Raw genomic sequence first — 72,089 nt, forward strand, 5'->3', positions numbered from 1 at the left:
TCTGGACCGCTCGTTGATTGAGGACTTCCGGCGGCATCGAGGTAGGCCCCTTCCTAGAGCGCCAGGTGACGCTCCTGGGAGGGGGGGTACTGTCGGGTCTCGGGGCTAATCACCTGTCTTTTTGGTGTGTGTGTGTGTTGGGATGGTTTGACAGCTCACCGCGTCTGCCTGTTTGTGTTTTCCCCGCCTCCCTTGTTTCCCCGTTGTTAACCTTAATTGCTCGCCACCTGTTCTCTATGTCCTTCTAATTTTTTCCCCTTTATTATTCCCTGTGTTTCTCTGTCTATTGTCAGACTGTTGTTATTCATACCAATAGCTCCGATCATCTAGCAGCTCTTTGAACTCACCTTGTCGTGTCTTGTCCTCAGGCTCCAGTGTGTTTAGTTGATTCCTCTGCCCTTGTTCTTACAAGCCTTGAGCTCCTAGTAGCTTCCAGCTGTTCATCCCTCCGGTCCGGCGGTCATACGTACTTCTGTGAAACGTGACTCATCTGCTACTCATCCTGTCACTGCGAGTGAAACGTGACTCATCTGCTACTCATCCTGTCACTGCGAGTGTAACCTGTGAACCGTGACTCTTCTCCTCTGTTTCGAATAAAGCCTTGAGTTTACCCGCATCTGAATCCAGCCTGCTTTCTCCTGACAAGAAGTATATTGTGTTTTGTGCTTACAAGTTAATGCCTTAAACTGCCGATCTTGTTACTGTGCTAATTGATAGTGTTTTCACTATACTTTGGATATTAATATCCAGCGCATATTTGATGTTAAACGGCTCGTTCAGTGAATCGCAGGGCGTCTCAGTGATCAGCCGTGAAACAGTGATTCTGTTCAAATTCCCTTTAAAATCTTAAATGATTCCCTTTGAGCTAAATTGACCTGTTTCCCTTCCCTTCCCTTTGCTCTGAAATACCATGACCGTTTAGTGATTTTGTCCATCATGGAAGATAAATTTCGCAACATTGTACACTACATATGCTCTCAAATAAATCCATGAGCAGTCAGTCATTCATCTCTCTCTTGTAGCTGGTGTTTATGAGATGTTTTCCTTTAAAATAATTTATTTTAGCAGACGAATGGCGAAGGAACAGTTTAATTTCACTGTCCTCTGAGTTTCACTTTGAACAGGAGGTTTGCACTGTTTCCCGCTTGAAAGACACTCTTTTCAAAGATAATTGAGTGGCTAGAGTCTCCCACCACATGCTTCCAAATCTGTGATGTGTGTGTGTGTGTTTTCAGAGTGATTTCTCTGAGGTTTGATGGGGTCCATGCTATTCTCTAGTATAAGCAGGTTTTTTTCTCAGAATTTGTTTCTCTTCACATCAATTCATTTTAGGACCCTGGACGGCTGTCGTATTGCAAACATATTCAGATTTCAATTCAGCCTTGGCAATTTTACTCTTGGAAAAACATCAGAATTGAAATGGACATGTTTTTCAGAGCTAAACATAAGTGGAGGAAGATGTTTTTGCACATCCAGGAGCATTGAATGCAGAATTATATTGTAAGTTGTCCACCTCATGAACGTATATTACATGGCAATGTATTATAAAGCAATAACCACTTGATATTTACCATATTGACAACAAGTGCAACGGTTTAGAATGAATGAATGCAGCCTGTTTTCCGCTGGCAGCAGTTAAAACAATAACAGTGTTTGTAGTGTTTGAGGAGGAAGTATGAAAGCACCTCTCTAAAACCAAATACACTGTAAATCAATTCTGTTGCTCTTTCCCTCAAGCCTTGGCAAACAAAATAACCTTTTATTCGTCCATCCATCAGCTGCATCCTAAACTTGATTACTGAGGTAAAGCACAGACTGTTAAGAAGTCACTTTGGGTATAATGTTTTTGCATGACTGGACTTTCATAGTAATGGCTCATTGTGTCAAATTGACACAGTATGAGTCTGTGTTATAATGTTGTTTTATCTCAATTATAGAAGCACTGTAAGGCCTGTAACCTACTATAGGCAAGCACTCAAGCACAGACACAAATGCATGGCCGATGCATTACAAGCATGCCCCCATTGTACATGAATAAATAATAATAATTCCTTACATTTATATGGCACTTTTCTGGGCACTCAAAGCGCTTTACATAGAAGGGGGTGATCTCGTCAACCACCACCAGTGTGCAGCATCCACCTGGATGATGCGACAACAGCCATATTGCGCCAGAACTCTCACCAAACACAGGCTTATTGGTGGAGAGGAAACAGAGTGATGAAACCAATCAGCAGATATGGGGATGGTTAGGAGGTCATGATGGTCATAGGCCAGTGGGTGAATTTGGCCAAGATGCCCTGGGGTTACACCCCTACTATTTTTCAAAATACATACTGGGATTTTTAATGACCACAGAGAGTTAGGACCTCGGTTTAATGTCTCATTTGAAAGATGGTGCTTTTTGTCCCCATCACTACACTGGGGCATTAGGACCCACACAGACCACAGGGTGAGTACCACCTGCTGGCCTCAGTGCATGCTTAACATAAAGCTTTCATGTTGCATCAGTAGCCTCATGAAAAATAAATAAATAAAATAGCATGGGGGGAGTGAATAACCCAACCTTCATGTCATTTTTTTTTAAACTCTAGACACATAATTCACAACCGATGATTAAAATGCATTTTTTCTCCACACGGAGGTGGAACGTTTTCAATAGGCACCCCTCACAAACAAGTCACTCTTCCCCAGGCCATAGATGATGCATAATGACATCACAGGAGGAGACTAATGTCAGGCCTTATTTTTTCCAAGATGTTTAGCTCATGAAAACATCCATTATGATGTGGAGGAGAAGCAATGGCCAAATTCGCAAGAAGGGTTGATAAAAACATGGAAATGCAGTGAGGAACAATCCAGCTTGAAAAGGTTGAGAATGATCCATCCACAGCTTATTGCCTTGTATTTACCCCCATAGTCACCTTCCCTTACTGTACCCTGACTGAATTCCATATGGAGGTATAGAAGGTAGTTTTGTTTTGTCTTTTTTTCTTATCTATTTTTTTTCTAATTTAAATGTTTTATTATTATTATTATTATTATTATTATTAAGTTGATTATTTCATTAATAATTGTAAAATTTTGTTTAACGATTCAAGTGTCTGTACTTTTCTCTCTAGTCTATTACAATGATGTATAAATGTGTAGAACCATAATGAAAGCTGCATCGTGTTTTGAAGAACTACATTTACTGATTGCACTAAAAAACTACACAGTGAAACTATGGGTATCTTCTGTGTGGGTGATATAAAGTAATGCTCCTATGATATTTCATAATCAATGTATTTTTTTAACCAATGCTTCTGCAATTCATTCTGCAAATGAAAGGCTTCATTCCCCTTAACTGTCACTCACTTTTTTTAAGATAGACTTGAATGTGCATGATACAAACCCAAATTTTTATAATTCATAAATGAAAACATTTTGTAACATGATATTGATGTACCATTTACATGGTAATGCAATGTCTGATGTTAAAATGGGTTTCAAAGGATGAATTTTGAGATTTTAAATTTTCAGTTGATATACAATTTCTGATGATTTCTAAAATGCGATAGAGAAAAAGGCAACGAAGAAGTCTTTTTTTTTTTTAAACAAAGTTCAAAACTCCTGCTATAATGTAGATTTCTGAGGGTGCACTCTTGTCATAAATTAATCTATTACTTTTCCTCCATAATTTTTAACAAAAAAAATTGGTAAAATATATATTTGGGAGTCTTAGACCTTTCCAATGATATATAGTTTGTCAAGATTAGATTAGATTTGATTGTAATATAGTTAAATAAACGTAGGCGTCCCGTATTCGGGACGGGGAGACAGTTAAAGGGTTAAAGATATGAATGCAATATGCAAAGTTTTAAACAGCTCTTTTGAGCTTTGTGTCTAGAGTTTTGAAAAATGACATGAAGTTACTTTATTTAGAGCAAAAATTATTGTAAAAAAAAAATAAAAATTGTTAAAAATATTTTGTTTGAGCATTTATTAATTTATTTGTTCATTTGTACGGAGCCCCGCTCATGACATGCAAGAAAACACAAATAAATAATGCGCACGATTTACTAATTCATTCCCTCAGTGTACTAAAACGTGCACAAGATTGCTATTGTGTTCCCTCGATTTAGCAAATCGGGGGAATGAAATAGAAAATCGTGCACACTATTTATAAGTCGAGTGAACGAAATAGTAAATCGAGGAAACTCAATAGTAATCGTGTGCACGTTTTAGTACATTGAGGGAATGAATTAGTAAATCGTGCACACGATTTAGCCCACAATTTTTTTCCTGCATGTCATGTGCGGGGCTCTGTTCATTTGCATTATTTATTAATTATTTTATATTTTTATTTTATTATGAATTATTTATACATGCATCTGTTCATTTATTTATTAATTTATCAATTATATGTATTATTGTATTTATTCATGCATTTGTATGCATTCATATTGATTATGTATTTGCTCATTCATTCAAGTAATGCTTTTTTTAGATGTGTGTGTGTGTGTGTTTGTGTGTTTATTTATTTAGTCATTAGAGGAATGAAATTAGATTTGTGTGTACATTGCATAGTAATACAATGCAGTGATAAGGCTTAGGGAGTGATGTCTTTTAATATGTATAAGTATATGAGGTTCATGAACTGTTACCATTGTTATATGATAAATTCCTGTTTCTGTATTTTGATCTTGGGGTAAAATGGACCCATTCTTGTTTGAATTACACATCTGTTTTCCTTTCATGTTTTTTTGCATGTTAAAAATAGATCATGTTAGATGATGTTGCTGAAGTTTTCATTTTGGTGTATCACAGTATTTAGTCTTATTTAAGGCATTATTAATGCTTAAAAGTATTTTTACAAAACGCCCTCAAATGAACTACTCGAGCCCTTTGATTCGCCGTCTCTAAGCTTCATATGTATGCTCACCATGTCTGATCCAATATGCAATATCCCATATTCTCGAGGACATTAAAAGATGCTGTTTGAATTTCATTATCGTGACCTGCCAGATCCTATGCGCTGAAATATGTAAAAAAGCAGAGTGATCCTCCTGTTTCTTTGCTTCAAAATATTTTGACAAACTGATATTGTGTGCATGATACACTAGCAGCTAACTAAGTCATAGCTTTCATGCAGTGCATTCTGAATTGTTGCATAAATAAAAATTCAGCAGCATGTACTGCAAAACATGGTAAGATTGTATTTTTCCCCAATTATTCATTTGTAAATTCTTCATTATAGTATGACATTTATTTAGTAGTAATATATATATATATATATATATATATATATATATATATATATATATATATATATATATAATTTAAAAAAAATCTTTAAAAAAATAGTGCTCTCTCTCTCTCTCTCTTGCTTTATTTTTTTTATTTTTTATTTTTTTTTGAGAATAGCACCAGGATACCATATCCTGTGTGATTGATTGCTTAGCTGTGGACACATGACTGGCCAAAGATTAATGTTTTAGGACCACCTGTTTCCCCATGCCACAATGCCACAAATGGTGTCTGCCATCTGCAGGTTCAAGAGCGGTCGTTGAGCTCTTTAAAAGGCCATAGTCCAGGCCAATGTCATCTAAGCTTGATTTAATGCCACACAGGCAAGTGAAGACTGCCCTTGCTGTCCTCTGTGTCATTAGGGGTCAGACGAGGCCTATTGCGAATGATTAGAGGTGAAGGGTTGAAAATGTACTGTCATGTGTTAATATGCCTCATGGTTATGTTTGAAATCAACCCATAAGCATCTCTTGGAATTTTGTGTTGTGACCTTGCTTAAAACTAAACGTATATGATTATATGCAACATCGGATTAGATTTGTCAGCATTACTGTAAATCACTGCCCAAGCCATCTTCACAACTCCAGAGTTGTGTAGGCTATCACTAGTGAAAACAAGTTAAAAATAAACATACATTGTGCCGCCACCCTTTGTAGGGCCCACAGAATCAGGGAATGCAGTTATAAAAACAGAATGTACAGCATTAAAATGTCACAGATTTTGGCAAAATTTGAATAAATCAAATGTAGACCTTTACATTTCAAATTTTCATGTGGACTAGTGTATGTGAACATTAAAACACAAAAGCCATTTGAGTCTACATGTAAGTAAATGAAATGAGCAGTTTGAGTTTGAGTACTACACAAATTTAAGCCTGAATAATAGTGCCTTATTATTGTATTTTTTTTTTTATTATTATTATTATGAATTTCATTTATTAGGCATTCTTTTTGATGAACAAGATTTATTTAAACAATTAAAATGAATAATATACTTTGCTAAGTGAAAGTAACACAGCGTTCTAAATATGAATGTTATATGAATCTGGAAACCATATATTCAAAATGTTTATTTCACACTCAGATCACCCCTCAGGTTTGGAGTGGGGTTGGGACTGATGGCTTTGGAGGTGTACTCTGGATTATTTTTATTGCTGGAAGGTCCAAGCATGACACAGTCACACTTTTTAAAATAAAATCTCCTGCTATGTCATGGAGATGGCATGTGTGCAAGGGCCTTTAGATGAAAAACACCCTCACAGCATCTCACATCCACCCCCATACTTCACAGGTTCTGTGTGACCTTGTCTGTTTTCATGCTCCCACCATTAGTGCTTGGTGCCAGAAAGCTCAATTTTGTGTCTTGTCTGACCATAGTGCCCAGCTCCAACCACAATTTGATTCACAAATTCTGACACTTACACTTGTATTTTGACAATGGCATATGTACAGTATGACATGTGGAATCATGATTTGTGTATCTTATAAGTTCATATTTAGATCTCCAATCTCTGACAAATCTGAGCACAATTTTTGCATGGTTCATTTTATCTTATGTCATATTATTTAATATTGTTTTTTAATATTTGTTGTTATTTTATTAATAATTCTGAAATGCTTCTGAATCATCATGCATTTTATTTGTATTTTATATTTTGTACAATATCACCAATAGAAATGCTCTGCACCAGCCTCATCACCGCCGCTGTTGAAAAGCCCAACGTGCCTCTCCTCGTGAGACCGGTCTCTTCCCCGTGCATGCACACTGGTGTCCTCGTGGGTCCAGGAAGGGTGCGTTGAGGGACTCCCGCACCACCAGAGACGTGAGCTGCCGGACCCACGGTCCGGACGAGAACCGCACCCGTTTACACGGCAGACGGGCAAGGATGCCAGGCTGTCCATCACCAGCATGCGCCGCGGCCAACGAGCAGGATGTGGCCGCTAGAAGAAGCCGCCGCCCATCGCGCCCCAGAACGGAGAGGGGGGCGCGTGCGGCCGCCAGACTCCGCCCCTTACCTGGACCCTTCCTCTATGAATACTGCCCGACCCATACGAACCCCGTAGCACGATGAAGACACCAGATCCCCTGTTTATTTTGGACACTCTCCCTCCTTTGGCCACTTTTATTCCCTCTTTTACTTTATTTTCTGTTAATAAAAGCCTCTCCGAGGCCTGACATCACGCCCACTGTGTCTGTCGTTGGCTCCTCCTCCTCCTGATTAATTTATATATTTTTATTTTCTGAATCATTTCTGACAAATAATTCTGAAGGACAATTACATTTAGATTTAGTCATTTATATATACATATACACTAAAATAGAGCTGAAATACGGGACTATCCCAGGAAAAACGGGATCTGGTCAGCCTAGTTATTGGGCAAGAACTGATCAATTGTGACCGCAATCTTCCATTTAAGACATTGTCTGGTTTTATAACATTGTCTACAATCTAGTCGCAGACTGAACCGGAGAGGTGTCTCAAAGTTGAATGTAGTTAGCCTATGACAGCTTAAAGGTTTAGTGCACTTTTTGTTAAACAATACAGAACAACCTAATGAAAGAGCCAAGACTAACTCCTGGATTTACAGTATATCTGAAATGCAAAGAACTTGGGTGTTTTAAGTGTCAGATTTGATTAGTGCTATTTGCTTAGTCTCATATATATATATATATATATATATATATATATATATATATATATATATATATATATATAGGATTAGGGATGTATTCAAACCCCTAACTCTACATACTTTGCTATAGTGACACACCATGTGTTATGAATTTCAGTCTGATCCATTCTGGATGCTCAATATTCAGTAAGCATAGTTAGAAGTGTTCACATAGCTGTGTAGAGTAGCCTATGTTCAAAGTCTACTGTAAGTGTCAATTTACTAAGGGATTCAGTTTTTAGGTGATTCTCACTCTGCTGTATATCACCATGAAAGATAATATAGTGCTTTGAGGAAATTAAGCCTTTTATTCCAATTTTTATTAACTTAATGCATCTGAATTGTATTATTTTATTTCATTTATTTTACTGATTTTATTTAATTTAGTTTACCTATTTTAATTAGTTTATTTGTTTAAAATGGGTATTTTACTTCTTTTGCATTACAGTACTAAACATTTGCACTGTTGCATGTTGGCGGTTTAGCATGTAGCACTCACATTTTCTTTAGAAAATGTAGTTAATTTACACTGGACCAACAGTACCATGTATCTACATCTGCTAAACAGTTTTTACCTCTTTGCAGAGGCGAAATACAGAAAGTGTGGGATCATTAAATGTAAAAGCATGCTGTTCAATGCCTTCCTAATGTGTACTCTAAATGATTTCTAATTCTATACCGCAGTCGTTAGTAGAAATGACTCTGCTGTTCTGAGTGGAGTCGTGCCAGCAAGAATGGCTATGGCCCTGTTCTTTAGCCTAAGACTTGCCTCAATCATCCACTTGATGAGGGCCAGACAAACGATAATGAATACTGAATGTCTGTTTGATGACAATGCATTTGGCTTTTAATTAAACTTTTAACTGTCCATTGGGCTCTCTTCACAGCCTTGAAGGGAGAAAAGGAAACAATAGGTTTATTATTGCTCTTTTATCAAGCAGTATGTGTCAAGTAATTGACCCAGAATCATATCCAAACGCTAACTCCCCTGCGCCCCAGACCACCTGTTTAATATCATCTTTCATTTTAATTTTCTAAAATTTGTATTGTATACATTGTTATTCATTAAAAAAGAGAAGCACATAAGGTGGGTGGTAATGTCTGCTCTGAGGGGGCAATTTCCCAAATTGTTCGTGAAAAGGAACTGGTACCAGATACCCCATAGAGCAAAACAGTGAGGTGTGCTCTACAATGTGGATTGGGTTAAAATTCATAATCCAAGATAAACATCTTAAGTGGAAATGTTTCCTGGAACATCTAGTTCTATGGAATTACATTTAGGAAAATGAAAAAAATTAACTCAGTCGCACAAATGTAACAGGCTCTTCAAATATGTTCAAATATGTATCATTTTTGTTAATGTTTTTCAAAGATTTGTTTTCGCTGATCGTGGATTCTGAATGCATTGCCACAGAATTCGCTTTTGCTTCGCCATTTTTTGTTTGGAGTTTTGCCACAAACTTCTCGTGGGGGCGGGGTTAACAGTGATCTACTCTGATTGGATAGTGAGCTTTTGATCAGTGGCGCACGCCGCGCATATTGAGAGCTCTCGTGGTGATTAAATCTGGTCTCTACCGCAAAAATTATTTTTCACAGACAAAGTGAAAGAAATTTATTTTAAGCTCATACACAGGTTCTACCCTGAAAAGAAGTTTATACAAAGATATAAATCTGACATTGATCTTACACGCTCTTTTTGTTCGAGTTCTGAAGAAACTGTACACTATTTTGGTCATGTCACTACACTCAGAAACTTTGGGATGACATTGGTGCGTTTGTCAAGTGTACGATTTTGCCAGACTTCTCAGTACATATGAAAAAAATTCTATTTGGGTATTATGACCCCACAAACGAAAATATCAGTTTTTTTATTAATTTAAATTTTTTCCTAAACAAATTTCACATTCACAAATGCAAATTCTCCAACTGTAAACCTGTCTTCTCTGTTTTTCTAAAATAAATGGAAAACTATTTGAATGTAATCTCAGTATCTAATAAGAAAGGACTGTTAGAATTTGCTCCTCCTTTGAGCATGTGTGATTTTGTTTAGATTTTGGCCCTCTTTTCTTAGTTCTATTTTATTCTTTATTGTTTTTTTTTATGTGGTTGATATTATGTGATGTATGTTTATACATTTGTATGTTTTTGTTCTCTGCATTAATAAAAAAAGAAAAATCTTTACAGACTGAAATGATCGAAGGTCAAATACTATTTACATATTTAGTAATACAAATCACCGTGAGAGCTTTCAAATATGCTCGCCACTCTCTGGCGCCACTGACTGAGTGGCGTCTGTACTTCCCAGTCAGAGAGCACCTGTCCATCAAAAGCTCACTATTCAATCAGAGTAAATCACTGTTAACCCCGCCCCCACGAGAAGTTTGTGTCAAAACTCCAAACGAAAAACTGCGAAGCAAAAGCGAATTCTGTGGCAATGCATTCAGAATCCATGATCAGCGAAAACGAATCTTTGAAAAACATTAACAAAAATTAAGCATATTTGAAGAGCCTGTTACATTTGTGCAACTGTGTTATTTTTTTTTTTTTTCATTGTGTTTTTTTTCTTTTGTAATGGCATATTTTTGATAGTTTCTGAAAAAGTTACTTTCAGTTTTATAAATTTTCGTTCATTTTTATTGAAGCAAATGTAATTCCATATAGTTCGCTTTAAGAAAAGTTGTCAACGTATGCCCTCTGCATTTTCTGTAGCCTCCGGGTTTCCCTTGACAGCATCAAATCTGTTTGTTCTTTAAATAAACCTTGGATAGCTTAACATATATTGACCCACATTTGAAATAAAACCGAGAAGGCACAATAATCAAATTTGCACTGATGTGTGCAAATGGATTCTCTAGGAATATCTGCCATGTAAACAGCTAAATTCATAATGACCTGAGGCTTTTAGATGATGTTTAGACCTTCACAAGAGCTGTGGGCCTGTGAGAACATTGTGTTAAAAGTTTTATCCTGCATGAATACATGTATAATAAAGTGACATGGTTTGCTGAGAAGGCAAACAATGTGAGAAAAATGTATCATCGTTGTACCTAATTTATCACTGAATGTCAGCTGAATCATCATAGGCAAATTTAGGACTGTATTTATTACTTGAGTGTGCTTCCACAGTACATAATTTACAATAGAAAGGTAGTTACTTTTAAATACCCATCTGCCAGTGACTCTGTGTTGAGGTTTGCATTATGAATTGACGTGAAAGTACTGCTCCTAAAACTCTGTAGATTTCCACAGAATTTGATTCACACAGTTTTAAATATCCCTGGCCACTTGAATATTTGTTTATGAGGCAGACAGAGGAAGGGTGGAATGGTCCTCCAAGGTCTTCTATGGCAGTGGTTCTCAACCACGTTCCTGGAGGACCCCCATCTCTGAATATTTTGCATGTCTTCAAGAATCGGCTTAAAACACATCTCCCATCTTTATTTGACCCTCTTACTTTAACACTCACTATTCTAATTCTATTCTTTAAAAAAATCTAACTACCTTTCTAATCTTTTTGTATTCTATTTTCTTTTCATTTATTATGCAATTGTATGTGTGTGTATGTGAAAAGATCTCTAACACTAGCTTCCTCTATTCTTTTTTATTACATTATTTAAAATCCCATGCTACGTGTACTGTATTAACCTAACTGAGACTTGTTATAGCACTTATATACCATTGCTCTTTTTGTTGTTTTTGATTGCTTCCACTGTCCTCATCTGTAAGTCGCTTTGGATAAAAGCGTCTGCTAAATGAATAAATGTAAATGTAAATGTCTCCTTAATCAAACACACCTGATTCAGGTCACCTGCTCATTTGTAGAGATCCACAGACTTGAAATAGGTGTGTCAGACAAAGGAGACATGCAAAATGTGCATGTTGGGGGTCCTCCGGGAATGTGGTTGAGAAAAACTGCTCTATGGTATAGCCTATTGTTGGGCCCAGGAGAGGCGGGGCAAGCCATAAATTTCGCCCCCAGCCATATGAATTTGAGTGCTGGTGCAGTGGGTGTGGTGTCAGGCCTTGAGAGGCATTTCATTTTAAATAAAACATCAATATTGAAAGAAATTATGTCATTTTTTACACACCCCAATGTAATTTAAAATTATCTGCTGTTATTGTGAATAATACATTTTGAAAAATTGCAGTTCAGTGAACTTGTCTAACAAGCTCCCAAAAGGACAATACTATAAAAGTAGTTTATGTGCACAACATTCCAGGGCCCATATTCTTAAAGCTTCTAAGAATCATCTGAGAGAGCTCCTAATTTACCTTAAAAAATTACAGGAACGAGACCGATCTCTCGAGTATAGGCACGCTCGGCATTTAAACAGCAGCAGTGATGCAGCTATATTCGGTTCAGCTGTGCCTCAGCACACATCACATATATGTATATATGTATATATGCACTAATAATTTCCACGAGTATGGGACCAGGACTACTAAAAGCATATGAAAGCTTTGTGTAAGAAAAAAAAAAAAAAAAAACTTATATTGAATTTATTGAACTATGGAAAACTGAATTGAGAATGTAGAACTGAACTACCTTTTAAATTTTTTATCCAGTTCCTTAATTTGTATTGAGGTAGCAAACAGGATGCATAATTGCAATTCAAATTTGAATGTAGGAAGTAGAATTAAAATTAATTGAAATTCCAGGAAGTTCACAAATCTGTACAACCTTTGTGTTGCGGCTTGACAAAGTTCTCAAAGCCTTGAGGTTTGAAAATTTGATGGATGGATGGATACAGTGGATGGATTAATGGATAGGTGGATACATGGATACATTAGATTGATGGATGGATGGGTACAGTAGATATAGTCATGGCTAAACAGATACAATTTGTAGTTGAACTAACAAACTGAACACTTATTTATAGACCTGATCTTATTTTATAATATCGTCCCCTTCGAATTATAAGGTTCTATCTGCATTCAGAGTAGTTTTGAGATATTGAGCTTCAAAGTTTTTGCATTCCATTCGACTTTGTAGATAGAACCTCATTGTTTTTTAGATAAAAATCCCATAATGTATACAACATAAAAAAAAAAATATATGTCACATAATGCAAATAAGTTGTCACAGAATAACAATATGAGAATAACTTAATTTTGACAAAAATGTCAGATAGAAACTTATAATTCCAAGGGGACAATATGTTGTTGTCTTACCCATGTGTCATGAAAGATGTTGAAATGTTTGACAATTTTTTGCCAATTGACAAATTATATATATATATATTTATATATATGAAAGTACAAATAATAATTCAGTTTGTTAGTTCAACTCTCATGTGTTGAGTAAACAATGATATTGCCAGTGTTACGCATGTGCGGGATACTTTACTTCCTGACCAAGTGCGCACCCGAGTCTGTGTTGCTTGCACATTCACGCGAACCGCGCCACAGCTCAGAAGCAACCAAACTCAGACCACCTTCTCCAGGTAGTTTGGGGTTGGGTACCCCAGTGCGCACCAGGGTCCGATGACAGCGTTCACATTAGTGATTTTTCATGCGAACCGTGCCCCGTTCCGCACTAAACTGCCAGTGTGACAGCCCCCATACACAGTGTGTATCCATCCATCCATTCAGGTACTAGGTTGGATTTATACGTGATGTCCAACATAAAATATTGAACCTGAAAAGCATTTGAAAACCACTGATTTTGAATTTATTTAGAAATATGTGGAACTGTTTTATCAAAGGCTTCTACGACTCATTTGTATCACTCCATCGGTTGCAGGGTGACAGAGGCAGTTTATAGGCCCATTTGCACAGCTTCCCAATGGGGTCACCAGTTAACTGTCAGCCAGTAGCGCTCTTTACCCAAAAAAGGAGGACTGGAAAGTGGAAAAAATTGGCATTATTAAAAGTACTTGTGACTGATACCATCTAGGGCTGTCACTTTTAGTTCGAAAATCGATTGCACAATTGATCGGACCAACCAAAAAAAGTTGTGAAAATGAAAATAGGAAATCTATTTTAACCAAAAATGTACACTATTAATTTTAAAAGAATTAAACAATTAAAAAATATAGGTGTAACAAACGTCACAAACAAGCAGAAAAAGAAAATAAAGAATTACGAAAGTGCAGTATGCGTTGCGAAAGCTAGACAGAAAATACCAGCAATTTTACGCGCCTATAAGACCCAGTGACGTCGAAAGCGACCTCTTATGCTGCGTTCACACCAAATGCGAATAGAGTGTCTGGCGCGAATGATTTCAATGTTAAGTCAATGTAAAAATGCGTTTACGTGCATCTGGAGGTCTCACAGTGCGGTAGATGCGAATTCACCTCATTCGCGCTTCTAGTTACAGGAGATTCTGAGTTATAAAAAAAAGACCATTGCAAGCTGACAGCGACCGGCTTTTGTAGTGGAAAATTGGCAGTATTACCCCCACCTTGCGCAGCTGTAGCTGAGTGTCCCTGGGACATCAGTGCAGTCGGAGCATGTCTTCTCAACAGCTGGACATATAGTGAATAAAAACGCTCTGCTCTGGACCCCGAAAATGCTGATCGACTTGTTTTCCTGTCCAATAAATTTGTAATGGCCCTAGCCTTTTTTGCGCATTTCATTATGCCTGCCTAGTGCCGCCTAGCCTAAGTGTCGGTTACGTTCAATAAAAAACACACATGGCCTGTTCTCAAGTCCATTTAAAGTTTCATTTTTTGAACAGTTGTTTGAAATGGATTGAATCATTATTTAAAATAATCTTGAAGGTTTTTGAATTGCCTAAATCATAAATGCAGCCGGGTTGAAGCCTGCAGTGATGTTTTTCTTTTGTCATGGCAGCCGTCCCCTCTGCATATATTTTTTCGAGAATGTTGCACTCCTGTTGCTGTTTGTTATTCTGCACGAAACTTCATGCCAATAAATAAGAAATATTGCTGACTTGTGCGTTTCCAGCGCTCTCTTTATGTTCGTCCGTTATTTGACGTTGAAAAAGGAAACGTCTTTTTTTTAGACATGGAAAATTTTACAATCGATTCAATGAACATTTATGTCTTAAAAATCGAAAATGATTTTTTTCACAAAAGTGACAGCCCTAACACCATCTTTGTCATGGAAAACATTTGTTGGTTCGCAGTTTTCATGTACATGTTTGTTTTAATTTATTTTCCAGATCTGAGGTAAACTATCGTACTGCTTTCAGTATGTCTATAAATGTCACAGTATGATATTCAAAATCAAATTGCACACATTTAACAGTTTGTATGTTGTTGTCCTAGGTGTGACTCAGCAGAAATAGAAACCATTTCTAATACAGAAACTTCACATGTCGCCATGGTGTCTGGTTACTATGATTAACATGGAAAAGATACCTCTTATCACGTGTTGCAGCATTGTGTTGCGTGGCGTCGCGCCACGTGTAGTTGGGACACAGTGTTAGAATACAACAACTAAGATGAGGACATTTACTTCCTCGTAATGCTTTCTAGATAGGAAGCTCACCAGATTTTGTAACAGAGCATTTATGTTATCTTGTAGGAATTGAACCAGCACAGAGGCAGAACAACATGTTGTTTAACCTGAGTCTCGCTAGGCCAGTGATTAAGGAGATCTGATACATGAGAGTGACAGACGGCCACACTAAATCTGCCGTTTCAGAGAAAAGACACATACTAAATCTTACAGCATTTTTGAAACAAAGCTATATTGGTTATTTGGTCAAAAGAAGGAGATCTCTACCTCAGAGACCCACAGCTTTGAATCCTGCAGGGACGCAAACAAGAAATACTGTGGAGACAGATACCCAGATGGATTTGTTTTGGCAGGAAAAGGCTTGGCTTGGCTGATTCATGTGAGGGCCAGGCCAGGGTTTCTGTACTCAGCGGGTTCTCAAGGGCCTCGTGGTGACCTAGATCACTAAACTATGCCTGCAAGACCCTGGAGGGGTTTGCCTCAACACTGCAGGGGGACTCTAGCTAACAAAGGAAGACGTATATGGGGTTGTCTCAGAGGCCATGGAAGCCCCAAGAACCCATCAGTCACAAGAGGGAGATAACAGCAAGGAGCTTAATATAGAAACCATTTCAATTATCATATTTGAAGTCTGGTATTAAAGTTATTTACAACACAACCAGTGTAAGTGAAAATAAGCATATGTTAGCCTTGTTTAAAAAGTCAGCTTATGCAGCAATAAATGCTGTATACTGCTTATATCTTTGAACATTGGAGTTTGTCACCCTTCTGTAGTTTAAACTGAAATTGACAACTCTACCCCATACTTTGAATTAGCTTTTATTTATGTATTTATTTGTTTGTTTGTAGATTAAATATTTTAAGTAAGTATTCTTGTTCAGGTTTTGTCATGTCCTTTTGTCATTTTCTTAGTTTGGTTTTAGCTATTTTTGTACTTCAGCTTCATATTATTTTATTTTGTTGCCAAGGCAACATTTATAGTTTAAAACATTATATTTATTTTTATTTTTTTCACGTAAGTTTCATATGTTTCAGCGTCATTTAAATTAACAGACTTTTTTGACACTTCACTACAGCACTACTTTTACAATCAATATGTATGGATGTGTCTATGTAAGTACTTACATATGAGTCCTACAAGTGAAATCAACTGATTTAAGAAGTTGCATTGAATAAGTTGTAAGAGTGGTTCCAAAATCTTACCAAGAAAGTGGCAAGATGAAAACCACTATTTTCTGTTTCAAACTTTCACATAGCATCTTTAGGTTATATTAACATTAAAAGTTAAAATCCAGGTTTTATGATAGTTAAGATTGATTTATATATATATATATATATATATATATATATATATATATATATATATATATATATATATATATATATATATATATATATATATATATTAGGGCTGGGATACGATTCATAGGTTTTCGATTCGATTCAAGAACGATTTTTGCAAATTTAGAATGATTAAATTCGATTTGATTCATGGTTAAATTCGATTTGATTCACGATTAAATTCGATTTGATTCACAATTAAATTCGATAAATTCGATTTGATTCACTATTAAATTCGATTTGATTCACAATTAAATTCGATTCGATTATAACGATTCAATTTTGAATTTTTTAAATGCATTCACAGGATTATTTAAATGTTTCCCCTAAAATCATTAAATGCTTATTCAGGGGGCTAATTACAGTAGCCTTTATGGTTAGAGAACCATAGGAAAAAAAAATGTTTGTCCAGTTAAATGCTAGTTTAATGATGAGACATGGCATACGTAAAAATGTATCTGAGCCAAGATTTAAAATTTTGTCACACCAGGGGCACAGCCATCATTTCAGAATTGACATAAATGTCAATTACAATAATTTTATGTATGTAGCCTATGTATTATCATAATTATTATCATTTTTATTTTATTTTTTTACAAGGAATTCTGAAGCTGCCAAACCCAAAACAGCCTTCAGCACCCCCAGCAGACACTGGCAATACTGGACTCTTCCTTTCAGGCTGCACGGTGCTTCTGCAATGTTCCAGCGCATGATGGACATCTTGCTGCGGCCCCATCAGTCCTATGCAGCAGCTTATCTGAATGACGTGGTAATCCTCTCTGAGTGTTGGGAAGATCACCTTTAATTGTGTTAAATAGATAAAAAAAATATTTTAACAAATATTTATATAATAACTTGGGGGAGCCTATCATCAAAGTAAATACTACTGTCACTTTTCATTAACATTTTATAACAACGACAGCTGGTGTAGATACATGTAGACCAAGTTGCTGATAGACTTTGTCAACAGCCCAACAACAATGATTATACATTGCTTTAAGATATGGTGCTTTACTATGGCCAGCTGCCCGTCCTTGGATAACACAGATTACAAACATTGTCTTCAGATATCATGGTGCTACTTAATTCACTAGGCAGATGTTGAGAAGAAAAGAATTCTTGGCAGGCGTGTGAACAGCTGGCTGGTGGGTGCTTGAGTCTCAGGGAAGCGGAAATCACAGCACCCTGCCAGGGAGCGGCTTTTGCATTAGCCGACTTGAGAAAGGTTATAAGAGTCTCTATTTAATCAAGTTTTTTGCAGGCTGTCCAATAAACTACATCCTGTTAGAGTTGTGATAAATGAGGAAGATGATGTTGACGCTCATGAGCTTCACTCTTTAATGTGGCTGGCAGGTCCATTCATTCACACATATGAGAATATGTTTGCCCATTTCAGCTTGTCTTTTATTCATGAAGGGACAGAAATTTTTGAATTTTGTGTGACTGAAAGAAAATGCATTACTCATCGAATGAAGATAGGCCAGGATAATTATTTGTCTTATAATTCTAAAGTGTTCTTCTGGTTTCTAGGGTATTGCTAGGGTCTTCTAAATGGTTATTAGATGGTTATATTGTGGTTGATACTTTTGACTTCAACTCTAAAACCCATTGAGTCGCCTTGCTGTTTGCACCCTACATAGGCAGCTGGTTTCAAAGGCAGCATCACAATTAAAATGGAATCTCTTAAGGCTGATTTATACTTCTGCATCAAAGCTATGCATAGATGCACATCCTAAGCCGTAGCCTACACCGTAGCCTGTCGTGCACCTGTCCAAAAATCTAACAACGCGAAAATTCTATGCGGACTGCAAGCACTGTGATTGGTCTGGTAGAATCCTTCCCTCCGTATGTACTTGAGTTTTGTGTGTGTTTATGTTCACTTTAATATATTTTAATGTAACACCTTCTTATATAAAATAAAACACAGCAAAGAACAAGTGTCTTATCATTTGTTATACTAAATAGCATTATACAACAGTATTTTTCAAAACAATACTGATCTGGCGTGGTAGAAGTCCTTGTGGAGAATGCCAACTTCTCCTGTTCCATTGTTGTCTCCTTTTGTAGTTTTAAATAATGATTTAATGATTTGATATTTATTTGCTGCTGTCACGGCTATAATGCTTCTCCAACAAGCCGCTTCTTCTTCGGCTTTTGTTGTGGTTCTGCAGGTTACACCAGCAACATGCCAGTGGACACTAGCGGTTTGCATGTGTACTGCACGTCGGCATGGACAAGTGGACAGTTTAAGTGAAAACTGACGCACAGCCTCTGGTGTAAAGGCTACGGCATACTATAAATCAGCCTTTAAGCCACTGATTTGGAGTCCTCTTTATAAGATGACACTTCACACACTACTTAAATAGGGCTCCTTACTAAAGTTATTTTAACAATAAAATACACAATAAAGAATTCAATTAGAATTTTGTGTTATTTATTTATGTGTTCGTTTGTTTTTTATTGTTGTTTATATGTTTATTTGTTTGTGTAATTATGTTCAAGTCAACTTGTATCTGCCATATTTATGTTTTAGTATTTATGTATAGTCATGTTTTTAATAAGACACAATGCATTTTGGGATTAGCTTCAAAGGATCAAAAAGTATACAAGCAGTGTTAAATATTATTTACATACTGTATTTAACTTTTTTTGGGGGCACTTTTATATTTAAATATATACATTTTATTTGTAAATAGCTTTTTATTTATTTATTTATTTATTTTTAATGTGTTTTTTTTGTTTTTGTTTTTTTTGTAGCTGCCAAGACAGCATTTGCCATTTTCATTTGGGTTTTTCATATTTCTGTTTAGTTAAATAGTTTAAATTGTAAATTGTCTAAATAGTTTTTAGTTTTGTAATTTTTTTATTAACAATAATAACACAAAATTTAAGTAATGCTACTTTATCATTTGGCCAAAAGAAATCTAAGAAGCGCCTAGTGTCAGGAGTGTACCTGTAAAGTGCCGCCATAAAATACTATCTGGCTTTTGTAACAGAGTTTATGTCTCTTCAGCTTGAGCTCTATGAAAAACTCCGTTCCTTTATTATTCTCGTGCAAGACCATGGAAGGCACACATTTACTCTTAATTAGGTTGACCTTTTCAGTCCAGGTCACTGCAGGAGAGGAGATGAAAAGCATCTTCAGTGAAGGCCATCTATCTTCCTGAACCCCTGACCGCTTTGATTCATATGTTTCATTTCAGAATCCAGCCACCAACAGAACTGCCAGTTTGACAAAATTATATCACACTTCCCATCATGCCCCAAAGAGAATCTTAAAAGATTTATGCATACCAAACGGAATTGCAGTATAATTAGAAATGCTTTTTCACTGTTGCAGTTTGGCTTTAGTTCCAAGATAAGACTGGGGTACAGTATGTTGTTCTATGACTGCTAGGCAGTTGCTAGGCAGTTGCTAAGGGGGTTGTGAGTCATTGCTAAGCCATTAATTGTTGAGCTCAAAAGATTCCAACTTTAAAGTTGCTCTAAGCGATGCCGGGAGTCGTAACTTCTTGTTGACATTCAAATTGTTGTCAAACAAAACGGAGGCTAGCTAGACCCTCCCTCCTCTTCCTCATCCGTGCACTAACCCCCCCCCCCCCCCAACCCCACGCTGTATTTTTTATTTATTCATTTTTTTTATTTCAAACCAATTTTGAGAGTTCCTGTCACAAAGCTTATATACTTCAAATTTAAAACTTTTCAGAAACATTTGGAGATCTTAAGGCTTGTCAAAGACTGGTTTACTATGCTTATCAATCATCACAGCTTTCCCTTCCATTTTTATTTTAATTTTTTGCAGCTGTTTTTGTTGGTGTTATTCGTATTATGACTGACATATTTTGATGGATGACTTTTATGTTTATATCTGTTTACTGCTTTAAATCATTTTGACATCTTTTGCTAATTGCTATAATTAAAGACTACGATGAAGCCAATCACCCAGTATCACACTTAAAAAAAAAAAAAAAAACAACATCATTGACTAAGTGCACTTGGTTTCACACCAAATGGACATTTATGCATATTTGATGATAATGAAAAGCTAGACTGCTGTCTGCTGTCAAATACAATTATGCAAAATAATATATATATATATATATATATATATATATATATTATACATTATTTTTCTTCTTCTTCTTCTTCTTCTTCTTCTTCTAGTTTTACATAATAGTATGTTTATCAGGGAGGTCTATAATGCATGGTGTGAAAGTTGTCTTTTTTTTTTTTTTTTTTGCTGCCAGATGGTGTAGTTACGACATCTACCAGCAGTGGATAATGGGGCCATGCTAACCAGCCAAACCTTGTCCCTTTGATGTTAATGATATCAAAGTAAAGGACGTACACATTTGTCATGTGCACAAAAAAAGTTACAATTTTAAATTGAGCACATGCCACTGAAGTTGCCACCTCTGAAATGGAAATTGCATTTGTATTCCCAGTGCATTATTGTCTCCTTGAAACATTTTTGTTTTGTTTAAAACTGAGCTTTTAATTGTCCAGGGGAAAGACATCTCTGATAGAAGTTGGTTACACAAGGTTGTCAACCAAGGACACAAATAAACACTAGGGGCTCAGCCAAGGAAATTAAGGCGGGCGTGACATGTGTGCAGTTGAGAGCCGATTTGTTGATTATCTGAAGTTGACCAATCATGAACTAGGAAAACCACAGAAGAAGAAACACGAACAGGGCAGCGCCATGGCGAATGTGGACTATTGACCAGGAGGATAAACTCGCTGAAATCTGACAGGAACAGCGAGCGCTGTATGAGGTTTCTAGCAACGTGTACCATGCTTTTTAGTTCTCTCTCTCGCGTGCTCTCTCTCACACACGCATTATGGAGTTTACAGGGACTCTCCATACTGTATATCCCCATACACTACCTCTATCCATTACGGAAAATGCATGTTTAAAATTTCTATTAAACACCGTATAGTATTTTTTTTTAAAGCCATTTGGTTTACGAGGGCACAGGAATTGTCCTCACAAACCATGTTTACATTTTAATACCTATTTCAGATATTTATAAACTTACAAGAACACACACACACACACACAGGGTGACCAAACGTCCCGGTTTCCTATTGCTGAAAAATAACATGTACGTGTAGGAAACAGTCACGGCTTGTATCAATATTGTATATGCAGTTATGGGAGAGGGAGAGCACCCTGCTAACACACGATGTAACAGTTACGTAACGTATTGGTAATTTTTGGTAATTCCATGACTTACCAATTGACTACGACGTCGCATGCACGTAATTGTATTACCATCACATTACCAACTCACAACGTCGTCAGTACGTCCTTCCAACGTAACAAGATAACCAAGAACGTCCCAGATAGGTCCTCTATTCGTAATATATTGGTAACTTCATGACTTACTGGCAACGTAACTACAACGTCGTATGCACGTAATTTTAATTACCACAATTTTTGTACATTTTTTATATGCTCCCTGAGTATAGTGCTATTTATAAAGTGTAATTAAACTTCAGACACACGATTAAACGTTCCTTAAAGATAAAATGTGTTTCTTTTCACCAAGTCAGAATATGGACATGCTTTTAATATATAGTGACGTGGCATACAGTGCGCGCGCGCTTCCACAACTGACGCACCCACGCGCACAATATTGACAAGAAAGGAAATACATTTTTCGGAGTTGTGAAACTTTCTATTTCGTAAGGAGTTGTGAACGTGAAATAATGACAGACTGGCTACACTGGCTACACCATCTCATCTGCCGCAGATACAGTAACGTTATCAGGAGGACAGCGCGTTTGGTTGAAGTACTTTTCACTTCAACTGTGTCTGACAGGAGAATTGGCTTTTCTGAGGTGAGTCTTACAATTTATAATAAATAAAGAGGTTGATAAAATGTATAAAACAAAAGTCTTGATCTCCGTAAAGACGCTAAAACCCTTTTTTAATATTATTGTTTTTATTAACCTACTAGCCGTTGAGAGTTACCATGGCAACCGCGGACACATCAGCTGCTGGAGAGGAGAGGACTCATCTGACAGTTTCTCTGTTTCTCGTCAGTTATACCAAAGAAAAGTTCAACAACTGCGACAGATTGGTTAAGTAACATATGTTAATATTATCCACAGTCTACTTTAAGTACTTTTGTTAACATTTATACCTCTGTGATTATGGCATCTTAATTATCTGATATGTCTGCTAGCAAATATTATGCTAGCTTAGAAGCATAAGTATAACATAATAGATTTGAGCTCTTATTAATGAACGTTTGGGCTTTTAATCACATCTTATGTGTAAAGGAGCGGTTTTGATAGCTTTGTAAACGTTTTCGATGATAATATGTCAAAAGATAAATGGAAGTAAGCTAATTAATTAAAACTAAAAGTCTGCACTGTAGAGTCTATCAGTGACGTCACTCGCGGTCTAAATTTGACTGACACTATTTCAAACCAGTGTTTCAAACACGTTTTGATTTTTCATTGTAAACAAATATTGATTAAAATTGTACTGTGATTTCAGGAGTGTCTTAAAAACCCTCTAAAACAGAGGGGAAGTTCCAAGAAAATTTCTAATGGGAGCTGCTGACAGAGATCGAAAACACAGGTGATCCGAGGAAGCTTATTAAATAATTTAATATTTATTTTACACAACATATCATTATGCATCTGTAACATCAAAAAATGTGAATACTGGTATTTTAAGATTTATATGTATGTTTTCCATTTTGCTATTTTTCTTTTCTGCATTTCCCCTATTCTCTAGTTTGTTTATTTCTAATAAGGAGCTGGAGGCTGTAGACAAGCAGATCCGTGACCTCGTGGAGAAGCAGGCCCAGCTGAGAGAGTGGAGAGCTGTGCTGGAAACATTCATGGGTTGACGCTCATAAGTCCAGGGTAAGTAAACAGCTAACCCTACTACCACCTCTACACTGTGTGGTTCTCAGCACAAGCTTGGTGCACCCAGGACGCGATCTTCCCAGATGTCCACAGTGTAAGACATGAGCCAGGACCTGGGCGATGACCTCTCTCCTTCCAACGCCTCCGGTCTTCAGGATCTCCACCTGCAGGAGCTCCACTGCAAGGAGACAGAACACGACACTGTTATCATCTGAGAGGGTTAACGACACCGCGCTGCGGCAGATGGAGACGCTGAAGAGGGACTTCAGGAGCCTGATCGAGACGGTTCGCAGCACGACACCCGCGGCGACGATGATCGTGTCAGGACCACTGCCCACGTATCGACGAGGACACGAAAGGTTCAGTAGACTTGTTGCTTTAAATGAATGGTTGTTGTCATGGTGTAAAGAACAGAAACTGCTATTTGTTAATAAATGGAATCTTTTCTGGGAGCGTCCTAGGCTGTTTCGCGCTGATGGCTTGCACCCCAGCAAAGTCGGAGCGGAGCTGCTCTCTGACAACATCTTCAGGACACTTCGCTCCATGTGACTAGTAAGACAATTCTCAAATAACTATTATGATGAGTTTTGTTCTACACGCTCAAATGGAAGTACTTGTGCTGTCCAATCAATAAAGATTGTGTTTGTTCCAGTGTTAATTTTGACAGGCATTTTTGATTTAGCATTACTCTAAACTCCACCAAACTACTGTTATAACCCCGTCAGACTGGTAGTGGCTGAGGTGTTGCAACAATATATAGTGATATTCTCAATGTTACCCAGAAAACAGGATACAGGTTTAACTCATTCGAAATACTTCAGCTTAATGTTACACTGTCAGACATGCAAAAGAAATCTAATGTATCTCTTGCTCTGGCTACTAGGGGTGTGACGAGACACTTATCCCACAAGACGAGATGAGACACGAGACTGGGTTCATGAGAGCGAGACGAGATTTTTTTTTTTTTTTAAGAAATCCTCAATGATTTTTTTTTTTTGCATTATTGACACTGTTTTCCTAATGAATGTTGTTCAGTTGCTTTGATGCAATGTATTTTGTTTAAAGCTATATATAAATAAAGGTGACTTTGAATGATAAAATAAATATTTCATTTCATTTCATTCATCTCCTTTTTCGTAGTACATACATTTTCACATCAATTTATTAAAAGTAAAAAAAAAAAAAAACATGTTTAGGGCCCTATGAAATGTTTTTCTTAAATGTTTTTTTCCCCAGCATATTATTTTTTTATTATTATTGTTAACAAATTCTGTATTTTAGCATGTCTAACTATTTGAATGCATAACACAACTTAATTTATTCATTTTATTTTTTCTTAAAGGTAGCCTTACTGATATAGATATCATACCTCAAAGTGTTGTTACTGACCACTTCCTTGTATTGTGCATGCTGCATATTACTGATATTAACTATATTTCCAAAATGAGCATTATGAATGTAAGAGCCTTACATTACATTTATAACAATCATTGTTAATGTTTGAATTGTATTTCAGGGCAGTTTGTGAAGACAGATAATCAAGAGAAGTCAGTTCCAGATCCACCTTCCACACCAGACCTCTCTCTCACGAGGATTGCTGTCTACTAGCATATTGTGTTCTCTTCAGACTTCGGGGGATGCAGATATTACTCAGGGACATGAACACTTGAATATTGCAAGAATAGAGAAAGTAAGAATTACTTAAGATTTTAGAATTTAATGTTAATTGCTTAAACATATATACATATATATTTTTTTTGGATATATTTTTTGTGGCAGTGTGAACTGGCCATAATGCTGTATGATAGGTGTGAGATTCATTAAACTTGATTTGCTATAATACATCTGTTCATAAGCTATTGCATATTATTTTCAATGAATTATTTGTAGTGGTTTGGTTAAGGGTGTGATTAGCTAACGTATTATTTGTGGGAGCTTGTGATTAGTTGATGAATGTGTGCATTGTTAATGCTAATATTTAAATGCAATGTACTGAGTGCCTACTAAGACTTGCATGTTGGTGCATAATGATTTGACCATGGATGCTTACAGAAGGGTATAGATATTTAAATATATGGAAATGTATTTATTATTAATATATCTCAATCTATGTGCTTCTGTATGGGCTGAATGCTTTCAATCATATTTCGCTGTATATCCTATGTTTTTATTAATAATCTGGGTGTATTACTGTTCATATTTGCTTGTTAATAAATTAACTGAATTAATTTCGAGTATGTATTCATCATTCACAGCTGCTGAAACAGCCTTTAAATTAGTTTGGGCATATGAGGACATAAATTAGGTTCAAGTACTGCATGTCCGCCCATAGAACAATTATAAAAAATGACCAACTGATTACCAGCACACGACCACCGATCCGCGACGTTGCCACGACGTCACAGTTACTTACTGGCAACGTCACAAAGTTACGTTGTGGCGACGTATCTGGGAATTTCACTTTTCCGGTTGCCACGACGTAACTAATTACGTCGCCACGACGAAAGTTTGGTCACCAGATTACGTTGCAGTTACGTAAAAGTTACGTATTTGTGTTAGCTGGGCAGTTATATTAGGCGCGTTCGACTTGAAGCAGCGCTGCACAGAATGACATCACCTGTATGGCATCAAAGATTCGAATGCATTGGATATGTGTGCTCTTTAATGTCATACCTTCTGTGCGTGCAGCGGTGCTTCAAGTCAAACGCGTCTATCAACTTTGTGCGATTGCTTCTGGAATTCGCAGGTTTTAAAATCGTGTCGTATATCATCTCGTCCGTATGATTTTCAGATAAACTCACTTGTGCCGTGTGCGTGGACATACGGTCTTCCGACCATCCGAATTCGCACCGTGTACGCCCGCCTTTAGTGAAGGGAGTATTTCAATTAGAAGTAATGCCTATTTGCATTGGCTAATGTTCTACACCAGGATTTACCATATCAAACATAGTTCACTGTTGCTTTGGGCTGTAGGCTGTATGCAGTTGAATTTGATGCACTGATTTATGATTTTCATTACATGATTACATTTTGAAGATGTAGGTTATTGCTTGGATTCTGCAACTCAAGTATTTGCCTTTTTATTTTCAAATAATACATGCATATTCATTTCTGAGTGATTATGTAGGAAGTAAACAGTAAAGCAATATGGGTATTAAAAGTTGCATCATTAACAACAACAACAACAACAACGATAATAATAAATTTAATCTTAGCTTAAACTTTATTCATATAAAAACTTATATTGATTTATTTAGTTTGATTTGTTGGAAATGTTGGTTTACAAATATAATGTTAAATGACTACAATTATGTTCAATATTTTAAAATTATTTTATTCTGAGAAATCCATTTAATAGAGTTATCGGTATCAGCAAAAATGGCTGTTAGTCTGTCTATTATTGAATAGAAAGGAAAACAAGTGGTATGGACTGTCCATAGGGAAGTCTGTTTTGAAGTTATAGTAATCATTTGTTCTACATCTATTTTTTCAACTAGCTGAACATGTAATGTCACAGATATAACAGTCACTTTTTTAGGGTTCATTCAAGTTATTTCTGGTTCAATCTTGGACTGTCGGCTTTGTATCACTGTGGAGCCAGACTTAGAATCTGCTATTCTAAAAAATAAATACAGAGAAAGTGAGAGAGACAGGGTGAAAGACAGACAGGAAAGTTACAGCAGCTAAGTCAGACAGCTGAACGTTCCCAGTATAGAGTGCTTTCAAGTGCAACAATTAGCGGTACACATTTCAATGTTTGGTTTGCTTGCTGAAAAATGGTACATGGACTGAGAGGTGGCAGCATAATTTATTTCCACCTAGCAAATGTGATTTCATTTAAGCAAATGATTTGGAGAGGCAGCACGACTGATAGAGCTGACAGTCACTCGCCGTACTGTGGGTTCATTGGTCAGATTACTAACTTTGGCTCTGTGTGGCAGATGGGTACATCACATAATATCAAATGTGATTTATAATCCATTTGGGTTAATGGTTATGCGACTGCAGAGTTAAACGGTTTAGAGCATCAAAATATAAATTATACAGCACATCTGCACTGATTGCTTGCTGAGATCCCTCTTCCAAAAACCTTGTAATTTCTGCAACATAGTGGCTCCAAACAGAACTACAAAATGTATGCAATTTTCACTGCATTGTTTGCATTGTTTGCAGAAACAGATTGTCCCATGACTCCAGGTTAAAACGATAGTGGAACAGTGTCATCATTTACTCACCCTCTTGTCATTCCAAACCTATATATATTTCAGTTTATTTTGTGGAACACAAAAAGAGATGTTTTGCAGAATGTTTATACTTTTCCATATGGTGGCCAGGGGTTGTCAAACATCGTCAGAAATTATAAAAGAAATAAATAATTAAATAAATAAAGTCTTTGTGTGAGTAACAGACATTGTTTTTCTACTCTGCAGTAGCTCACAAATCTGTGCACAATTTGAGTGTGTGCATATTGAATTTTGAATAGAAAATCTACAGATTATTTGATGAGTAGTAGTGCAGGAATTGATCATTGTTTAGACTTGACCACTTTTATGTTGCTTTTTAACATTTCTGGAGCTTAATTTATGTGTTATGAACATTCTACCTATCAAATGATCTACAGAAGAAACTGCTGCACAACAGCTCCATCAAGTATTATTTGTATACTATTATAGTTTTTTAGTAATATTTTATATTAGCTTTTATTTTTATATGATCATTTTAATTATTATAATTATTATCAATTTAATGATGTGCTTTTGTTTAATATATATATATATATATATATATCTCGGCCCATCGCCGAGAGGCTGGGGAGCAAGCACCGTCATGGTCCACCACCGTGTAGGGCCCTTGCCAGGTAGCCAGAAACTTACATGCCGTGGTAGGGCGGGACCTTATCAAGCCCCAGGAGAAAAAGTTGGAAGCTGTACATGCCGCCCCAAGACCTGGCACGAAAAGACCTGGCACGAAAACGCAGGTACAAGCATTCCGAGGGTTGGCGGGGTATTATCGCTGCTTCATCCCTAACTTCTCTTCTTTAGCCGCCCCCTTGACAGACCTGGTCTTGCGTGCCCCAGATTTCAGCTCCACCTTCCTGCTACAAACGGATACGGGATTGGGAGCCGTCCTGTCCCAAGTCCAGGAGGTTGAGGAACATCCCGTATTGTTCATTAGCAGGAAGCTGACCACAGCCGAGAAGAATTATGCAACGGTGGAGAAAGAAGTGCTAGCTGTGAAGTGGGCAGTCCTGGAGCTGCGATACTACCTGCTAGGCCAAAAGTTCACCATCCCCACAGATCATGTGCCTCTACAGTGGATGGCCAGGGCAAAGGACACAAACACCAGGGTAGCACGCTGGTTCCTCGTGCTCCAGGATTTCCACTTCATCTTTCGCCACTGGAGCTGCTAATGCCAATGTGGATGGCATTAGCAGGATCTGGTCACGGATCTGGTCATCTATTTCAGGTCTGTCAGGGGTCACTCCCTTGTTTAGTTAATTAATTAGCCCCACACCTGTTTCTGTTTACCACAGATTATGTTCCCAGGATTTAAAAATCTGTGTTCTCCATTTTTGCTTGTTCCACTATTGATGATAGATCATTTGAATTTGTGTTTGGATGTGCCTTTTATTCCTCCTGTGGATCATCATTAAAATAACTATTTTGATATCTCCGTCGTGTGCTTTGCCTTAACAAAGCGATTAAGTTTAGGGTCGTTTTTCTTTCTTTTTGATTTTGTTTTTCCCCTCTTCCGTTATGTCTTTACCAGCTACCAGTTGGACCGTTCGCTGGAGGACCACACCAAGGACTTTATCGATCTGGCATGTCTTACCTAATTCCCAGACCACTCGCTCTGTGTTTTGTATTACACCGGCCTAAGTGAGCAGTGTAAGGCACGCCTATCTGCGAACGGTCCCAAAGAGGATTTCGCCGCTTTCGTGGAGTGGGTGCTGGAGAATACTGGATCAGCATTCACGTGTTCCCTGCTGAGCAGGAACTTATGGACATTTTCCAGAGGGATTTAATAGATTGGTATGGGGAGACATTACCCAATTCTCCTGTGTCTCTACTGGTTCCGCCCAGCCCTGAATCTCCTGCGTCTCCGCTGGTTCCACCCAGTCCTATATCTCCTGTGTCTCCGCTGGTTCCGCCCAGACCTGAATATCCTGTGTCTCCATTGGTTCCGCCCAGCCCAAGTCCTTCTGTGTTCCCTCCCAGCCTCCCTCTCCTGCCTCCTCTCAAACCAGCCAGTTCGGCAACCCTATCTCCGCTGGTGCCTGTCAGTCCCTCAGCTCACCCTCAGTCAGTGCCATCTGAGTGCTCTTATTCACCTTGTGACTTCCAGTCTCCAGCTCCGCCTTGGCATGAGGATCCCCCTGTCTCTGCCTCCTGCCTCCGAGCCCTGGACTCCACCTTGGTCCTTCGACCCATCAGCTCTGCCTTGGCACTTAGCTCCTTCATCTCCACCATGGCCCGTCACCCTACTACAAGCAAAGTGTGATGTGTGCTGGTCAAGCATTGTAACATGTTGCTCAAAGTTCAAAACCATTTCAACTTTGACCTTGTTTCCTGCTGACCTTTCAAAGCAGAGCAAGTGATTACTAGGCAATCCCCATGATATATCCAATGTCAGTAATTGCAATGACGTGCACAGAACAAATGGAAAGCAGCCAAAAGCTAATCAAACTGAGGTGCTTAGAGCAAAAATGTAAAATAGTTGGAAAAAAAGTCATATGCAAAATAAAAGTTTACTGGGGAGAACAAGGCAAACGTTTCAGTTACATATTTACCATTTTCAATGCCAATTAGGAGCCATGGCAGCTCCAAACAATAAGAAACTTTGTTACACTTTATGAAACTCTTCATAAATAAACATGAACAAAAGTAAATTATATCATAATTTTGACTTCTTTTTCATTATTTTTTAATCATTTTCATTATCTGATGTTTTTACATGCTATTTCTGTAATGCAGGGGAACATGAGTTAATGAAAATCTAATAATTATATCATAAATATGTAAATATATAATGTTATCAAAAAATAAAAAGGCAATCAAAATAAACACATAAAAATGAAATACCAGCAAGTCATGTGACTATTAACCTACTGCTGTAGTTGATAATTATGTCTGTTTTTAGTTAAGATGCTTATTTGTTTATGTTAACGTTTCGTGTACATGCCAGAATCTAATAAAATCGCACTTCCATGAGCTTTTCATAGGAAGGTCAAAGTGTTGTTTTTGTGATTCATGTGAAAGTCATGTGAAAAGGACTTACAGTAAGTGACCATTAATTAGTCAGTTACGGTACTGATACTGTGTTCATATAATTACCCGCAGGGCATAACATTCAGAACACTGCCTACTCAGCAGCTTTTTGTTCATACTGCACTGGTTTATACAGTACAATCCACTAGCTTACCTTGCATAGTGAAGCCACATATCTCCTCCTGCTGGCACATTTTGTCTAGTGTGTGAAGTTAAGTATGGCTTTGAACCAAATATTTGTGCTGATAAGTCATTTTCAGAAGTAAAAATCTCACTTTTCTACCTCAGATGCAATTGTTCTGCAAGGCTAGTTAATACATGTCAAGATCAGGGCAGCCCTTGGTATTTCTGCTGAAGTTATTATGCAAAAGAAGACCTCATTCTTCGCCTGAAGTTAACAGCACATAGGTAGTGTAGTTTAATGCAGTGTAGCACCAAACAGAGCAGAACAATGTGGCACACATTGTGCAAGTGTTATTCAAAGCATGACATGATGCAGATAATGTTTGTAACAATTTGCTTGGCATTGCATGTCATGCTTTGTTAGATGTGTACAGAGATAGCTGAACTCCTCGGGTTTACAGGGCATTTGACTTTTACAGGTAGAGAGATATGAAGCCTATAAAAAAGCCAAAGCAATATTTAAGTCTTTTTTAAATTGATATTGTAAGAGTGCCGATGTCCAATCTGACCTCAATTTCAGCTTGTTTTTACTGACATGGATCTTACGCATAATGGTTCAATTAAATTCAATTCAAGTTTATTTGTATAGCGCTTTTTACAATACAAATCGTTACAAAGCAACTTTACAGAAAATAATGTTTCTACAATATTTAGTAGTAGCTAGTAGTTTGTGCACGTTTGACAGGATTTTAGAAAAAATAAAAAATAATAATAATAATACAAGACGTAGTCAGCTAGACGATGAACTATGAATATTATCATTAGCATAGCTGCTGATCCAACAAAGTAAAATTAGTTTAACCCAAGCTAAAGAATAAAAATGCAGATGCAACTACACTCACAATTTAAGAGATACATTATTCGAGCGCTTGGCGAAAGAGATGCGTTTTTAATCTAGATTTAAACAGAGAGAGTGTGTCTGAACCCCGAACATAATCAGGAAGGCTACTCCAGAGTTTGGGAGCCAAATGTGAAAAAGCTCTACCTCCTTTAGTGGACTTTGCTATCCTAGGAACTACCAAAAGTCCAGCGTTTTGTGACCTTAGGGTGCGTGATGGGTTGTAGCGTGGTAGAAGGCTAGTTAGGTACGCAGGAGCTAAACCATTTAGGGCCTTATAGGTAAGTAATGATAATTTGTAACTGATACGGAACTTAATAGGTAGCCAGTGCAGAGACTGTAAAATTGGGGTAATATGATCATATTTTCTTGACCTCGTAAGGACTCTAGCTGCTGCATTTTGGACTACCTGTAGCTTGTTTATTGACGAAGCAGGACAACCACCTAGAAGTGCATTACAATAGTCCAGTCTAGAGGTCATGAATGCATGAACTAGCTTTTCTGCATCAGAAACAGATAACATGTTTCGTAGCTTGGCAATGTTTCTAAGATGGAAGAATGCAGTTTTTGTAACATTGGAAATATGATTTTTATAAAAGACAAATTGCTGTCCAATATAACACCCAGATTTCTGACTGTAGAGGAAGTAACAGTACATCCGTCTAGCTGCAGATTGTAATCTACAAGATTCTGTGTGGTGTTTTTTGGTCCAATAATTAATATCTCTGTCTTATCCGAATTTAATTGGAGAAAATTATTTGTCATCCAATCTTTTACATTTTTAACACTCTGTTAGCTTAGATAATTGGGAAGTTTCATCTGGTCTCGTTGAGATATATAGCTGAGTATCATCAGCATAACAGTGGAAGCTAATTCCGTATTTTCTAATAATATTACCAAGGGGCAACATGTATATTGAAAATAGAAGGGGACCTAGGATGGATCCTTGTGGCACTCCATATTTTACTGATGATAAATGAGATGACACCCCATTTAAGTAAACAAAATGGTAGCGATCGGACAGGTAGGATCTAAACCATCTTAGAGCCTGCCCTTGAATACCTGTATAGTTTTGTAATCGATCTATGAGTATGTCATGATCTATGGTGTCGAACGCAGCACTAAGATCAAGTAAGACTAGAAATGAGATGCAGCCTTGATCTGACGCAAGGAGCAGGTCATTTGTAATTTTAACAAGTGCAGTTTCTGTGCTATGGTGGGGCCTAAAACCTGACTAAAATTCTTCATACAGATCATTTTTATGCAGGAAGGTGCTCAATTGAGCAGACACAACTTTTTCTAAAATTTTAGACATAAATGGAAGATTTGAAATAGGCCTATAATTTGCCAGTACACTAGGATCTAGTTTTGGTTTCTTAATAAGAGGCTTGATAACCGCCAGCTTGAATGGTTTTGGGACGTGACCTAAAGATAACGACGAGTTAATGATATTGAGAAGCGGTTCTTCGGCTACAGGTAATAGCTCTTTTAGTAATTTAGTGGGTACAGGATCTAATAAACATGTTGTTGGTTTAGATAAAGTGATAAGTTTATTTAGCTCTTCCTGTCCTATATTTGTAAAGCACTGCAGTTTATCTTTGGGTGCGATGGATGAAACTGAAGTGTTAGACGCTGTAGAATCTACATTCGCTATTGTATTTCTAATGTTATCTATTTTATCAGTGAAGAAATTCATAAAGTCATTACTATTTAACGTTGGTGGAATATTTGAATCAGGTGGCGTCTGGTAATTTGTTAATTTAGCCACTGTGCTAAATAAAAACCTTGGATTGTTTTGGTTATTTTCAATGAGTTTGTGGATATGCTCTGCCCTAGCAGTTTTTAGAGCTTTAGTTACTTTCTTGAGAGAGTGAGTATTACTGTTATACCATGGCACAGTACGTTTTTCTCTAACCTTTTTCAATTTGATGTGGGCAACAGCTTCTAATGTATTAGAGAAAATAGTGCCTATGTTGTCAGTAATTTCGTCTAATTCATGTGTATTTTTGGGTACAAATAGCAGTTGAGATAGATCAGGCAGGTTATTTGCGAATCTTTCTTTGGTGGCTGGAACAATAGTTCTGCCCAGACGGTAACGCTGAGACATATAGTTAATATCAGTTATACGCAGCATGCACGATACAAGGAAATGGTCTGTAATATCATCACTTTGGGGTACAATATCTATAGCAGTAAGATCGATTCCATGCGATATAATTAGATCTAGTGTATGATTAAAACGATGAGTGGGCCCGGTGACATTTTGCTTGACTCCAAAGGAGTTTATAGTGTCAGTAAACGCAAGTCCTAATGTATCATTTGCATTATCAACGTGAATATTAAAATCTCCCATGATTAGCGCCTTATCAACTGTAACTAGAAGGTCTGAGAGGAAATCTGCAAATTCTTTTAGGAATTCTGTATACGGCCCTGGTGGTCTATACACACTAGCCAGAGCAAGAGATACATTAGATTTCTTTTGCATGTCTGACAGTGTAACATTTAGCAGAATTATTTCAAAAGAGTTAAACCTGTATCCTGTTTTTTGGGTAACATTGAGAATATCACTATATATTGTTGCGACACCTCCGCCACGACCAGTCTGACGGGGCTCATGCTTATAACAGTAGTTCGGTGGAGTAGACTCATGGTACACTAAATTATACTGAAGCTATTTTAGGGAGAAATATCTTTTTAGATATATAAACACATTGTCAGATTTTATTTTTCAGTGTTTAAATGGCATTAAAACAATTATCCCAATTGACAGTGATGGCATTATAATTCAATAAATACATTTACAGGAAATGCGTTATATATCAATATATATATATATATATATATATATATATATATATATATATATATATCAATTATTTGAATGAATTCATTTAGTGAAATTAATCAAACTTTCAAACATGATATAAGTTATAGTAAAGCATGATTGTTCTAATAATTATTTTACTTGGAATTGTATGCATAATACAATATTAAATAACAACAATAACAATAATAAGAAAATTCCAGCACACCTCAATTTAGCCACACACACACACACACACACACACACACACACACACACACACACACACACACACACACACACAAGTGATTAATAAACAACTATTGAACAATGTCACTAAGTAGTGAAGCTGTTGTGTATTTTTGCAGTAGTGGAAAACCTGGGTGTGTTGCACTTTCTCTATTTTTTTATTGTAAAGAATATAGACTTCAAATGACTGGTTATTGCCCAGCAATGTATTTGATTTCACATCCAATTAAAAGTAAAACAGATCTAGGAAAAGACTAAAAGAAAAAAATAAATAAATAGAAGAAATACAAAAAGGTTAAATTTAACATTTCTGCCTCCCTTACTTATGAAATGATGACTATGCCCCTTGCTCTGTGTTGTTACATATTGTAAAACTCGGTTTGATGCTAGGAAAGATACATGATGTTAAAACTATTGTTAACATTACAATAGTAATATATACAATAGTAATAGTAATTGTCACTATTCTCAGAAATCTAAGCAGAAAGCTTAACACTGCTATTTCAATTACAATTTAATTACAGCAAGGATGCATTCAACCGTTCAAAAGTGAAAATGAAAACATTTATAATTTTATAAAATATTTCTGTTTCAAATAATTGCTGTTCTTTTGAACTTCCTCATCATCAAATGATAATGAATGAATGAATAAATAAATAATAATAGTTTTCAACAATAAGAAATGAGCAGTAAATCAGCAAATCAGAATGATTTCTGTAGGATCTTTTGACACCAAAGAATGGATCACAGAAACAAATTACAATTTAAAATTTCACAATATTACCATTTCCATTACATATATATATAAATATATATATATATATATATATATATATATATATATATATATATATATATATATATATATATATATATAAATAAATAATAATAAGACACTTCTTTGAAAAACATTTCAAATTTTACTGACTCCAAACTTTGAACAATAGTGTATATTTACTGTCAGTGTTACCAATCAAAATCTGCACTGGAATACATATACTGACTTATTAAAGTGTATTATTGAGAATTCAGGAGTGCAGACATAATATTGCCAAGTAATTATATATTAAAATAAAATAAAATAAAAAATCCTCCCTTGTGCTTGGCACCTGCGACAAACATATCCATTTGCACACATTCAGATTCAGTTTTCCCCAAATCTGTCAAGTCATTAAGCAGACGGTTACTCTCAGGAGAACTTGGTGATAATTGAAGCAGGAAGAAAAAAAAAAAAAAAGGGGAAATGTCGATCACTGTTCAGTTAGTACAACTGTCTCTGTTGCCTCCAATAGTAGTTCAAATATTGAAGAAAATTATCTGGTGTCATTTTGAGTTCACTGCTTTTCCCCCATTAGCCTCAGGTGAGCCTGCTAGTATGCAGAAGATATGATTTATTGAGAATCACAGGTGTCAGATGTTGTATAGTTAGTTGTATTCTAAGCGGCTTTGTTTACACAATCAAGTGTTTTGGATCGACAACCGTATTTACTAACAGGTGTGACTCTCATTCTCTTCATATAATGGTCTACATGTGTCGTTCAAAAGACCCACGAGGTCTGATGACATATTTCTAAATTGCTGTACTATAAATTGCTGTGTTTTTTAAATCTTTGTCTCCCACTTTCCTTCCTGTTCTGGTTGGATGCAGTTTGCTTTCTTGTCTCAGCAGCCCCCATCTCTCAAATAAATGAGATTATTGGTTTTCCATATAAGAAGTTTCTTTAATTTTTATTTTTTTTTTGAAACCAAGTATATTACATTATGATTTCCACATGGTTTCAACCATTCTAAGAGAGAGAGAGAGAGAGAGAGAGAGAGAATATGTTTTCAAATATGAAATTGGCCTTCAGTTATTTTATTTTCTTCTTGTTTTTTGTGCTGAAAAGGCAAATTTCCTTCTAGTACAAACATTATCCTTTTTTTTCAGGGAAGTAGGTAATTTTCTAGTTCAATTCAAAAACAATAACTAGCATTTTCAGGGTCAAAATAACACAACACAACATAAGGGTTAATATTTTGGACTGTGTGTGTATGTGAGTGGTTTCAAACTTTTTTAGGTTGTTTTAATTGCCGTTTTGCACAGTGCATCTCTAAAAGTATAGATGCTTATTTAATTTATGTTCCCACAGAGTCCTATAGTATGATACTCTCGTAGAGGTTGGCATACATGCATGTTTTAATCCATGTTTAATCCGTCCACATTTCAAAACCACAGCTTTTTTTTCTATGCAGTTTGGGTGTTTGTCCACATGCAAACGCAAGTCATTGAAACTGAACATTTTCGAAAAACTCTGGTTGCTGTGTTATTGTGTAAACAGCAAAACTGGAATATTTGGCATGTGACGGCGGAACATGTGCTGTTATCTCCGCCTACTGGACACTTTTTCAGGCTTCTGATTGGCCAACATGGCTTTACTGTTGAGAATATATTACTACCTGTTGGCTTGGCATGCTCTTGACAGTGCTTTCTTAGCATGCTTTTGTGTTTTCATGTGAACAAAGATTTATTAAATTCTCTGTTTATAAAACATATAACATGACATGAAACATAAAAGGACATGGCCTCTGTGACCTAACAAGCATGTCTTTGCGTGCTTGGATATTCACAGCTCTGGTCAATCTGCTAACAGGCAATTTGAGTTCCTGATCCTGTGGTTCAAATTAAGGATGCTTATTGGATTCCCTGTGTCAATTTGTGCTCAGCATTTGCCACCAGAGTGGAAACCAACGGTGAATTCACACTTCACTTGCTTGTAGAGCCAGTGAAATGTTTGCATGTCTCTGACTAGTTGCATCTTGTGGAACTGAAAGTTTTAAAACCACATGCCCATTTACACCAAGAACGATAACTATAATGCTAATTATATTATTGTACACATCAACGCACAATATTGTTCAATTTAATATAAGTGTGCACACATGTCGTCTGTCACTTTAAACATTCAAACTCTTTAAAGATGAGTGAATTTTGATAGGCTGTCAGTGGTTTGATCTTCTTTCTTTTTTTAAAGTGATTCCAACATATCATTCATCTGCACTGTTATTATACATGCATGACTGTATGAAGTTTAAATAAGGTGTTTTTCAGTTGCCTTTTATTTCAGTCCACTCCTGAGAATCTGCTTGCAGATGTTTTTGATACTTCTTGACTGTAGCAATAATTAGTACATCCCATTACTTTTAGCATTTCACTTCTCCTTCCATGTACATCTAGCATTTTAGTACGTTAAAACGGCCACTGTGGCCAAAATATAGATGCTCTTCAGTTCAGGTAAATAGTCTTGTACAGCATTGTAATAAATAGTTTCCTCTGATAGCTTTACATTTGGATGGACTTCTTCAAAAGTACGACAAAGATGGTTATGTTTAATAAGGCTTATTAAGGGAGAGCCAGCAAACACACAGAGGGTAGAGGTTCTAATTGTCTTGTATTGAATTGCTGTCTCACCCAACCCAACCGAGGGTTGATTACAGATTATGTTGTGAAACATTATCAACACTAGGTGATCGATATTTATCAAATTGTGTTTTCACCCCTTAATGGACTCTTTGATGTGTCGCATAAACAGTGGACTGTTTTCTGCTGTTATTGTCTTAAGTTAAGTTAGACGTGGCATACAGCGAAATATGGTGACCCATACTCAGAATTCATGCTCTGCATTTAACCCATCCAAAGTACACACACACACCGTGAACACACACCCGGCGCAGTGTGCAGCCATTTATGCTGCAGCACCCAGGGAGCAGTTGGGGGTTTGGTGCCTTGCTCAAGGGCACCTCAGTCGTGGTATTGCCGGCCCAAGACTCAAACCCACAACCTTAGGGTAAAGAGGCAAACTCTCTAACCATTTAACATGGCCATTAAGCTGTCATTAAAATGAGTCTAATTTAAATTTGCTTGGGAGACCTGGTCATAATCTCATTATAGCCATACATGCTGCCTCATTTGAAACACCTATTGTAGATGTTGTTGTACTTCTGAAAAGTTGTACGTACTGCTCCCCTTTTTAAACCCACTGCAGGAGTGCTTATTTTAATAAATTAAATTAACTCCCAGTACGGTGAATAACATTAAATTGATGCATTTCAATCAGTTAAACTAGAAATTGCCCTAAGGGCCATTCTCAAATGACCTTGAGCAAGTAAAGTTTAGACTTAATTAGTCCAAAAGGCACATTAATCTACATGAAGAAATTAATTTTCTTTTATGCTTTTTGGATTCAGTTACACATGAGTTTCCAGATGAATGCATAAATATGAATGTTGCTTTTATAACCGTAGAGCTGCTATATTTTGAAATGTAATATGTTATTAATAAATAATATAAATAGGATATGGCAGTTTTAATGAATAATAAAAAATGCATTTAATATTCACAATAGACTAACATTAAATCATACCTAACTTGTTTAGATATATATATATATATATATATATATATATATATATATATATATATATATATATATATATATATTAGGGCTGTAAAAATTAATCCGTTAAAAATGCGTTACCTCAAATTTATTTTAACGACACAAATTATATTTCCACACGATTTATGCCGCGCACATTTTCCACGCTAGCATGAGGTCTGTCTTTCCAGCTGCGCACACACCTCTTTCTCTGCATCTGCTTTGTTCTGCCAGCGGCAGAGAGGAGCAGCACTTTCAGTTAAAATATATATTATGTTAGTTTTTCATGCAAGTAAATCACAGCACAGCGATTGTCTTTTTCTTATGTGTAGACTACAAATTAAAACAGTTTAATTGAGAATTTAGCATCATAAAAATACAGTATGTGGGCACATAGAGGCAAACAAATGTATGACAAACAATGGCTTGTATGTTGCTAAGGTTGTTGTTGCCCATTAATACACAGAACTATTGGGTGAAGCGGTCATAGCTGTGCTGTATCATGAATAAAATACATCTGCTGAACAATCATAATCAAGGAATGGAACTAACCGTTTATATATATATATATATATATATATATATATATATATATATATATATATATATATATATATATATATATATATATATATATAAAACACACACACACACACATATGTATTTACGTTCCATAATGGAATTCCATAATGGAATCTCCCAGCCTACTCTCCCAACTTGTTCCAGTTCAAAGCCTGTGTTTTCACACTACTGGAAACTGACGTTAAGTAAGTAGCATTCACACCCCCTTTTGCTAACATGTTACCCAATTATTTTGTGCCATTTCAAAGATCTCTGTAGGGGACGTCCATGATAAAGCAGAATTGTGAATCTCATTATAACCAGAGTGACTATTACATGTCTTAGTACCGAGCCCCTGAACAAAAGTGCTTCTCATGTTGTTCCATCTTTCATTTTCATGTTTTGAGATCCTGGCCATCATACAAACAGAATAAGACATGCATGCTTTTGAAAGCAGCATACTAAGTTTGTGCTATACAGAGAAACTTTCTTTTGTGTGCAGTGACACGTGCCATGAGCTTCAGATGTGATGCTGAGCAGGAGAAAGCTTTAGTATGCATATAGTTGTGTCAATGTGTGACAAATGTGAGCAGCCCTATATTTATCTGTTAGAAGTGGTTCTCCACTTTTTGGAATTGTGATGCATATTTAAAGACATGGCATGTGGATTTGCGTAGAAAGAAACCTGAAGAAGTGGCAGAAAGGCCCTGCTGAGTGGGCGTTGTGGAGGCCCCGAACAGTAGGGGGGCCTCCAAGTGTTGAATTCAAACAATATTAAAATTAATCTACAATTCAGTAAACATCGATGAGGGAACACTCTTTTAAAAATATATATTTAAACAATGAAAAAATACATCAAAAGCTATAGAGCAAACAAGCAAACAGAAATATCCTTGCTGTGTATTCTCCTCAGTGTTGCTTCAAAATTAGCTGCTGCTACTGAAGGAAATAGAAGGGTGTGTAACCTGACTTTTTTGTTTTTGTTTTGTCAGTTGCATTACTTGACATGAAATGTAATATTAAATGATAAAATGCTGTTTGCTTTACATTTACCGTATGGACTTTGTTCAACAAAATATAACTTGTTCATAGAATGAGCATTTGTAACCAAATTAAACCTCATAATCCACAAAACTTTTTGTATAATTCACAACAAAACATATCATTTATTCAGAATGAGCATTTGTAGACAAAATGCATTTAGTGATCCACAAAATCTCTTACTTAACAAGTATTGGACATTTCATGGACAAAATGCATTTTACTACATTTTACTGTGCATTACGTTTTGAATGCACAGCATAGTTGTGTGTCAAAAGTACAATTTAAATAAGTAGCATAACATAGTAGCACCTCAAGTGGTTTAAATAAAGTGTGAAATAAACACAACCCAAATGTTTGATGTCATGACCGTTACCATATATTTGCATTGGTTGCATCAATTGTATGCATTCACTAGCCAGGACAAATGTAGATTAATTAAAAGATAGTGACGTTAAAAAGCAAACTGATATGTTCATGTAGCCGACAGAAACATATACACAAATCAGAAATGCAGAACATCACACTCATCAATGTTAGTTTGTTCATTCTTGAAGTAAACTTTTGCCTGTTTGTTGATTAGATATGCGATTATGTTTGTGATTATGTTTGTGGGATTTTATGATTGTGATTAGTTGTGCAAGCCGCGATGCTGCGCTTCTCACATTGTGTGACCATAATATTTTATTGTGATTAGATATAAAATAGAAGAAAATATGTGTGAGCGTATACATGCAATATACATATGTAATTTCAATAATATGGCCTTTGTTGATATTTAAAGAAAAATACCATCTTTAAGCATGACTGTTGCTATGAAACCGTTCACATTAATTAATTTGTAACATTAACTAAGGTTGATATATCGTGTAGAAGCATTGTTCATTGACTTTTAGTAATACATTTTCAAATTTTACTGTTGCATCTGATCAATGTATAATTAATAATAATATTTAGATTTTATTCCATTAAAAAGTATAGTACATTTTCACGGTTCCACTATTGGCTTAGATATTACCATTCTGTTGTTGAAGTATCTCTATCATAAAACAGTGAGCAGTTATTGATGATAAACTGATGATAAAATTTGTTGTGGTTTAAACAAAGGTAAACAAAGCTACACCACTCCAAGAGGTTAAATTATAACTGCATTTTGTGTCACAAAAGTTAGTCGGGTTACACTCACCACTCATTACTCTTTGGCCATTGACAAATATATAGCTTATGTGTCGTTGTCCTATAAATAGCTCAATTGGTTCTCTTACGAGAGCTCTCTCGTACTGCGTCTTAGCTAAGACGCTACGGGAAAAGTCTCTTTTCACGAAATACTGAAGCAAAAAATTATCCTTAATTTTGTATTTTTGTAAAGCGCATTTGCAGCAGTACACAGCCATAGGCGAGACGGCTCGTTCGCTCATTGGCTTGTTCTGCGGCAACTGCACAGCCTATCGAGCGCGGGCTGATGCAACATCAGACCAATAAGGGTGCTTCGCGCCCTTCTTGCCACTTCCCGCCGAAACGGGTGTGGCCCAACCTATAAAAGGAGCTCGAAAAGGCTGACTCACCTGATTTTTCATCTCTTCAGCGAAGCTCACGCATCGCTGGATCACGGAGGAAGCAAGCGCCGTCTGAGAAAGCACATCAGCAGGACGAGCCATTCTGAAGCTGCTGGCATCGCCGCCTTCCATTGCCGTTCCTGCTGCGCTATCCGGCGCCTATATCCTTTCAATCCTGTTATATCCAAGCTGTTCTTTATGTGTGTGTGTGTGTTCGCCCTGCGACACACACTCGTAAAAGAGCTCGCGTCTTTTTTAAGATGCCTTCCTGTGGCTCGTCAGAGCCCCACTCAGCGAGGGAGACCAGTACGTCATCTGTGTCTCCTGCCTGGGTGAAGATCATGCAGCGCTCGCTCGCTGACGGCGGATGCCCCCACTGCGAGCTGTTGCCATGGTGACTCGCCTGGCCTTTTTCTCTGAGCCTGCATTCTCCGCTGCGCTGAGGCGCCGTAAAAGCATCGCTTCCAGCGGATTCCGGAACCGTCTTCAGCTCAACCGAGCTCGCCGGTTCGCCCTGCTTCACCGGCCCCCCCTGCATCGCTTCCCGGTGGGCAGCGCCCGCTGTTTGCCGGCGCGTCGTCCGAGGAAGTCGATCTCAGGGCCGCGTCGGGGGAAGAGGACACGCGCTCTCTGATAGCTTCGGGCAGTGAGGGCTGGGCGAGCTCCGAGGATCTCGCGCCTTCTGCTCAGAAGCCCAGCAGACGAGCTGACATCGAGAAGGAGCCGGGGCGAATGCTCGTGTTGGCCGCGATGAGTCTCGGCCGCGAGTGGTTTGCACCAGCGCCCCCCCCTCTCGTTCCCGGCTGGATGGTATTTCCCTTTCGGATGAGCGTATTTCTCAAAGCCCGCCTCATTTCTTCCTGAGCTTCACGAAGAGGTGGCGAAGGCTTGGAACGCTCCATATTCAGCACAAACTCGTTCGTCTGTCTCACTAGCATTCTCCACACTGATGATGCTAAAAACAGGAACTACCACTCACTTCCACCGGTGGAACAGGCGATAGCGACGCACCTTTGTCCGCCCTCTGCTGGACGGCGGCAAAAGCGGTGTTGCCATCTAAAGCCTCCTGTGTCACGCTGCGTCGGCACTACTAACGATGGCTGCTTCATCGAAGCGCAGGTGTACGAGTTCCGCTGTGGCCGAGCTCTCACCCAAGCGCACCGCTGTTTCAGTTCCAGGAATTGTGACTGTCTCAGCGTTTTCTGCAATGCGCAAGCCTGCACAGTTGCCCGCTTGCCTGCACACAAAAGCCGTTATCACAACAGCTTCAGCAACGCAGCTCGAGACCCCCGTTCTCGCTCTACTTGCCGTCGCCCCGCGCCGCGGGGACCGCGGCAGAGGATTACGGTGAGTCCGGGAGCCCCGAAGCCATCCTGGGAAAGCCATCTACGCATGATGGCTGCTTCATCGAAGCGCCGGTGTACGAGTTCCGCTGCGGCCGGGCTCTCACCTAAGCGCGCCGCTGTTTCAGTTTCCAGAGATTGTGACTGTTTCAGCGTTTTTTGCAATGCGCAAGCCTGTACGGTTGCCCGCTTGCCTGCACACGAAAACCGTTATCACGGCTACCCAGATATTTCCCGAAAAAGGTGTAATTTCTGGTGTCCCGGCCACGGCCGATGGTGCTATAAATGTAGTGACGATGCCCACTGCTCAGTGCCCATCTCCGCATATAAGCACAGCCCTTCACACAGGGCTCGCGCCTATAAAAGCGACTCAAGTCGATCACGCGCACTACATAGAAGACGTGCCCACTCCTCAGTGCCCACAATCACTATGTCACACGCGTCATGTGGTTTCTGTAAAAACGAAACCCGTGCACGTTCGTCCGGCCACGGCCGATGGTGCTATAAATGTAGTGACGATGCCCACTCCTCAGTGCCCATCTCCACATGTAAGCACAGCCCTGCACACAGGGCCTGCGCCCATAATGTCGACTCAAGTCGGTCACGCACACTGCATAGTAAACGTGCCCACCCCTCAGTGCCCACAATTACTATGTCACACGCGTCATGTGGTTTCTGTAAAGACGAAACCCGTGCATGCTCGTCCGGCCACGGCCGATGGTGCTATAAATGCAGTGACGATGCCCACTACCCAGTGCCCATCTCCACATGTAAGCACAGCCCTGCACACAGGGCTAGCGCACATAAGATCGACACAGATCGGTCGAGCGCGCCGCATAGTAAACGTGCCCACTTCCCAGTGCCCACATACACTATGTCACATACGGCGCGGGGCTTCTGTAAAAACGAGGCCCGTGCACGTACATTCTGCACAGGCAGACAGCGAGTTGAGAGTGGTAAAAGTGCACACATGCAGCCCACGGTTACTCGCAGATATATCGAGTCCCACGGGACCCGCTCAGCCTCCCTCCAGTCGGTTAAGCGCCGGAACGGGGTCGAGGAAGAGCGATCTGCCCGCTGTGATCAGCGCGCTCCCCGCCTCAGATGCGCAGCACACTCGAGCGCCGCCGTTGCCCAGTCAACAGAGCGCGTTTCGCATCCAGCCCTTAGCCATTCATGCAGATGCATGGTCAGTGCTTCCAGGGGTTTCGGATTGGGTGCTAGGCATTATAAAGAGAGGCTACTCGCTACAGTTTTCTCGACGCCCACCGCGCTTTTCAGCGCGCGTCGAAACTACGGTCAAAACAGAAGTAGCACACATACTTCGGGCCGAAATATCAAAACTGTTGAGCAAAGGGGCTGTAGAGCCTGTGTCTCAAAGCGAGGGGGGGCTGTACAGCAGATACTTTCTGGTACCCAAGAGAGACGGGGGTCTCCGGCCCATACTGGATCTAAGACAGCTGAACAGGCAATGATGAAACGCAGTTTCAAAATGCTCACGACCAGGAAGCTCCTCGCGCAGATTCGCAGAGGGGACTGGTTCATGTCAATAGATCTGAAGGACGCGTATTTTCAAATACAGATAGCGTCAAACCACAGGCGATATTTGAGATTCGCCTTCGAGGGCCAGGCATACCAGTTTGCAGTCCTGCCATTCGGCTTGTCCGTAGCTCCTCGTACGTTTACGAGGTGCATGGATGCAGCGCTCGCTCCTCTCAGACTCAGAGGCATACGAGTGCTGAATTATTTAGACAACTGGCTGGTTCTGGCCCGATCATGAGCGGAGCTCGTGGACCACAGAGCCGTTTTACTCGATCACCTCGAGAAGCTCGGCCTCAGTGTCAATTGGGTGAAGAGTTTGCTGAACCCCAGTCAGACGATCCTGTTTCTGGGTATAGTTCTGAACTCGTGTTCCATGACGGCGCGGCTGTCACCACAGCGCGCGATGGGCATTCAGCGTGCAGCGAGTTCTTTCCGCTGTGGCGCGACTGTGTGGCTCAAACACTGTCAAAAGATGCTGGGTTTCATGGCCTCAGCATCTCCGGTTCTGCGGCTGGGCCTGCTCCGCATGCGCCCCCTGCAGTTCTGGCTGAAGGCTTGGGTGCCGCGCAGAGCGTGGGCGTCTGGCCGGCTGCATTTCAAGGTCGATCAGAGCTGTGTTGCGGCTCTAGCACCTTGGACAGCGAACGGCTGGTACCGATCAGGTGTAAGCCTGGGGACTTCCCCGAGTGTGAAAATGGTGTCGACGGACGCCTCCACTTCGGGATGGGGAGCGCTGCTCGAAGGCAGACCGTCCTTTGCCCTATGGTCAGAACGGGAAAAACTCCATCATATCAACTGCCTGGAAATGCTGGCAGTGGAGAACGCGCTGACGCGCTTTTGTCCCCATATCAAGGATCACCACGTCGTAGTCCGTTCGGACAACATGTCCGTGGTGTCCTACATAAATCGCCAGGTCGGTCTCGGGTCCCGAAACCTGTGCAGGCTGACGGAACGCCTCCTGATTTGGGCTCAGCGCAACATTGCGCTCGCTGAGAGCAGTGCATGTGCCTGGACTGCAGAATCTGGGTCCAGACAGGCTGTCCAGAGGCAATGTTCCTACGGGCGAATGGTCTCTACACCCGCAAACAGTCCGGCTGTTGTGGGAGAGATTTGGCATGGCGGAGGTGGACCTCTTTGCGTCCCACGAAAACGCTCACTGCCCCGCGTTCTTTTCCAAAAACGAAAGCGCGCTGTCACGGAGATGGCCGTGCTGCCCGCTTTATGCGTTCCCTCCCGTCTCCCTCCTTCCGCAGGTGATAGAACGGGTGAGAGAAACGAGATGTTCAATACTGCTTGTAGCACCTCTTTGGAAGAACCAACCATGGTTCCCAGATTTGATGTTTAGCAGATGTCGCCCCGTGGCCGGTACCGTTGAGGAGAGACCTCCTCTCACAGGCCAGGGGCTCGATTTGGCACCCTCAACCGGAGTTGTGGTCCCTCTATGTATGGGAACTCAATGGTTACCCGCTGATCTCGCAGTGGGAGTGCTAAATACCATCACTCAGGCTAGAGCTCCGTCGACACGACGTCTGTATGCCTCGAAGTGGTCGGTGTTCTCCAGCTGGTGCACAGCTCGAGGTTATTCACCCCTTAGTTGTGAGGTGACGGAGGTCCTCTCCTTCCTTCAGGAGCTGTTGGATAAGGGCAGAGCCCCATCCACGCTCAAAGTTTATGTGGCTGCCATCGCGGCGTTTTCTGAAACGGCGTCCGGTCAGTCAATAGGAAGGAATGATTTAGTCATCCGGTTCCTCAGAGGAGCTAGGAGGCTGAATCCTCCCAGACCTCCGTCAGTCCCTATGTGGGACCTCGCGGCGGTTTTGGAGGCCTTGAAGGGTCCCCCTTTCAAGCCTATCCAATCGATTAGCCTTCAGCATCTGTCGTTCAAGACAGTATTCTTGTTGGCTCTCGCTTCTGTGAAGCGTGTGGGTGATTTGCACGCGCTCTCGGTGAGCCAGTCGTGCTTGGAGTTTGGGCCCAATGACTCAAGAGTCATACTCAAACCTAGGCACGGTTATGTGCCGAAATCCCTCAACACACCGTTTCGGGCTCAGGTTATTGCCCTGTCTGCCCTGCCGGTGTCAGGGGAGGATGGAGACTCGAGTCTTCTTTGCCCTGTCAGGGTTTTAAGAGCTTATGTGTCTCGCTCTGCTGCCTTTCGGCAGACGGAGCAGCTATTTGTCTCGTTCGGTAGGCGTTCCAAGGGAATGGCTGTTTCGAGACAGACTCTATCCAGATGGATAGTTGACGCCATAGCGTTAGCTTACGCTTCCAGGGGCCTTCAGTGCCCGTTGGGCGTCAGAGCACACTCCACAAGAGGCATCGCCTCGTCGTGGGCGTGGTCTACTGGGATCTCCTTGCAGGATATATGTATGGCGGCAGGTTGGGCCTCGCCGTCTACATTTATCAGGTTCTATAACCTGGAGGTTCCCGCCTTGCAAGCAAGGCTGCTGTCGGTATAGGCGAATCAGGGCCCTGAGGGGAATTCTGAGTTCACGAGCGCTATGCGCTGCCGACTGTTATATGGGCAGTATTGCGTAAGACCCGTATTGCCACATTGGTCAGGCCTTGCCTCGGCTGTGTGACGTCATATTGCCGCATCTACGGATGCTGCTAGATATGGGACGGAGGGCTTTTTCCCTTTTCTGTCCTGGACTCTCTGTGAGTCCCTCAGGTGACTGTGCACTGTAAATCCTGGGCGTTGCTTCAGGTTTATTGGTGTGTGATCCCTGCGCGTTTTACATTGGGTTCCCGTAGCGTCTTAGCTAAGACGCAGTACAAGAGAGCTCTCGTAAGAGAACGTACTCGGTTACTAAACGTAACCTCGGTTCTCTCTAGAAGAGCGAACGAGTACTGCGTTCTCTGCCGTGCGCACGATTCACTCTGGTTCGCTTCGGCGATGAAATAAATCAGGTGAGTCAGCCTTTTCGAGCTCCTTTTATAGGTTGGGCCACACCCGTTTCAGCAGGAAGTGGCAAGAAGGGCGCGAAGCGCCCTTATTGGTCTGATGTTGCATCAGCCCGCGCTCGATAGGCTGTGCAGTTGCCGCAGAACAAGCCAATGAGCGAACGAGCCGTCTCGCCTATGGCTGTGTACTGCTGCAAATGCGCTTTACAAAAATACAAAATTAAGGATAATTTTTTGCTTCAGTATTTCGTGAAAAGAGACTTTTCCCGTAGCGTCTTAGCTAAGACGCAGTACTCGTTCGCTCTTCTAGAGAGAACCGAGGTTACGTTTAGTAACCGAGTACGTTTTCTTGCATGTCTATAAAATCCATGAGACTGTTAAGCGTAGTTTTCATGTTATATGCACGTGTCCTCTTTGTGAGTCCATTGCAGCCTTTATGACTAATGCAGACTCACGGCGAGCTATGCCCATGTATATGAGCAGTTAGTCACTGAAGTGTTTAAAGCAAGGGCTGAGGGTATTATTCTGGACATAATGTACTTTTTAATTGAATTTAAAAGTCATTAAATGGGTCTCCTCTTTTCTGATTCTGCTATGACAGTGATCTGAAATCATATAAAGAAAGATAAATAACAACAAAACAGTTTCTGATTTAGTGATTTTGGTCAGCTTTGCAAGACTGACATCTGTTTTAAAACCATTTACAGACTGTACAAAGAAGAGCAACAGGATATGGAAATTGCATGCTGTGCAATGTCCTCACACAACCCTACTTCATTATAATGGCTGAGTTGTTTGCTTTCACCTTGCTTTCTTCATAGCAGTTCAGAATTTTAAGACAAACGTATCTAAAACAGTATTCCCTGTAGTGGGGTAACAGCTTTTCAGGTTTCCATGCTAGGCAAAACTAATGACCATTAGATAAATTCACAGTACACCCCCACCCCCATCCATGACTTGCTCATACTTGCAGATACAAATTGAAACAGGACTCTCTCATAAACCAGAGATAATCCGCTTCTGTCATTACCTGTGTCTCCTTTCCACATGTTTCATCACGGACGTCAAGAGCTTTAACAAACAAATTACAAGATGTGACGTAAACATGAGATGCACATATGAAAATGCAGTGCAATGTAGCTTGGAAAATCTATTCCAGAGACGTAGGCAAACATGGCTTGCAGTTGTTCTAAAAAAATAAACCTCAAATGTCATAAAGCATCTAATTTCCCCCCAGCAAGATTTATGATCAAGCACCAATAAGACACATTCTTTTGAGAAATCATTGCAGCTACAGAGCATATACAAGAATAAGCTTCTTAAAGAGACATACGTGTACTGAGGTCTGATTAAGTGATGATGTTGTTGCAGTAATTATGTGCTCTATTTTGCCTTTAAGTGCTTGATTAGCCTATTTTCATTTCTTATTCATTATTATGTATACGCAAATTGGTGCACAGAAATCTGTACTGCATGAGGATGTACTGCATGAGGATGAGTTACAATATTCATGATAAATGATGTAGAGTATTTAGGAATGTAAGTTTGTACTGTATGTATTCTTAGTGGCGGTGCTTTAATTTGCAGGCTGAGCTTTAGGTGTTAAATGGGTCATATAATGCAATTTACATTTTTTCTGTAAATTGTAGTGTAGACTGTAGGACTGTACTGTGCTAGACTGTACTTTGTCGTGGTCAAGACATATAGAAGAAGTGGTGAAAAAGATGGGGAGAAATATATTTGTAGTTAAAAGGTGTTATTCGTTTTTAAATCCATATTTAACTAAACATGTTTTGCAGACCCTAGTGTTATCACACTTAGATTATTGCTCTGTGGTTTGGTCAGGAACTACAAAGAAGAATTTAGGGAAACTACAAAGGGTTCAGAATAGAGCTGCTCGTTTAGCCCTTTGTTGTACAATAAGGGCTAATGTTAACAAAATGCACGGCAAACTCTTCTGGTTAACGGTTGATGGGAGGTTAAAAGCATCCCTTCTTGGCTTTATAAATAAAATTAATGTATGGAAGACTCCTGACTGTCTGTATAGGCAACTTACTCTGAGTTCTAATGTACATACCTATCCCACGAGGCATGCCGTCATTGGTAAATATATTATTCCAAAATCCAGAACAAACTCAAAACAACGAACAGTGTTACAACGTATAGAGCTATGGTTGAATGGAACTCTCTTCCCGGTCATATTGTTAAAACTCAAAATAATATTGGTTTTAAAAAACAAATAAAGGAATTTTTTATGTTAGCTTATATTAGTAGATAGAGTATATTGTATGTGTTTGTGTGTATGTATATGTGTATGTGTAAGTGTATATGTACATATATGTGTGTATGTATGTATATATGTATTTTATGAGAATTTGTTGTTTCAGTGGATGATTGAGCATTGGTTGTGTATGTTGGTAATATGTTCATTTGTGTATTGATTATGTAGTGTGTTTTTTATTCGTGTTATATGTTGTGTGTGGACCCCAGGAAGAGTAGCGGATGCATTTTGTTGCATCAGCTAATGGGGATCCTAATAAATAAATAAAAGTGTTACAAGCTCTTGGTGCATAAAGAAGATCTTTAAAGTTGGAAAGACTAAAGTCTCAAATCCAAAGAGATATTCTTTATAAAATCAAACACCCCCCTAAAACAGCTCGTTCTAACACACCCCCACATCTCTACATCACTATAATATTTGGGGAATTTTTGCATAATGCCGCCCAGATGTTCACGCAAAGAAAGAAGTTGTACCTTTTATTCTTGTTGTAGTATTGTTGTTGCTGCCCCCGCCATGTCATATAGACACTGTGTGTTTCACTGTGAAAGTAAATACAAAAATACTTTGTTTGGCCTTCCTAAAGAGAACAATTTTCGCTTTGTCATGCCTGGAGCTGATCCATGCTGGTCGCTGAGGAAATACATCAACTTTTCACAGTGGATTGCCGGATCGGCTTTCACTGTGGACGACGCGGACTCCAGCTCAGGGTTTTCTTGAGGTATTCGACCAATCACAACATACTGGAAAGCTTGCCAATCAGAGCACAGAGCTTTTCAGACCGATGAGCCTTGTAAAAATGTACGCGTTTCAGAAGGCAGGGCATGGATGAGAAACAATAATGTACAGTTTGTGGAAAATAATGTGTTTTTTTTACCTTAAACCACATAAACATATTTAATTACACCAAATACAGCAAATAATGTTATTTTTAGCAGCATCCTATGACCCCAATGCAAAATTTGACTTTTAAAACACTCTTATTGCTTAAAGATCCAAAAGACCAAACAGAACTGCAAAGATAATTATTTTTTTTTATTTATTATTATTATTTATTTTTTTAATATCCGTTTTTTCCCCCAATTTGCCATTGATTGGCCACACAGATGATTGTGGTTGACAGAAACAAATGCCATTTGTTGAGTCAGTGTTGTAGTACCTGGCTGGCTAACAGGGGCGTAGCACCAAATTCTGGGCCCTGTATACTCTCAATGTCAGTGGGCCCCCTACACATGCCATTGTATGATGCGGGTTAGCAAAATGAAAATTCAATTTTGAATGAAATTTTTTTTTTAATTATTTGAATATAAACAAGTATAAAGTGTTTAAATCTATAATCAAATCAGATTATAGTAATGACTGGTTCGTTCATTCACCACCTGAATTGATGCATTTGGCCTACTTGTGCTCAAATACCTTTAAACCTTAGGCTACATCGGGTTCGTTTGTGTACTAACATTTTGATCCATGATACTGATGCAAGTTTTAAATTAAAAACATTTATTTTTGAACAGGAGAACACGAGACAACTGTACCCTCAGAAACCAATCAAATAAGCTAAGCCTGCCATAATGAAAAAAAAAAGTCAACTATAAAGGAATAACCTTTCAGTTTTGTAAATTCCCATTAATGCCCTTATATTCCTGTTAACTCCCATGGAAATTTTCCAACATTGAAAATTCCCAGAATTTTGCAACCCTATTCATTGGCTTTGATAACATCATGAATTTATTGAGCATTGACTATAGCTTTTAAGCACAGCACGGTTTGTTTCTGAAACTGGTTAATGTTGGCAACCTGACCTTAGGCCTGGCCCATAATTTACTTACAGCGACAAGCAGCCTGGTTGACAAACTAAGCTAAAGATTTAACATTAGCATACATACATTAGCAGCAGCTGTCTGGAGTTGACTACGTTAACTTTAATTGGATGTAGGTGCATAACAAGCAAACTCAGTTCACCTTTTGTAAAGAAAGCAGTCATCAGCTGCTTCCCCTCATTCTGCTTCCTTTCTGTTTCCTTCCTGTCTTTTTTTTTTTTTTTGAAAGCCCGATTTGGGCTTTTTTTGCGCAGCATGATCAGGCTCCCAGGCTCTAGACCGCTCAAGACTCACTGCGTTACTTGTTTGCCGCCGGCTGCCGTCTATGGGCGGACTAAACCATTTTTTGGGGGGGGGGGGGGGGGGTCCAGAGTGTCTGGCACTAAGTTCATTCTCTCAGTTGGTGTTATCAATATATTTTGAAATGAATAATGACATCAATTGGAGGGCCCAATTAATTCGAATTAGGCTACAAAAAAAAAAAAAATGCACAAAAAAAAAAAGAAATAATGGGATTTTAAAGGGCCCTCTCCCAAGACGGGGCCCTGGGTAGTCAGGTCCACTTTTCCCCCCACTACCACGCCCATGCTGGCTAATAAACATTTTTCATGTATATCAACATTCAAATGGCCTATATTTTCAGTAAGAAATTCTTCAGCAAGGATGCATTAAATTTATGTATGTGTGTTACAAAACATTTTAATTTCACCTGTTTTCAATTTTGATGATGAGATGTTTCTTGAATCAGCATATTACAATGATTTCTGAAGGACCGTGTGACACTGAAGGCTGGAGTAATGATGCTGAAAATTCAGCTTTACATCACAGAGAAATTATAATAATAATAATAATAAATAGAATAAAGTACATAGAGTTATTCTAAATTGTAATAATATTTCACAATGTCACCTTTGAACAATAGTGTACATGCGTTGGATTGGAAATTATTGATCGATTTGTATGAAAAAACAATGTTTTAGCTTTAACAAACAAAAAAGGAAAGAAAAAAAAGAGTTGAAAGATAAAATTGTATTCAAGTGGGTAGAATGAGACATTTCTATAAAAAAAAACAAGCTGTGACAGTTGCTCTGTTACCCTTAGGACACAAGCCAATTTATAGGTAGTTGACTACCTACTGTATGTCTGCCACCACTGATCTACTGTCTCACCAAACCCTGTGAGCTTACTTAATAGGGACCTTTGAGCTTCTCAGTGAGTCGACAACTGCTGTCTTGAGTAATGAGTTAAAAAATGCTCTGAATCCATTAATGTTTTAATGGCAAAGTATGCATTTCAAAAGAAGGGTGATGAAATTAAGATTCACTCACTCACTTAGGTATTCAATTAATTAAAACATTTTTGGAAAATAAAAATCCATCAAGTTCCCTTGCATGCATGTCAAACGTGCCCCTTCTAATTGGTCTTTTAAGAAGATGTAGGCAAATCCTTGAATGGTCAGAACTAACACTTAAGTTCTCATGATTTTGTAATGATGTGAACAAATTATATAAACCCAGTTTTGAGAGAAGTCATTATTATTTGGTGTTTCTACTAGAGCCTCCCACAAGCATCACATTGACCCATCTCTTGAGTCATTATCAAAATCACTTTAGCTTAGCTTGTTTGATAAACCCCAGTGACTGGCACTAATGAACACAGAACATCGGAGATGAATCAAAGATGGAAAAAGCTGGTTTTATGGGATGTAGAAGATGCTGCCTGGACGTTAGCCGCAGATTTGTAGATGGAATAGCTCATTTGAATCTCTAAATGATGGAAGGATAGGGAGGGTTACATTAGTCAGGTTTAGTGCTTTTGTCATGGTCTATTGTGCATATCTGACTTGAAGCCATAATGTTATTAGATGTGCTGGAAACATGACTAGGCACTAGGGGTGGAATGGTTAACCGAAAAACAAAACAAAAAAAACGTTCGGTTCTCCAAACACGTTTTGGAACGCGCTGGAACCGTGGTTCAACTTTAATCTGACAAAGCATCTGTAATATGGTTTGCTATAAATAACAAGTAAAACAAACAGGGTTCAGCATATATGTGCTTCTGTTGATGGATGCATATTCTGGCTTCCCAGACATTACAACAACAGCAGTGAAAAAAAATAAAAATAACGTGGACAGACCATTCACTCTTGTTAAATGTGAATGCCTTATGCTGGAATATGAGCAGTCATTTATTAAATCATCACCCGGGTGGTGATAGCGTGCGCACACAGGGCAAACCTATGCCTCAGAATGTGCACAAATATAAAGCTCTCTCTAAAGTATTGTGTTTAAATGGACAAATTCACACACAAATTATGTCAAAATGCCCGTCTGTGTAAGTATCCCACAGCAGACATGGCCAACTGAACGTAGACCTACTGTTTCAATGCACTGGATCAGTGCATTCTCTTAAAGTGACAGTCTCTGTATGAATCGAAAAACAACAACAAAGAAATCACTCACTGCTCTTGACTGAAAAGCTTCTGTAACTTTAATAAAGAATAATATTTAATTTAATATGCAATGTTGTTTTACATTTGAATACTTTATTCAATTTACCTAATTTACCTGTATCTAAAATCTAATGCTAGACCAACATAAAAAAGAAACTCACTGTTTATTTTATTTGCATCTTTACTCTATTGAATTTATTTGTGTTGTTGCTTGTAGTTTGATAGAATATTCTTATTTTATTTATATCTATCTGCTCACACACAAATTGGGGCTGCCTGACCATATTAAACATCATGATTTCAAATCAGGATGATGACAGATATGATTATGTCAGCAAAACAAGCTGCTGTACAGGTCCGTTAGATAGAGGAGATGGAAAAACTGCTTGTGGGAGTGTTGCAATAATCTTCTGAATAATGTTTCCAAAGCATACCACAAATGTAAGGACAACATCCCTGGGCGTGTACTGAAAGACTGTGCAGCAGAACTCACTGATGTCTTCACAGACATTTTCAACATCTCACTGAGTCAGGCTGTTGTTCCTACATTCTTCAAAACTACAACCATCATTCCAGTTCCGAAGAAGCCATCTCCATCCTGCTTCAATGACTACCGTCCTGTTGCACTACCCCCATCCTCATGAAGTGCTTTGAACGGCTAGTCATGCACCACATCAAGTCTGCCCCCCCCCCCCCTCCCTGGACCCCTTCCAGTTTGCATATCGGTCCAACCAGTCGACCGATGATGCCATCGCCACTACCCTCCACTCAGCACTCACACATCTGGACAAAAAGGACTCATATGTCAGAATGCTGTTGGTGTCTCTCTCCCCTCCCTCCAGGACATTTATGGAACTCGTCTCACCCGCAAAGCCCTCTGCATCACAGGTGATCCCACTCACCCATCACACAGCTTCTTCAGTCTGCTGCCATCAGGGAGGAGACTGCGGAGTCTCCAGGCCAGGACCAGCAGACTGAAGGACAGATTCATCCACCAGGCTGTCAGGAAGCTGAACTCCCTCCCGAACTTGCCCCCCCTCCCCTCTTCTGCGCCAGCCACCACTGAACTATGAACCCCCCCCCCCACACACACACACAGACACACACACACACACACTAATTGTATGATGGCATGCACTAGTCACTTTGTGCAGCATTGGTCTGCTCACTACCTCATTCAGCATGGAACTGACGTCATTCCACTACCTCATCAGTCAGTTAAATAAAATAACTGCTCTTGAGCCCTTTGTCACTTGTCACTTTAATCAGACTTAATAAGGGATTTTTAATAAGGGATTTTTTTGCACTAAAAATCTTTTATCTGCACTGTTGTTCACTTCATTGATTTGCACTATATCTATCATTTGCCTTGCGCTGCTTTATTTAACTTTATTTTTAATTTTATTATATGCCTTTTTTTTTTTTTTTTTTTTTTACATTCCCTTATTGTATAGTTGTATCTACATTTTATATTTGATCTAGATTTTTAGGCTTTAATGTTAATTTTATCTGTATGCACCGGGGTCTGAGAGTAACGCAATTTCGATTCTCTGTATGTATTTATGTACTGTACATGTGGAAATAGACAATAAAGCAGACTTGACTTGACATGCTAGATAACCTTTTTTGAACTGCTGAAACTTTAATGATGAACTGCTGCATGAGATCACGTGAGGCGCTCCCCCCGGCATGATAACCTTAATAAAACCTTGTGTGTGATGTGCCAAGATTTTCAGATCTTGTTGTGTGTGTGTTTAATTTGAGGGACGAAAATCTGCGAAGATTCTTTTTATGTGTGTGCTGCAACCAGATTTCATAATCGGTTAGGATTTTAAAACTCCTGTATTCTGAACCCGGCTTAAAGAATAATCTTAAGAATAAAGATAATAAAATTCTTAAGAAGATTTTTTGGGAATAAAAAATATTCTTAAATTAGCAAATAAGGAACATGGCAGTTAACGTTTCTCTCTCTCTCTATCTCTCTACCTCTGTGTGTGTGTGTGTGTGTGTGTTTATGCTGTGATCACAGAGCATGGAGAAATGTTAATACGAGTTATCTTCTTGTACCTACAGCAAAATGTATAAAAAGGCATTTGCAAGTTGGACTGAGTCTTTGATTGATTGGATACAGGACTCCTGTGTTATCCAGGTATTCTTTACTTTCAGTAACATTTATATGCTGTAGTTATCACTACTGTGTACGTCATTAGTCATATAGCTCTCTGACTTCAGGTCTCGGCAGATTTTTCACACCTGCTGATGCCTGCCTTACGTTTACCAGGACATATGATTTATTACTTAATGAAAATTTCATTTTGTTTTTCGTCCCTGCACCATCAATATTGCAGCAGCCTGTACACAAAAGCCATATAACGTTCAAACATTTGTTTATGTGGTGACATGGCAGCTTTAGACAAACTTTATATTTTCAGTCAAGTGGGAAAGTCGTGTCAGCCATTGCGAGGAACAAACTGATAGTTTGCAGTGATGTACTTGCAGATATCTTTGGGCTCCAAAACTGCTCTCTGCGTTGAAATGGTTGCTGTAGATTTTTAAATATAACAGGCTTGTAGTAATTCTGATATACCACACAGCTATCTATCTATCTATCTATCTATCTATCTATCTATCTATCTATCGACTTGTCTTTGACAGATTTAAAAGTATAATAATAATAATAATAATAATAATAATAGTAATAATAATAATAATAAAAATATGTACAACTGAGTCTGTTAGCTAATTTCAACTAAAAGGGAGAGGATGGATATTAAAAGCTGTGCTTTTCCACCATTGAGAAGTGAAGTGTTTCATTAGCATTCTTCTATATGCTATATCCAACATATTTACAAGGTTTCTTGATCAAAGCACCTCAACACACTCACACAAAATGAATGGATGAATTCATGAATGAATTGATTAATTAATTAACAAATGTGGAAATTTTCACTGATGCAGTGGCATCAGTTTCCTCACAGAGAAAGTGGTTGACCCAACAGGGCTGTGACAATTAAAGTAACCATGATAGCTTCAACCTGCTAGTTAACTCTGCGGTTGCTATGTGTGTGAAGCCTGAAGTAGCTATTCCACAAGGCTTGCTAATAATTTCATCATCATCTTGACTACCTAACAACTGCTGATTGATGGTATGTGGCACATGCAGACTCTTCATATGCTGCGTAGGAGGTTCAACCGTTGTGTGTCGACAAAGCAAAGTCAAACTACCTCACAGTGCCAATCAGTATTACCTGGCAGCTCTTGGGAAGACAGAGAAGATAAAGCACACCTGGATTAGCTGCCACAGCAGTTAGAGTTGCAGCTGCATTGATGGAAACTCCAAGCTGCTGCTGTGAATTTCATCTCTGAGAGCTGATGTACATCAACATTAATTTAAAATGTAAACACCCATCTTTTGTTTTTGCACATTCAGCTGCATGATACACATTTTGAAAAACACGTACAGTATATGTTAATCAAAACAATGATGGTGCTTTTTCTACCATGTTCTGAAAAGCATTATTAGCTAATTGATGAAATTCAGTTAAAATCTCATGTAGCATGCCTTTTAAAAAGTGAAAACCTGCAGTCTGTCTAAAAGTATTTTTCTTCTTTAATTTTTATTCATTTTTTTTTTTTAATACTTATATATTTCAAGGTTATTATTTAGTAGTTTGAATAAAGATTAAAATTTTGAATGTTTTAAGCGTTTGCAGTTTGAAATATTTTAAAGAGAGATTTTAATATACGTAGGTCCTGCTAGATTGTTGTTTATGTGTTCTTAGCAGTTGCTAGGCAATTGTTAAGGTATTTTGGCAGGTTACTAGGGCTTTATAGTTTTTATGGTTATTATTATTATTATTTTTTTTTTTTGAAAGTTAGTGTGATCTGGCTTGTTGCTAGGGTATTCTGGCAGTTGTTTGTTGTTAGGCAGTTACTAGGTTATCCTTGTTTGAGTCTTTGAAGATATGCATGCCTCCTTGTACATAGCCCATCTCTGAGGACTACCCACATATGTATTGTTTGGAGTGTTTGGGGGACGGGGACACTGCACTAACATTCGAGGGAGGGTGGGAGCACAGTGATGTGTTTCCCATCTTCCCTCTCTAGGCTCACTTTCTTTTAAGAGGAGCAAGCCTCTGCATTCAATGCAAAATAACAGTTAAAGGCAGTTCATCATTGAATTCAGTAATGTCATCTCTGTTCAGTTTAAATAGTGTCTGTGCATTTATTTGCAATCAAGTCAACGATATCGCTGTAGATGAAGTGACCCCAACTAAGCAAGCCAGAGGCGACAGCAGCAAGGAACCAAAACTCCATCGGTGACAGAATGGAGAAAAAAAACCTTGGGAGAAACCAGGCTCAGTTGGGGGGCCAGTTCTCCTCTGACCAGATGAAACCAGTAGTTCAATTCCAGGCTGCAGCAAAGTCAGATTGTGCAGAAGAATCATCTGTTTCCTGTGGTCTTGTCCTGGTGGTCATCTGAGACAAGGGTATTTACAGGGGATCTGTATCTGGGGCTTTAGTTGTCCTGGTCTTTGCTGTCTTTCAGGGATGTAGAGGTCCTTTCTAGGTGCTGATCCACCATCTGGTCTGGATACGTACTGGATCCGGGTGACTGCAGTGACCCTCTGATCTGGATACAGACTGGATCTGGTGGCTACGGTGACCTCGGAATAAGAGAGAAACTGACTAATATTAGCATAGATGCGATTCTTCTAATGATGTAGCAAGTACATCGGGGGGTATGGGAAGTGTTCCCGGTTCCGGTTTACCTAATTAATGCAGCCTAAAAATCCTTTAACGGATTTGGATATTAAAAGCATATTAGTATGTTATGTGGAAGCCAGGTTAAAGAGATGGGCTTTAATCTAGATTTAAACTGCAAGAGTGCGTCTGCCTCACGAACAATTTTAGGTATGTTATTCCAGAGTTTAGGCGCCAAATAGGAAAAGGATCTGCCACCCGCAGTTGATTTTGATATTCTAGGTATTATCAAATTGCCTAAATTTTGAGAACGTAGCGGACGTAGAGGATTATAATGTAGCAGGAGCTCATTCAAATACCGAGGTGCTAAACCATTCAGGGCTTTATAAGAAATAAGCAATATTTTAAAATCTATACAATGTTTGATAGGGAGCCAGTGCAGTGTTGACAGGACCGGGCTAATATGGCCATACTTCCGGGTTCTAGTAAGAACTCTTGCTGCTGCATTTTGGACTTGCTGTAGTTTGTTTACTAAGCGTCCAGAACAACCACCCAATAAAGCATTACAATAATCTAACCTTGAGGTCATAAATGCATGGATTAACATTCCTGCATTTGACATTGAGAGCATAGGCCATAATTTAGAAATATTTTTGAGATGGAAAAATGCAGTTTTACAAATGCTAGAAACGTGGCTTTCTAAGGAAAGATTGCGATCAAATAGCACACCGAGGTTCCTAACTGATGACGAAGAATTGACAGAGCAGCCATCAAGTCTTAGACAGTGTTCTTGTCATGATGTCTAGTCTCTGTTTGTCCTTGGGTGTCCACTAGTGGGTTCACTTCCCCTTAGGCACTTCACCGTAGGCACTACAATTCCCACTAGCCTTGTCCCTTCATCACAGTAATTGCACTCCTGCTAATTGCACCAGGTGTCTTCACTTATTAGTCATTAGCCTCCCTATATTTCCCCGTCTTTTCCTGTTTGTCTTCATGGAGTCCTTACCTTCCGTTTTATGTCGTACCCAGTCTTCTCGTCTCCCGAGTTCCTCGCTTTCCGAGTTCCGCTTCCTGTTCCCTTCCTGTGCCTTCTTTGTTTGTTTGTTTGGACTGTTTTCTGGTTTTGACCCTGGCTTGTTTTGGATTACGTTTTGGATTACCCTAATAAATACATACCTGCACTTGGATCTCTCTCTCCCTGTGTTTCACTGGGTCGCTGTTACATCCAGCGATTGTCTGTATTTCTCCTGTTCTGTATTTCCGTGTCTTATTGTTATCTTAGGTCAGTTCCTGTGCTTAATTGATGGGGTGTGTCGGCGCGCGAGGCGTGTCCCAGCTGATGGCATAAAGAGGGCTTGGTTGTGGCGCGTCGAATAAGGAGAGAGCGGGAGAGAGCGGCTTTGTTTTGTGTTTGAATTGTTGCTTTAATTTGATCTTTGGTTATGTAAACTTTTGAGTTAACAAATAAATCCTTAGACATTTGTTTGCCGAACTTTCTCCTCACTCTTTTGTTACTATTTGAGAGCCAGTTGTAACAGTCGCGATCGTCACAGAAGGACTCCATCACACAAGATCCAGCGGTATGTTTCTCAATGTTTCCTCCCCAGTCACCGAGCGGGAGAGAAAGAAGTGTTTTGAGGGAACCTGCCTGGTCGTGTTTCGTGGGACCAGGGGAGGTTGCAGAGGAGTGAGTGGTCGAGAGGAGGTTCGGCATCGCTCTCCACCATGGCCCCCCTTCGACCTGGGGCTCCTGTAGGATGGATCGGAGCCGCCGTCTAACCATGGCGGACGGAGAGGGGAGAGGAAGCGCACGTCTGCCGAGCCAGCGCCACTGCACAAGATGGCCGCCAGCCCAGCGCCGCTGCGCAGAATGGCTGCCGGCCCAGCGCCGCTGCCCAGGATGACCATCAGACCAGCGCCACTGCCCATGATGGCCGCAAGTCCAGTGCCACTGCACAAGATGGCCGCTAGCCCAGCGCCACGATGCAAGATGGCCGCCAGACCAGCGCCACGATGCAAGATGGCCGCCAGCCCAGCGCCGCTGCCCAAGATGGCTGCCGCCGAGCCTGTTCATGTCACGTCAGTCGAGCCTGTGTCTTCGGACAAGATGGCCACTGAAACATTCTTGGATTATTTCTCTATGCTGTCCAAAATCCTAGAGATTCCCAAGAGTGTTCACGTCACGTCTGCTGAGCCAGCGCCACAGTACAAGACGGCCGCCAGCCCAGCGCCACTGCACAAGGTGGCCGCCAGCCCAGAGCCCCTGCAGAAGATGGCAACCACAGTGGGCTTTCCAGAGTCGAGTCAGGTCCCTGTTGACTTTCCAGAGTCGAGTCAGGTCCCCGTTGACTTTCCAGAGTTGAGTCAGGTTCCTGTTGACCTTCCAGAGTCGAGTCAGGTTCCCGTTGACCCTCCAGAGTCGAGTCAGGTACCCGTTGACCCTCCAGAGTCGAGTCAGGTTTCTGTTGACCCTCCAGAGTCGAGTCAGGTTCCCGTTGACCCTCCAGAGTCGAGTCAAGTTCCCGTTGACCCTCCTGAGTCGAGTCAGGTTCCCGTTGACCCTCCAGAGTCGAGTCAGGTTCCCGTTGATCCTCCAGAGTCGAGTCAGATGCTCGTGGACCCTCCAGAGTCAGGGTTAGTCACCGTTGACCCTCCAGAGTCAGGGCTAGTCACAGTTGACCTTCCAGAGTCAGGGCTAGTCACCGTTGACCTTCCAGAGTCAGGACTAGTCACCGTTGACCTTCCAGAGTCAGGGCTAGTCACCGTTGACCTTCCAGAGTCAGGGCTAGTCACCGTTGACCTTCCAGCATCAGGGCTAGTCACCGTTGACCTTCCAGAGTCAGGGCTAATCACCATTGACCCTCCAGAGTCAGGACTAGTCACCGTTGATTTTGCCACTGGGCTGGTCAAAACTATTTTGCATCCTTACCCTAACTATCTTCCTAAAGTTCCATTCTCGAACATACAGTCGTCCTTGGAGCATTCAGTCCTCTGTCATTCAAAACACCGGAGCAAGACAGACTACACTTACTGTGTCCAGTCCGTGCTTTTCAGATTTATATCTACCGCACCAGTCAGTGTCTTATGTACTGTATGAACAGCTTTTCAAATGAAATGAGGGCCACAACCAGGGGGCATCTGCCACTAGTCAAACAACATCACATTGGGTGAGGGATGCTATTGCCCTAGCCTATGAGGCACACAGTCAAGCTTTGCCTCTAGGAGTTAGGGGCCATTCAACCAGGGATTTTGAAACTTCTAAGGCTTTAGCAAGAGGTGTCCCTTTGCACCAAGTGCATGATGCAGCAGGGCGGTCCTCCCCAAACGTGTTCATCAGATTATATTGTTTCCTATCCATGCTTTTCCAGGTTTGCATGTCCTTCAGTCAACATACCAAAGTAAAGCCTGAGACCTCTTCAATTTTTGTGTGCATACAGTACACAACCTTGAGGGGTCCAGACACGTTTTAGTTTGAAGGCGTTGGTTTTCTCATTACCATTATCACTGAGTGTAGCTTTTGATAGGGAATGTATGGGGTTTCTTGACTCAAACCCTGTTCCTTTAAAAAGTGGGAACAAGATGCTGTACCTCATTGCCGCACTGTATCTAGATGTCTCTTTAGACAAAGGTATAACCTGAAGTTGCATCTGTTTCATGTCTATTTATAACCCCTCATGTGCATGTATTTCAATGATGTCACAAGGTTGTATAACCAAAATTCTTTACGTTTCATGCTTCACAACCGGTCGAACTAATACAATGTAAAATACACATACTGATAAAATTTACTTTGAATTCCCTGCCAAATGAATAAAAGTAAAAGTATACTTGCTGTGCAACGCATGCTGAGAGAACAGCAGGTTTGAAGAAGGATGCTCTTGAGATGACCACTGTCTTCCAACCTGTCAATGAGAACATCTGCATATGGCGAATAGTTCGAGTCAACAGGAAGCCACAGATGGATGTTCTCCTGTGGTGCAGAAAAGCTGCTGAACGAGTTAGATATGCATATATATTTAACAACTAAGTCTCCTGCATCATGTCTATCTGATTATCATGTGTTTTTTATGGAACATGATACATTTCTATTCATTTTTGCAGCTATGATATTTAACTGTTCATTATCTTATTTTAATCGTATACTCAGTAACTCCATGCTGAAGTGCTGAATACAAAATTAACAAGACAGACTGTTCATTAGGAGTGCTGCTGCTCATTATACTAGTTGCATTTCTTGAGCATGTGTTAAATCTCCCAGAATAAATGACAAAATTGCCATTGCATAAGGATGGACAGGCTGAGACAGCAGGGCACTCCTTGTAGTTCCGCTGTGTGGGGACACTCTCCGACACAATCTGCAAGATGTTTGGAGCCCCTAATTGCAGTTGAAGAATGCAGTAGTACGGGGGAAGCTGTTAAGAGGGGTCACTTGATAGCCAGGCTCACAAAGCCAGACTTTTCAGTAGATCGACACAAAATATGGTCCAGTTTTCAGGTTATTATGTCCAAGAGCTCTCCATTTATGCATACAGGAACTGGCATCTGAAGTGACCATTTACAGCCAGTCTTGAATCTCGAAGACTTAATTCTATGAACTGACTTCCAAAATGTCAACTGGAGATTTCAGCCAGCTCTCGCTATTTTTGTGCGTCATACTTTGTGCATTTTTTGGCATGCTGTCTGAGGCTCTGATTCTTGCATATTGCCAATTCACAGATCAGATGTAATTTTCAGCTCTATTTCCTTATGGAATTGTATAAAGGAGTGTGGATATAGTGGAAAGTTTTTGTTGTTGTTGTTGGTTTTGTTGGTCCAAATCAGGGGGGAAATGGTGAAGACAGTAAATAAATAAATAAATAAATGAATGAATAAAAATAAACAGTAGCAAAAATATTGCCAATAAAAATTATCAATATTTACAAATTAAACCGGTATTGAAACACTCTCATGGTTTAACTTCCAGCTTTCAAACACTGTATTAGTTACAGATTTTTTTTTTTATTATTATTTTTTGCTCTTTCAGTTTTTCTGATTGCAAAAGACACTGTAATGTGCATCCTTATTGAAAGTTTTGAGTCTTTGCGGAGATACAGCCTCAGACATAGTTTGGCATTGTTCCAGCAAATTTGTTGATGCATTAAACAAAAACCATTTCTTATATAGACATAAAATCCATTAATTTTTGTCAGCATGATCTGAAGTTGATCAAATTTGTTGAAATTTGACAAACGGTCTAGGAGGATATTGCAAAAGTTTGAAAAGTTTGAAAAATTTTCAATATAGGTCAAAATAGCAGACAGGAAGTTCTGCTGACTATGTCCTTGGCATGACCCAAAGAATATATTGGACCAGTTTCATTACAATATGCTAATATACTCAAAAGTTATTACCATTTTTGAAAATTTCATTATAACTTTTGACTATGTGGTCGCGCTGCTCCAAAACTTTTTGAGGACCATCAGAGCATGGGGCTGAAGACCCATACTGAGTTGGGACTGAGTGATGGAACAGATGGTCCTCGCAAGCAGTTCTTTGGACTGCCATAGACTTCCAGATTGGCAGCAGAAAGAGAAGATGAAGATGAAGAAAATAGAGCTGCAGGAAGCAATTAAGGGTCCAAGAACTACGGAAGAAAGCAAGGCAGCAAGTATCAGATCAATGGCAGCAATGAGTAATTGAAGCAATTTTGATGATTTTAGTCAAAATGGCTGAAAAATTATAAATACAACCAATATTTATATGATTTAAGGGGTTATTACTTTTGACCAAAAGATGGTTATCACACTGATGTGAGTGTTCTGTGTGAGGTCACAGTGGCACAAAGAAAGTTTGGTGTCAGTATGTCAAAGGTTTGCAGAGATACAACCTCAAAATAATTTAGGCATCATGCCTCAAATTTGTTGTGGCTATACAAAAATGGTTTTGTCTATCAACATGAAATCTATAACTTTTTGTCAGAACAGTTTTATAAAAATTTAAAGAAACGTTCTAGGAGTTTGAAAAGTACTGTAGGTTTTTAACTTGAATCAAAATGATGGACAGGATGTCTGGCTGACCATGGCATTGGTATCTATGTTCTCGGCATGACCCAAGGAATATTTTGAGACTTTCAAATTTTTTGACTTCTAGAGCAGAATAATAATAATAATAATAATAATAAGAAGAAGAATGCCAATGATTACTATAAGTGCCACACACCTTCAGTGCTTAGCCCCTAATAAGAATGCCAACAGATGCGATAGGTGCCATCGCACCTTCTGTGCTTGGCCCCTAATCATACACGGTACCCAATGGGATTTTAGAAACCCAATAATATTCCACTTGATAAATATGAATATTATTTATTATTTATTTATTTTCTTGTAGCCTCCTAATATAATTATTTGATGGTAGATTGACAGACAATATCACATGTTGTAATGCACAAACTGATAAGCTCAAGACTTTACGTAATGAACATCAATGAACATCTCTAGATACAACCTCAGCCATTTGTAGTTAGATGCACTTCCCACAGAAAGCCGAACTGACTTCTTGTGCGCCTACAAACCTTCTACGTGTTAATTTTTGTTGCTACACACTTTTATTTCTGCTGTGTCAAGTGGCTGGCTTGCTTCAGTGTTTCCGATGCTGTGCTCGCCAGTGATCAATATTTTCAGTGTGTGCCATAACAGGGCTCATCTCACACATAATAAGGCCGCACAATAGTCCTCGCAGGCCTGGGGAAAGTGCACTGCATTCAGGTTCCCTGCTGTACACCGCTGGAATTCTCTTCAACACAGCATGTCAGATCCTCACACAGACAGGGCTGTTCTGGAAACAGTCATGCCACAAGTTTTACTGATAAAAGGCCATTTGGAATGTCAGACCGTTAGAGACCCCAGAAGTAAGTCGTTCTTCATCACTATTTGTTGAAAACTGAAATAATTTATATATACTGGGTTCTGAAAGGGTCTATCTATCTATCTAATACTGTACATCAAGTCTTCAATTTAGGTAAAAACTTTCTGAGTTAAATTAATTTCAGTGTTAATATCTTGCTATCTGTTAAAATAACATTTGTGCTTTGATTCAAAGAATAATGATAGTCCAGATTATTATTTTTGTTTTATTTATTTTTTATTAAAATAAATAATAAAATACAGTTTTATTACTGTACAATACTAGTCATATTTACAGTCATACATGTACAGTTATAGTCATATATATTGTCAAATGTATAATAATAATAATAATAATAATAATAATAATAATTATTATTATTATTATTATTATTATTATTAACCCAATGCAAAGACTTCAGACATTTTAATGTCCGCATACTTTTGCTCTTAGGAGTTTTTTCTTGTTTTTGACACATTTTTAAGTATAAAGCAGGTTCAGGTTGCAGTCATGTCATTATCTCAAAAGTGCCTCTTCTTCATTTCCTAAATAAAAAAAATGTAAAACTATATTCTGATCACTCTTGACAGGGTCGTTAACTCTCCAATTACTTCTTGACAGCTACTTGACTTGACGCAATGTGTCTTTACGGGCATGGCTTTGAAAATAAACACCCTCAAGGTTACTAAGTTAAAATTAAACATGCACACTTTTTTTATTCAAAATGCCAACCGACCTCAAGACCTGTAATTGGTCTGTTACACCTCAAAAGGCACACCATTATTACTGCCTTAGACAAGAGGACACAAAGTTGCAGAGAGTCAGTAGGAAAGTCAAAGAGATTTTTCACAATAATGTGTCCGCTTGGGAAGTGTTCAGAGGAATGCTGTGGTGAGAAATATCAAAGCACTCAGGTGCTTTTTATAGAGATGCTAATGTTACAGTGTTTGGGTGAGAGTATGAAAACATAAAAAGAAAGGTGTTGTGGTAAGAGTTGCTTCTAACATAAAAACAACATCGGCAACTGCTCGCAGACTCATAAGTTTTCTGTTTTAATCACGTAAGAACATGCACTGTGCACTGTAATTCGCTTTGGATAAAATTGTCTGCTAAATGCATAAGTGTAAATGTAAACATGAGACCCTTGTTGAAATTTTTAAGAGTAATTTGGAAAAATGTATTCAGTTATCCTTGCTATGGTTTGCAGGCTTTTGTCTAGATGATTGTAAAACTGCATTTTTCTGTCAAACACAACTTTAGTTTTCATGTCTTCTTTCTGAAGGAAGTGTACTAAGTTCAACCAATGCTGTGCCATGAGAATATCATTATAATACTTATGAAAAGACAATTAACTGCACTACGACTTCAACAGGAGCTGTGTATTTCTATCGCAATCAGTTACCATTAATATTACATCATGATAATAAGAGATCAGCTCAAAGTGTGTAGATAATAAATGTGACTCAAGATTCCCTTAACGAGTCTTTAATAACCAGTAATATCCATTAAAACCCTCTGCCATATTCCTGATTTTCACTGATCTCATTATATTATCATATAATTTATATTGATGTAGCCTGATGAATACAAAAAATTTATATAACTTTACTTTCTCACCTCTAGAAATGAGAATAAATCAAATAAAATAGATTGGGGTCATATCTTGTAATCTTGGGCGGATCTACAGGGGGGCAAGGGGGGGCAGGTGCCCCCCCACTCTAGAGCCTTGCCCCCCAAGCTGCCCCCCTAACTTTAATGATCCAAAAACTGTACTTACAAAAACAACCCACCACTATGTCCAATACATTTACCAAAAGTGAACAATTTACTTTTTAATTTTAAATGTATTATTCGCCCTTCTCCCCTGCCCCTCAAATACTTAGTTACCTCCCTGATTCAAACGTGCAGAGCGGCGTTCGCTCAGTCTGGCTCATACACACAGCGAGTCTGCTTCGGTGCGGTGGCCCTGCAACCAGAGACTGAGCTGCCCCGGTCAGATCCTCTGAAGGTGAAGTGAGTTTCCCCAGGTGTAGTTTAAATACACGTTTAACTTAAAGTTAAATTTGTAATGAATGTATTGTATGCTAAAGACGATTCAGCATCAGCAAAAACAGCGAGTCTATTACGTTAGGCAAAATCAGCGGTCAAATCGCTCCCTCGTGATTTGTAAGAGCACTCTTCTCTTTGATTAGCCTGATTTTGATTTTAGTAAAGACAAGAACAGCTTAATAAAAAATATAAAATATTGAGGGGCAGCGCTAGGGCTGGGCTAATGGGGCTTAAGCCCCGAAAGTTTTTAGTAAAGCCCCGAATATTTTGCTAACTTGTCTTTCTCACAGAGCAAAACAATTCATCAGAAAAACAAATGTGAATAAGATTACAGCGGCCGCGATTAACTAATCATGAACAGTGCATATTACATTTTTATTTATATTTTTCCCCTTGCATTAAAGGTACTTTTGACGTGCTTTTGCAACGTTGAGCATTGTAGCCAATCACAGACATGTCTGTTGATCACATCGGCCAATCAGAGGCGTTTAAATGAGTCGCTGTGCTGAAGATGTGTTTTGCGTGAGCTCACCGAGTTCACGTTCGCAAACCTGTCATTATTATTGGCAATAAACTTAAGATGCAGATAAGAGATTCACTTGATATTATTATTGATGCTGCTCTGATGCACTACATTACGCAACGCTCTGTTTGTTGTTATGAAGACTAAAAGTTCAGCGGTCTAGCTCATCAATGTCAAAATTATTAAATAAGTTAACAAATGCCTGGTAAAATGTAAGTAGATAATTTAATATTTGACTGTTTTACAATAGAAAAGTTCAACTTTTTTTATCTATTTATTAAATTTTGCCTTTTTCAATTGAAAATATGCTATAATTTCCTTGATTCATTTATGTAAATTAAAAATAAAATATTAATTGCAAATAGTTACAATTATTTCACTAATACAACAAGCCTTTCTTTTTCTTTATTCCCTTAAATCGCTTTAATAATTAATTAATTACTTTAAATAAAAATACCCAATTTTAGTTTGGGCTGTTACGTTACAACACACAATACAGTGCCAGTTAGGAGATCGATCATTTGATTAGCTAAGCCTAAGCAGTCCTATTAAATCCAATTCCTCTCAGATATCACAGCAATGAAACCAGGTTACAACTGGGGAAATACCAAATACAATAGAATTAAGTAGTCTAAACATAACTGGTGTGTGTGTTGTGAATTAAAAAACGTTGTAGTGTGTAAGGGCATGATTAAACAATAACTACTGTAGTTTAAAAGTGTTTTTGTGTTTTTTTTTTAAAGCAATTCATATATAGGGATTCCATGTACCCCTGCCACCCTGCCAAGACCTCTTGCCACCCCTTTGCCCCCCCATGCAAAATTTTCTAGATCCGCCACTGCTTGTAATGCGGTGGTAGTAAAAATAAAAAATGAATAAAACAAAACAGTTACTCTGTCCGAAAACACAAATAGAAAAATGATTTCTGAGTGTTTTTTATTCTGTTTAAATATAATGATATAAGTCAACAATCTTCACCTTCATGTTGATCCAACTATGACACTTAGTCAAAGCCTGAATCTAAATGCACCAATCAGCCTGAATACATAATCGATTTATCATCTGCTCATTAGTTCATGGGCATCAGGACGTTGAACCTCTTCACATTCATTCGGTCATTTTGATATATGCGTGGCTTGTGGCATATGAATTCAATTAACATAGTACTGTATATAGCCGCCATTTCTCTGTAAACAATTCATCAACATTACAGCTCCATAACAAATTTCAAACAAGATCAGCTTTGAAATAATCAATAGACCTATACCAAATATATATTATCTCACAATTCTATAGCCATGTATAGTGTTTGCTTAAGTAAGAATGACTTTTTCTCTTGATACTATTTGTGCTATGGACATGAATGATTCCTCAAATTACATAACACTCAGATTAAGATAGGTGTGCTTTTGATTTTCTAAACAGTGAGAGGTACAATGTACAGAGGCACATACAATATCCCAGTTACACTGAAGGAGGGAGTCAAGCTATATATAGAAACACACAATATCATAGTCTGTGGACTTTTTGACTTGGTTTACCAAAAAAAAAAAAAAAAAAAAAATTATATATATATATATATATATTTTCGAACTTGTAATTAAAGGTTATTGGAGTATGTTTGAATCCTATTTCAGTTTTTTTTTTCCCTTAAAAATGGTATATATATATATATATATATATATATATATATATATATATATATATATATATAAAGGCTTACTGTTAGTTTATATAAGTAATGCAGAAGTTAATGGTTACAAATTAAACCATTTTAAAGTGTTACCTATATATATATATATATATATGTATTAAGTAGTGGTAGTATCAGTGGATTGCTATCATAGTTTAAAAAAAAAAAAAAAAAAAAAATGTTGCCAAGAAATATTGTTTTATTCAGTACCGACATTATTAATTATTTATTTTTTATCTTTATTTTTTGACATCATATGTTTTTTTTTTTTTTGAGCTACATTGCTTGTTTTATTGCTCTTTTTTGTTTCAAAATTCGCAAAATCCACAGTGTTCTTTTTTGAAGTATACATATTTTATTAGGCACTCATATGTACACAGTGTTCAAAGCAGCTCAATGCACAGGGTGATGTCTTCATGTTGACCAAAGCAAATTTTACACACAAATTGGCTATAAAGGAGCCTGCTTCTTTCGGACCCTAGTGGGCTGTCTGTATAGGAAAGCATTTCCTCCTCAGGCAGTTTCTGAAATTACTATACGATGAACAAAATGACTAAAGCTATAAAGTGCTGTAGATTAGCAAGCTCAGCAGAGAAACTGAATAAGAGGTTATGATATGGGGGAAAAAAAGACTTCTGGGATATCGGGTCGGTCATGCAAGCTGAAGCACATTCTATGAGTATTACTTACTTAAATCCTCTCCAGTGATTTTCGCCCCTAAAATTCACCAAACAGTTGTGCCACTTTAGCATGTGGTATTTCAGTGTAACCCCTGTATCTTATTCATGAATTAAGTTGGTGCTAAATGTGCTACAGGAATGATATGCTGTTTTTAAAAGAAAACCAAGAACATCTCCTTTAATGCAAAAGAGGCTTAGGATAAAATGTGCTTATCCATTTTAAATTTGCTCTACAGACCAAATTTTGTCAATTAATATTGCACAATTACTGTAGGTAAATTAGATTTTATTTTAAAGATATGTTCTTTTGAACTTTCTGTTCATCAAAGAATCCTGAATAAGATGTATCCTGTTTTTCACAAATATATTAAGCAGCAGATCGGTTTTAGACATAGATAATAAGAAGAATGTTTCTTGAGCAGCAAATCAGCATATTAGAATGATTTCTGAGGGATCATGTAAAGCTGAAGACTGGAGTAAAGATGCTTGAAATTCAGCGTTGCTTCACAGGAATTTTTTTGCAAATAAAATTATATTGCAATATTATATATATAAATACACAAACACATAAATATATGTGTGTATTATATATATTTATGTGTTTGTGTATTTATGTATATATAATATTTGAGCTTTGTGACATGATGCATTATCCTGCTGGAATCTGAAGATAGGTACACTGTAGTCATAAAGGGA

At 38.7% G+C, this 72,089-nt stretch overlaps 2 long non-coding RNA genes across 3 annotated transcripts; both read left to right on the forward strand.

The window, feature by feature from the left end:
- Positions 1 to 22,918: 22,918 nt before the first annotated feature.
- Positions 22,919 to 23,795, forward strand: LOC132141876 (uncharacterized). Its single transcript, XR_009433947.1, has 3 exons — positions 22,919 to 23,319; positions 23,479 to 23,609; positions 23,706 to 23,795. It is a non-coding gene; the product is annotated as an uncharacterized LOC132141876 (long non-coding RNA).
- A 131-nt stretch (positions 23,796 to 23,926) lies between these two features.
- Positions 23,927 to 25,840, forward strand: LOC132141877 (uncharacterized). 2 transcript variants are annotated; one of them, XR_009433949.1, is made up of 2 exons: positions 23,927 to 23,971; positions 25,129 to 25,840. It is a non-coding gene; the product is annotated as an uncharacterized LOC132141877 (long non-coding RNA). The 2 variants fall into 2 exon arrangements; XR_009433948.1 differs by lacking the exon at positions 23,927 to 23,971 and adding an exon at positions 24,026 to 24,164.
- The last annotated feature ends 46,249 nt before the right edge of the window (positions 25,841 to 72,089 follow it).

This window comes from Carassius carassius, chromosome 6, assembly GCF_963082965.1.
Source record: "Carassius carassius chromosome 6, fCarCar2.1, whole genome shotgun sequence".
NCBI classification, from domain to species: domain Eukaryota; kingdom Metazoa; phylum Chordata; class Actinopteri; order Cypriniformes; family Cyprinidae; genus Carassius; species Carassius carassius.